The sequence below is a fragment of the Cyprinodon tularosa genome, unplaced genomic scaffold (genome assembly GCF_016077235.1).
Source record: "Cyprinodon tularosa strain WSP-4 unplaced genomic scaffold, ASM1607723v1 ctg227, whole genome shotgun sequence".
Taxonomy (NCBI): domain Eukaryota; kingdom Metazoa; phylum Chordata; class Actinopteri; order Cyprinodontiformes; family Cyprinodontidae; genus Cyprinodon; species Cyprinodon tularosa.
In genome coordinates, this window is record NW_024038846.1 from 614,294 (window position 1) to 686,382 (window position 72,089).

The 72,089-nt window shown below is 38.5% G+C and overlaps 1 protein-coding gene and 1 long non-coding RNA gene across 2 annotated transcripts; both read left to right on the plus strand.

Moving 5' to 3' along the window:
- The first annotated feature begins 14,308 nt into the window (after positions 1–14,308).
- On the plus strand, positions 14,309–15,046 carry LOC119784462. The gene is made up of 2 exons (XR_005280937.1): positions 14,309–14,427; positions 14,986–15,046. It is a non-coding gene; the product is annotated as an uncharacterized LOC119784462 (long non-coding RNA).
- A 33,889-nt stretch (positions 15,047–48,935) lies between these two features.
- Positions 48,936–55,419, plus strand: ifrd1 (interferon-related developmental regulator 1). Its single transcript, XM_038286520.1, has 12 exons — positions 48,936–49,159; positions 51,793–51,897; positions 51,976–52,057; positions 52,743–52,867; positions 53,017–53,174; positions 53,287–53,337; positions 53,474–53,652; positions 53,725–53,833; positions 53,938–54,072; positions 54,159–54,287; positions 54,657–54,752; positions 54,856–55,419. Exons 1-12 carry the CDS (start codon positions 49,129–49,131, stop codon positions 54,940–54,942), a joined length of 1,287 nt encoding a protein of 428 aa, XP_038142448.1. The 5' UTR covers positions 48,936–49,128; the 3' UTR covers positions 54,943–55,419.
- Positions 55,420–72,089: the final 16,670 nt, after the last annotated feature.

Consider the following 72,089-nt stretch of genomic DNA (forward strand, 5'->3'; position numbering starts at 1 on the left):
TTTTCTTCCTCAAAGGGAAAAAAAAAACTCAGTAGAAGTGCCAAGACAGCTTAAAGAATAAATCACAGCCAATTAAAAGAGTCTTACTGCTGTGATTGTGCAAAAGGGAAAAAAAAAGGGGATAAAAATTAATCCAATTAAATGGGGGCCCTTAAGAAGTTTTGGGACAATGGCGACTATTTAGCCTTCAAAATAAATGACCTCCTTTAATTTAGCAGCATGAACTTTGGCTATTGGTGTGAGTTTAAGTAGATAAATCTATTTACACCATTTCCCACTGCAAATATAAGGGTTATGGGTTCCAGGGGACTGTTGTAGCACTGGATGAAATAAGCCATAACTGAGCAGCAATTGACATTGGATGGGGAAGGGAAACAAGCCATCACTAGGGGAAACATTTCGCAAAGCAGTCAAGTGACCAGACCACAGTGTGATAATCGGTAACCAAGGGCTGGGTTCTGATTCAGTGTTCTTTACCCACTACAAAGACTGTAAACAGCAAGATTTTAGGGGACAATTAACACCCTAAACCATACGATACAACCACACAATCACCATTAGGTAAAAATGTCCCAGTCAGGGGCGGAGCTAGATTTGGCCAGGGGTGGCCATGGTCACCCTTAGCCAATCATTGGCCACCCCTACCGTTTTTTCCCCTATAATACAGATGTTGGCAGCAGTAATATTCTCAAGTGGAATATTCTAATTTTTCATATACGGCTAACTATTTTTTTCATGTATTCAAAATTTCTTAACAACGAAAACACTGCGGTTAACTATAGACATCAATAAACTAACATCAAAGATGAAAAGTACAGAATTCATGCTCTTTTCAGAACTAGATTTATTGCTTTATGGGAAAAAAGAGAAAATAAGGTCTCTGCAAGTCATCTAGGAGTCTTCAGTGAAATCATAGATAAATATTTTAATAAAAATGTACTAAACAATTGATTTATGTAGATATTAGTAGTTGTAAATATGAATTTTTCTCAGTATGATTATCGATAAAATTAAAAATTATGAATAGTAATATATATATATATATATATATTTATTATATTTTATCATTATATTAAAAAGAATTTTAAAAACATTAGAAATTTACAGTCATGTTTATATAACTGTTTTTAAAGATTTTTTTTTTTTACTATTTTTCAACACTTGTTAGCAAAAGCTGTAGAAAAGTATATTTATTCTCATCTTAGGCATGACTATCCACTTTCTTCCACCCCTAAGTGTACATTGGTTATTGCCTGGCCACCCTTATAAAAATTTTCTAGCTACGCCTCTGGTCCAATTCGTGACAAAGTGCAGCTTAATCAGTTTTTAAAAAGGTGGCAAAGACTCCCACCCAATTGATCCAGTTTCTTTTGAACCAGACTGTTGAGGCATGCACTGACCCCACCACAGCAAATCTCTGGGGATTGTTCATTGACAGACTCAGGGTCCCTCATGGCTGCCAGGACCCCCTTAATAAGAATCCCGTTTTGCAGACAAATAAAATCTCGCGAGCGCATAATCAGAGCAAAGTCTACAAGCGCGTTTCTCACAACAAGCAATTGGCATCGCTTGTTTGAGTGTTTCATCCCCAGACTGTCTGGAACAATGCAATGTGGAAGACACAACACACAACAAGATCTCCACGCGTCCACTTCTAGATCACCCCGAGATCACGCAGGGATAATCACTTTTCCTCACAACCAGATTTTCACTCGAATCATTAATAGAAATACTCCGTTATACAGAGCTATTTTAAAAAAGGCTCTCTCTTTACTGTCAAAGCAAAAATATAAAGAAACATAAATCCATACAAATCAAATGATAAAATAACGATTTATTGCGATCTTAATCATATATTACATATACGGTCAAGTGTTTCGCGATTTAAAGCTGAAACTGTCCAGGATTAATAGAAATATAAAAACAATCCGTCTGTCATAGATCCACTGAAACGTCCAGATATTTATTTACAAACACATTCTCCAAACGGGCGCACAAAGAAGAGGAAGAGCTATGTTTTTCTATGCAATGATAATATTTTTATATTATTAAAAAAACAATAATAAACTCACCGACGCCGTATTTCTCATGTTCTGTAGGTATCCACATGTTTACGCTCGGGGCATTTAAGCGAGCGGACGGAATAGCAGCGAATTGTTGCGTTTTGGGTCTTTATGAAGCATTCTATCAGTGGGCTCTCCTCCGGTCTGTAGTAGGAGTCATTGTTTAGGTTACAGAAAGGAGAAAGCGTCGCCTCCACCAACACATACACTGCTGTTGCTGCCGCTGCTGCCAGTAGTGGTACGGAGTCGTGCTGCCTTCAATGTCCGTAGGAAATAACACTATTAGAAATCAGATTGGTTTCTACGGAAGAGGATTAGGGTCACTGAAAAAATAAATGAAAGTTAACTGATTTTAAAATTTTATTACAGTTTAATATGGGGGAAAAGTCGAAATTCTGACTTTGATCTCAGGATTCTGACTTTAATCTCCGAATTCCGACTTTTTTTTCTCAGAATTATGACTTTAATCTCAGAATTATGACTTTTCCCCCCAGAATTCTGAATTTGATCTCAGAATTCTGAGAAAAAAGTCACAATTCTCAGATTAAAATCACAATTCTCAGATTAAAGTCAGAATTCTGAGTTTAAAGTCAGAATTCTGAGAAAAAAGGTCTGACTTTTTTCTCAGAAATAAAATGTAAAAATCAGTTAACTTTAAAAAAAAATAAAAAATAAAATTCAGTGGCCCTAATCCTCTTCCCTAGGTTTCACTGGTTTACAAAGCCCTACTAAAATATTTTTTACGAATACATTTCTCGTGGGTAATGTTCTTGTGTCCAGTTATTTTGTGAAATTAGCTATTTGGTTTCCTAGACAACTTTGGTTGACACACGTACATCATCATGAAGACAACAAAAGATCCAGAGACAGGGTAAAGTTTAAGTTAACTTTCAATAAAAGCTTAACAGCTGCCAACCCGCAAGGAGTTAATTAGAGAAGCAGCAAGGATGCCCACATAAAAAGAGATGTTTCATTATTTAAGGAATTTGGACTTCATTTGATGATTTCTTCGTCAAAATTTCAGGAAAAATATATTATTCTATAAGGATGTGTGATTATTAGAGTTGGATATTTATTAGAGTTTGTTTTCTCCTTTTTAGTATAATGACATTTAAAATTTGGCAAGTGTGAAAACCTCATTATGGGTCCAACCTGGACATGAGTTTTTTATGAAATATAGATAATTTAAGAGACGGATTTGGATGTCTCACCCATAAGGAAGTTTGTCAGCAGAAACATTTTAAGTAAAAAAAAAAGGAGAACGAATGTGCCACAATTTCGAGGTATCGCGCTGTGATTTAAGTTACGAAATGTCCGAGCGGGACTTGAAAGTTACTTCATTTGCATTTGCGAGGAACATTAATGCATTCTGGGATTCGTAGTCAGAGATCATGACGTCAGGAGATCCTTTTATTCACTTGTCTTAGAGTGCTGTAGGTACGTTTTTTTTATATTTGTGTGAACATTTTCTTTTTCAGATTTTATTTATTTATTTTGGCGTCCAAGGGGATTACAAAAAGTATAAAATGTTATTTACATTTTGCCACAGAAATAAATATTCCAAGCATGCAGGTTCAGGTTCCTGGTGTAAATAATGAGCTCTCCCTCTTTCCTGCTGTGAAGCCAATAGCACAAACTGAAAAAAGACAAAAACGCGCTAGAGTCCCAAATTGGGACATAAGAGAACACAGTTTAAATAAAAGATTCAAATGATAATAATAATAAAAAAAATTAATATCATCTTGCAAATGAACACAATTGCTCCTTTTTTCTTCTGCAACCATTCTCATCATCACCTGGGTGTTGCCTTAGAGTAAAAGGGATTTTGGGAAACATCCGCTCTCCTGCACGCTCCTTTCTCATGCAGTGCATGTATTTGAAATTCTTTGAAGTGTCAAAAGTGACTCGTTCCTTTGTGCTTCATCACCAGCTCACATGTCCGCGGACCCACCCACCAACCTTTGTAGTTTGTACAGCAAACTGTGAGCAGATGTGCGGTTTAAAAAGCAAGCAACCTGAGGCACACCAGGTTACAGAACAAATCACATTAAGACATGGTAGGTTGTGTGGCATCCTCTTGCTCACTCATACGTTAACACAAGCGTCATATGCTTCCTAACAGAACAGGATTAGTTTACAGCGTTTTCACATTTTGGACTACTATATCTCATAGCTTTGATATTTTTGATTTGGGCAAGCTGGGAGTGTTGAAATGCCCCACTTAGCATATACATTAACCATGTGCAAATGAATAAGTAAACCAAGAAACTCTATGGAATCACCACTAAGAGGATAAGAGATTAAAGCCTATATTTGTTTCAATTGCCTATAAAAAGAAAACATAGGCATCACCAAATCAACCATTAAGCTTCAAATTATAAGTTGTGATAATTTTTTTTTTAAGCAATGATACAAGCAAAAAAATAAAAAATAAAGAGAATATAATATAAGCTGGGGAGTAAAGTCTTTACAACTGAATTCTGGAAGTCATTCCTGCCTGTTGCCATCAAACTGTATAATTCATCTCTCTGACAGTCATTTCATTGCATTACTTTATTTATTTCATTACTTCACTATGTGCTATAACATAGTAATGTGCAATAACAGTAATTTGGTACTAGGCATTATAAATTGTTAATAACTGTGATCCTTATTTTATCCTTTATCTAATTTGTACTTAAAATCTTATTTTTCTCTCTTCTGCAAACGGTTGCACTACAAGAAAATAATTTCCCACAAAAGAATAGGTATTCGGATGCCAGATGTTGAGAATTTGATATACTTAAAAATTGACTAGAAGCCCCCCTCAATATTAGACTTCAAGTTTTGAAAGGTAAAATGCTGGTGAAAGCAGTCACTCTCTTTTGAACTATATTCCATTTAGTGATTTATAAAGCTGCCTCCTAATCACATCAGAGGGACATGGGAAAGAGTTTTTGCATTTTATAAACTCAAACTGTGACAAACTCTCCCTATAAACAGAATAGATTAGTACTGTGCACAAAAAGGATTTTTAGAAATACAAACAGCCATATTGCAGGATCTATCACTACCTATTTATGCATGGAGGTCAAATTTCATTTTGAGACAAGAATTTTTGAGACAATGAAATTCAAATCTCATCTTCTGTTGCATGGCATTTCTGTTACAGCAGGTTGTTAAAATCCCAATTTTGGTAATCAGATCTGGACGTCCACTCCAAAACTCTCCTATTGGGTATTTATATTTTAAGGTTTCTTGTCTTTTAAACATTAAAAGTTACTTTAAACAAGTGGCTGTCAAATCGATTCAAACAGAACAAAACACAGTATGTGATATCACCAAGCAGAAAAGTATAGAAGAGACTGAAACTTTAGGCTTTAGAAGTCTTTCCATACATTTAAGCAGGGGTCCTGGACAGATGAACATCACCAGATAGTCATAAAGTACTTTTCCCAGCAGTTTGGGCATTTGTTTGTAAGAGAGAAATGTATTTGGAACATCATTTGTCTTGTTTACTGCATTTGTTGAAGGATTTTGCATTTGGAAGGTTGGCGGTTGAAGAAAGCTATTCTTTTTTTTTTACTGTTTTCCCAGAAAACATTGTGTTTAAGACTATTTTTACTTTAAAGCAGCATTGTATATAGATCTGTTTTGTATAAATCAAGAAAGAACATTGGTTACTATATGAAGAAATGTAAGCTTGCAGGATAGTTTTATTATTCAGGGAGTTCATAGATATATTCTGAATCTTGGAGAAAAAACAAAGATGTAATCTCTTGCAAGCTGTTAGCTATGGATTGCACAATAATAAAAATTGATGAAACAAATAATATATATATTTCTTCATTTTGTGTTATTCTGCAGTGGGTTTTTTATATATATGTGGTTAAAAAATTAACCTAGACTTTTTGCAACCTTCAGATTTAAAAACACTCCTAGGTATAATCTTTGACTAAATCTATTAAGAACTAGTTAGAAGGAGATAAAAAAGCTTTTTGTAGCTCTGGAGCAACACTTGGACCCTAGGCTTAAACAAATTTGGGGATATATCAAGGTTGCAAGTTCCTGATAAATTGCATCTGTTGCAGCAAATCTATAGTTGGTACTGGGAAGGAAAGGTGAGTTTCTTTGGAGTGACCCAATTGTATCTGCACAGGCTAACAACAGACAAATGTAAAAACTGCAGGACAGAAGGTTAAAAAAAATAGGGTGAAGGATCAGAGATGGTTTATTTTCACACCAAGCAGAGCTTGAAAGGATTGTTATGTCAAACAAAGGGCATATAAAGGATCATACATTGTTAGCAGGTGCTATTTTGCCTCCTTCCTGACATCTTGCTATTTCCCTTCTGATCAGTCCTCCATTCCTTCATGTTCCTCTGCAGTTCCATCAGAAGGACCCATATGACTCATGTGAAGTCGTGCTTGACTGTGGTGTTTGGCCGATGTGGATCACGCATCTTTTCCGCCACTAAACCACCATCCTCTTTTCATCTCTAGCCAAGCAACATCTGTGGCACATAAATCAACCCGCTTAGGGTGGGACGGAAAAGGAAAACTGAATATTTGTAGCTTTCACATTGAATGAGCAAGAGGTGTTGGTTTCTGAAACACAAACAAGTAGAAGTAAATAAAGAAGGCTAAAGATGTTAAAGTCTTTGAATTTCATTTTGGGACAGCCCTGGCTTCCTTTTTTTCCTCCTCATTTTATTGGTTTTCAACCACCACATACTGATGGTTTGCACTGCCAAAAAGCGGGACTGCTAACAGAAGGTCCGATTCACAAAGCCCGACACATGGAACAGAAACTACACTTGCTTATCTCAAGAGACCACTGCATATCATAACTTCTTAGCACTTTTCAGCTCTGATTTAATTCACACCAGGAAGTGTGGGTCAGATGGGGGGAAAACATATGCCTCCCTCAGCTCACACAGCATGCTATATCCTCACCTCCAGCAGAAGCAGCCCTCTAAATATAGCCATGAAAATAGGCTGTGCCTTGGTAGGGAAAAAACATTGTACTGGGTGAAGACATGAAAAATCTTATTTGCTTTGTTTTCTTGTGGGATTTTCTCCCCTTATAGCATCTTTATTAAGACTTAAGCCTTTGTGAAATTCTTATATTGTATATGTAACTTCTTAAGGTCTAATCTGGCAATATAAACCCATGGAAGTGCATGTGCATGCATGTGCACATACTGTACAAAAGGTCTTTTTTCGATATAAAGACAATTTATACATACCGTAGTCCATCCATCCATCCATCCATCCATCCATCCATCCATCCATCCATCCATCCATCCATCCATCCACTTCTGCTTATCCGGGGTCATGTCGCAGGGATAGCAGCTTCAGTTGGGATGCCCAGATGTTCCTCTTCCCAGCCACTTGTGCCTGCTTCTCTGGGTGAATCGTAAGGCGTTCCCAGGCCAGCCGAGAAATATAATCCCTCCAGCTTGTCCTAGATCTCCATCTGGGTGTCCTGCCGATGGGCCCTGGCTCAACTGGCTCCTCTTGACGTGGAGGAGCAGCGGCTCTACTCTGAATCCTCCCTAGATGACAGTGCTCCTCATCCTATCTCTAAGGGAGAAAGCTCTTTTTGGGGATCTCGTTCTTTCAAGACCCAAATCTCATGACCATAGATGAGGGTAGGAACATAGATCAACAGGTAAATCAAGAGCTTTGCCTTTTGGGTAAACTGTGCGATCTTTGGGGCGATTTTCCAGTCGTGCGAGAATTTTCCGATCGGGCCGACTTTCTGTCTGATTGTGCATTGTGAGTCGTGTATTGTACAGGGGGTTACAAGCGGCAATCAGCCTCTCACAATCACCTCCCAGTCAGGAATCGTGAGGTCGGGAGAATATCAAACATTTTTGTTTTTTTTTTCCCGACTGTCGACCAAATCGCTCAGGGCTCATGCGCAAAGAAGGATTTTTGTAAAAGGATGTCTGTAAAATTGACGGACCATAGTAGCCACGTTTGCTCAGCCATGTCTTTTTTTCAAATACATCGTTGCCTTTTCTTTTTAGGACTTTCAGCACAAATTGACAAGGCAGCGCGGTTCCCCTTCTATTTGTTTGGCTTCCGGATAGACGAGTCAGAGCAGCTCTATCTCACGGCGGAGCTGAGTCCGTCGTGGTTTTTAGTCGCACAGTGTGAGCAGGTAGATCCCATCAGAGCGCCGGGCCGAACATAAATCGTGAGCTGTGACTCACACTGTACAACTAAACCCTGTGGTTAATCGTACAGTGTGAGCAGCAGCTGCGTGCAACGATTGAAAAAAATTGAGTTGCCCGGCTTAAGTACTCTGCATAGTCTAACTCGCATATTATTTCTTAGTTCTTAGCCTCCACTCACCATGAAAGCCGTAAAAAGGAAAGTGTGTGAAATCAACAGCAAGTTGTGGACCTATCGAAAGTAACAGCAACATACCATTATTTATAACACTGATAACCATGAGATGTGCTTATCCTTTAGTTACTGTCTGCAAATTTAAATAAATTGTAAATGCACACAGCTATATTGAATTTTATGTTGTTTATCTTACTGGAAAATACAGAAATTTCATTTCCAAGTGCAAGGTAAACTGACTTATTAATTAATTATGCCTTAGTGTGCCATTAAACAAAGACATTCTGACTGCATTATATTTTCACTGTGATTAAAAATAAATAAAAAAAATTGTCTGAGGTAACCTAAAGATCAAAAGTCGATATTTATAAAGCACTCCTCCATTCACAGCTCTAAAATGTCCTCTCAACTTTTAGCATCTGTGAACTTAAAGCTTGGAGCAAAAACAATTGAATCTCCCTTCCACACAAGTTCATTCCAATGGTTAACCTAATGCCCATTGCCATTATTTACTGTTGTGCATTGTTACCTATTTTAATTTGATCGTTAAAGATTCAATCAGAACAAAATGAATGAAAGTCACATCCAGATATTCTTTTCGAAGGCAGCAGCATCACTGCTTATCTCCCCTCTGATGGATGTTCAGTTTGTTCTCCATCTCAATGTAAAAATAGTGTCTCTCATTCTCTCTGTGTAGTGTTAATGCCAAGCAGCACCGCAGAGAATTTTAGAGTTTTGAGTCTCAAAATCACACTCTGTCACAGGTGATGATTCACAGCTCACACACGACGGGATCTCGTTATGTGCAAGTGTTTCCTGTTCTGTGATCAAATGTCTGGGAGAGGCAGAGGTACCTTTCATCTTGTCTCTTCTCAGGTTTAAGTGCTCCTCTAATACACCTAGCTGTACTTTAAAAAAAAAAAACTCAAATGGCACAGCTCACAAGTAAGATTTGAAATCAATATGTTCTTCTTCACTATCGAATTTAGCAGACACTTGGAAAACTACGTCTGGATTTGCAGTACATATCCTATGTTTTATTAGGTAGATGAAAAAACCAACACAAAGCAGGAAATAATGGTGAAGTAGAAGGAATAAGTTTCTTTTTTAGATAATAAAAAAAAAAAATCTGAAATGTGCTTTGCATTTGTTCCAACTTTCCTGAATAAGTACTTAGTGAAAACCCCTTTTGCTGTAGTTACCAATGCAAGTCTTTTGGTGCATACAGAGACTGAAATATTATGCTTTTTTCTTGAAAAACAGCATAGCAAAAAGAGTTGTCAGTCTGGATAGAGAGAGTTTATGAACATTAACATCCAATTATGATTGGATGTTAATGATTCTCTGGTGAAATTTGAAATGACCTTTTACTGGGCATGAATATGTTTTGCCCAATATATTGTTCCTCTGGCTGCATCTTTAGGACTGATTCTCTGCTAAAAGAACTTTATCTTCCATTTTGTTTTCTTATAGGGTGTTTGCAAAAGTACATTATGTAACTTCCTGTGTGCTATGCTACTCTTGTGGACATATAGAACAGACTGATGACTAAACACTGTTGCCATCCTCACACAACAAAGTTATTTGTTAAAAGCAATATATATTTTCTGACTTGTTATAAACTGTGGGAGAGAAAAGGAGATGACACATAATTTTATAACATTGTCACCAATTGAACATCATCATCTTTAAGGCTACTTTGAGCCTACTGATTATACTTTGACATGCATAAAGAATATACTTGGCATTTATTTTAAAGACTTCCACTGCTTGTAAATAAAGTCTTAGTGCAGTTAACAACTGAACTTAAAAAATGAAAAACTTGTGGCCTGTAGTTTTGCTATACCTATAAAAAGAAGGGTAAAATTCTAAACCAAGAGATATTATTAGCTCAGTTTTCCTTTGTGTAGGTCACTGACTCATTTCTTCCTCAATGTCACGTCTGCATCTACAGCCACACAGATGTGGTAACAAACCCTACATATAAATCATTTAGCTTCTTTCCATTATTTCATTTATAGGGGCACTTCATTATTTTAAAATCTTTTTTTTGACAGTTACGATGTCTTGTAAAATGACTGTGCACATTTTGGTTCACACTGTTTTTGTCATGATTTGGTTATATTTTGATTCTGTTTGAGTTTTGCGGTTGCTCTAGCTCATTGGCTGAGGATCCAGCAGGTGGCGAGGCGCTAAGCTGATTAAGACCATACTATATGATTACTATTGGTTGGAAATAATTTATTAATATCTTTTTATTTGATACTGTTAGGTTTCTTGCCACTTGTGTTTCTTTTGCTGGATTATCAACAACTATTTGCAACCATTTAGGTTTCCCCTTTCTCTCATTATGAGAGGTCAGCTTGAGCTGTTCTTGTTCTGTTCCTCATTATTTTGAGTAGTTTTATTACTATGATCTTTTTTATGAACCTATTCTTTGAATAATCTTGTATATATTTCATTTTTTGGGTTTAATCAAAGAACTTAATTATTTTTGGAATCCTAGTGTCCTTACTGCTGAGTCCATCACACTCAATTACCTGCTTTACTTATAAAGTAAGTCTATTGGGGTAATTTCTCATTTTCTTTTTAATATTGGCCACTGTTCTTACAATCGAATATGTGATTTTGTTAATATTCCTGGCTACATATTTACACCTGTTTTCTAAGACAGCATAGGTTCAAATGGTGACTTTACTGCAAACATGCAACTTTTGCCACTCTACAACAAAACCTAGATTTGTTTGATCAGTGTTCAGCTGTTCCAGTCTCTCTCTGGGAATCCTGGCTGCTCATCCAGATCAACTAAATGCATCTTCTTGGCTTTTCTGATCTTGGCATCTTCTATCGTGATTGGTCATTCAGCAGGAGTAGAAAATCGTGTCTTAAAATGTTTGCACTCCTGTCTTTTAACTTTCATTTCACAGATAGACAGACAGACAGACAGACAGACAGACAGACAGACAGACAGACAGACAGACAGACAGACAGACAGAGAGACAGACAGACAGACAGACAGACAGACAGACAGACAGACAGATAGATAGATAGATAGATAGATAGATAGATAGATAGATAGATAGATAGATAGATAGATAGATAGATAGATAGATAGATAGATAGATAGATAGATAGATAGACGAATGGACGGACACAGACAGACAGACTGACTTTATTTATCCCAAGCTGGGAAATTGCAGTGTAGCAGCAGCTTTACACATAGTGACAGTCGCAACCCAATGTGGTAAAAAAGGAAATAACATCTACACATATTTAGAATATAAATTCAATATAAAAAGTGTCAATAAAAAGAATTGGTTCATTCAATGCGCAACCTTTTAACAGTCTGTTGAATCCTATCCAAATAAAATACAATTTGTGGTTTTAAGGTGAAAAAAGGCAGAGAAATTCAAGAGATATAAACGCTTCTAAAAGGGAATTTATGAAACCGGTCTTAAGTTACAACATTGTTCAAACAGTAAAATCAATAACCCCTAAAAACCAGTGTGAAACATCTTCTATGGTCACAGTTTTCTGTTCATGGTGACAGCAGGTCCTCAATGGCTGTGCTTTTACGACTAACGAGCTCTGGTGAGGTCCCAGATCTCATGTTGTTGCACACTGAGGGTGCAATATTACAGTACACTGCCAGCTGGACCCCAGTAAACATAAATGTGTCTGAGAGCACACACATGCACACTTAAACTGGACAGATGGTTGTCATGAACGCTGGGATCTGTCAGCAGGTTGAAAGCCCTCCTTGGCAATGTGTCACCTCCACACAGACACCAACCTGCATGCATTGCAGATCACATGTCACATCACATGCCAACATGTTCCTCGGCTCTTAGCATGGGGCAGACATGACGTCCTAAAAATTTGCCCCCCTGCTTTTGTTTTGCTTTGTTGATATTTATCGTAAATTTTATTTAGTATTGTTGAGAAAAAACTGCTACAGAAACACAATAGATTCTTAACAGGTGCAGAAGGGACAATATATTAACATGTAAATGATAACAATAATTTCTTTAGCAAAATATATGGAGGTATTATTTGAAAATAGTAAACAAAAAAAGAACCTGATCATAGTGCTGTCAAGGCTCAGAACAGGGGACCCAGAATTAAAGGCAGACAGAAAGTCGGAAAATTCAAAAGCAAATGGTAGATCCGAAGTAACAGCAAGGTTGTCTAAGGAAGGAACCTCTGCAGGAGAAAAACTGATTAGTGGCCACGTTACTCTGATGGAGGATGTTTATTAACTTGTGAGTCACTAACCGGGTTCTATAGTTTAGTCTGTGCCCATTGAACAAGGTAGATTTTCACCAGTCAGCAAGACGCGGCGAGTGCCGCCCCGAAGAGTGTCTGAAGCTGTAGCCTCGGAGGACGGAGGAGATCAGATCCGAAAAAACAGAGCGCAGGATAATCCAGAGGGCGAAGCCAAAGCCGATGTTGAGAATGTGCTCAAGATTCAGAACCAGAAGATCAGAGGTCTAAAGAGGTGCTGAAGGGAAATCCAGGTCGGTGACAGAAGGCAGTTCCAAGTTCAGTAAAACAGACAGAATCCAATGGGAGTCCAAAGAGAGGTCAGGCAAACAAATCAGAACGGGAACAGGCAGGCCCAGTGGTTGAGAGGCAGAACTGGTCAGGATCAGGTAAGCAGAAACACTAAGGTAACGCTTAAACACTCTCACCACTGGCTCAAGAATAATCTGGCACTGATGACTGGTTAGATGGCTGGTTAAATAGAAGCAGGAGCAGGTGGATCCGATGAAAAGTAACGAGAAAAAGGCAGAGTTAGGCAGGTGAATGAAATTAGTAATCCAGCCAGAAATCAGCCCCAACATCATGACGAGAGCATTTTAGCAAAGATTTATTAAACTAAACTAACTAAAAATAACAGCCATCCCTTACAGCAATGGAACAATCATATCAAAGAACCAAAATGGTCCCTCCCTAAACATCCATGGATTCTAGCTGTTCTATTAAGGGCTAGCGTTAGTACTTCAGTAGTAGGAGCTTGGAAAGTCATATTCACATATCTGAGTATAACCAAACTAAGAAGGACAAAACATTCAAACTTTGATTCTTTAAGAGGAAAATCTATATTTTGCAATGCTAATACAGGAAGACATCAGCAATACCCCCAACAAAAGGACTTTCCAGGTGTTTCTAATCAAATGCACTTAACATTAACCAGTGTTTAACCAGCCACTTATCACTATGAGAAGGTTAGCTTTAATTGCCAACTATTTGAAGCCCATGATTCTGCAGTAGAGAAGACATCCATGAGTGTAAATCATTAAAGAACTCTCATGTAAATTGACCAAAATTAGGCCAGTCAGTACAACCAAACAAGTTTTCCATTCCAGACAATTCGGCCTCATTTATTATGTCAGGGGATGTAATAAATGACATTTAATAATTATTTAATAATGTTTAATAATGGTTAAGACTATATTTACAACAGTTTTGTTCCATTAAACTGGATTTAAAGGAAGGAAAACTGGCTTTTAATTCTGTATACTGGTTACTGGATGGCTTTACTGGAGGTTGGAGTTAAATATTTAGCTCAATGTTCTCTTCTGACCAAAAGCGTCCTCACAGCGTGATATTGGATAAATTATGGTTTAAATGCAGATGGGGTCATCAGGATAAAGTTCAGTGTTAGTAGTACTCCAATCACAAAATTCGTGAGAGCAAAAAGATTCAAATTTGGCTTCTACTTAGCTTTATGGCTTTTTGACATAGCTTTTTTCGTGAGGTTTGTGGCTGTGACATGGTAAAATGCCAAAACGTTCAAAGGGTTTGAACACCTGTAGCAGGCATGATATCTAATATTACATGTGGACAAAGGCTTCAGAAGCTCCCGTGTTTAAAGAGAGACTGCCCCTTTTTTCTGGGTCGAGTTAAGCTGCTGGAACAGTCACTTGGTCTGTGGGAGTTGGAGCGTGGAGCAGAATGTGCTGTACTGAGCATAACAGCAACACCTACGTCCTCTCTAATCCTTCTAAAGAGAAGGTGCATATGAGGTGAGCTGATAATTTCTGCTTTTCTGATTCACCTGTGCCACAAAGCTTGAAAATGGCACAAGAGGTATGATTAACCCTGCTGCCTTGTTTACAAGGTCTAAAAAAGCACGCTGACATGTTTTCGCTGGCTCCTCTGGTAAATTCAATAACAAATAGCACTTCACTCTGTTATAGGATGCAGTAACAGAGCTACGGAGTAAACAAAATAGAATAAAGTAATTTTCCAATTCCAAATGTTTAAAATGAATATAATCCAATATATTATTATTGTTTTAGTCAGATGTCCGGCTGTCATCTTGGTTATGAATTTCAACATAATTTGGCATTTTTTGCCATATTAAAGTGAAAATCTTAGTTCAACATTTGTTTTTGTTTTTTTGTGAGTTTGAATTCCATCCCATCTAAAATCATACATGCGGGCTTAAATTCTACATATGAAAAAAATTATTTAGAATGAATAAGTCAAGTTAATTCACTTCAGTAATCAATATATTTTATAAGATCAAAATTAGTATTTTAAACCCTTCACAGGCATTTTTTTATTTTTCTGATGTATAGGTGGCAACAGAGGAGATTGATGATAGCAGCAAACACAATCAAGATGAAATAAGGCCAAAAGTGTTGGGAGCTGGAGAAGTTCCACCTTTTTCCAGCAGAGTCCGCCGTGGATCCTCCTGAGTGAGCCTTCTGCACAGCTGCAGCCCATCAGATCATCAGAGGATCCACTACATAAGCTGTCTTCAGACCTTGCCTCAACGCCGCAGTGTTGATCCAGTTGGTCAGCGCCTAAGCCTAGCCTCTCAGTGAATCTTTGTGACTTTCAATCCAGCCTGGATTCTAACCCTTGCCAAACCTGAAGAACCTCAGTTAACTTCCATGCAGCTCAGGACTAAGAGCTGGAAAACCCAAAACCAAGGTCTGCTCAGAACTAGAAGTAAGACGCTGAAGCAGCTAACGGACTCTGCTGATCAACTCCCCTCCAGATCCAACAGTGACCCTCTCAAAGCTATCTGCAAGAACCCTCAAGGTACAATCAGTAACAATCAAGAAAGCAAGCTCCAAAGTGCAACGCTAACTGAACTGTCTCTCACGCAGACTCCGGTGAACCAGTTTCCAGGCCCGAGCCAGAACCAGTCAAATCAGTGTGCTTGTGAACAAATAAACTTGTTACACTTTTACTCCTGTGTCCGTCTAGTGGTGTTCTGCATATTTGGGTCACTCTCCGTGCACCCATCATGACAGAACACTGCGGACAAACTCAAGGCCCAGCAGATCACCTCACCCGTCGCTTGGAGGAGCAGGATGCCCAAATTCAAGGACAAACCCAAACGCTCCGTGAGTTATATCGCTTGGTTGATACTCATAATCATATGCTTCAGAGCTATGCTAACTACTTGAACAGCGCTAATGCTGCACCGGCACCTCAACCATTTCCGGGTCCAGTTCCTCCTCCGAGGTCACCAGCAGTGACGTCATCCGAGTTCCGCCCAAGTCTTCCAGAGAGATTTTCTGGTAACATGAAAGATTGCAAAGGATTTTTGTTTCAATGTCGTTTAATTTTTCAGAACTCTCCAGGCAGTTTTTCCACGGATTATAAAAAGATAACTTTCATCCTTTCTCAGCTAACAGGAAGAGCCTTGGAGTGGGCTCAGGATTTACCCAAGTATTCAATCAAGAAACAGATCAAACTATTGACTCTCGAGCTCTTTTCAATCTAAAGCAGGGAAATTCTTCTGTGGCAGAATTCTCCATCAACTTCCGGGTTAAAGCGGCAGCTTCCGGATGGAACCAAAGCGCTCTGAAGGGAGCCTATTTTATGGCATTAAATGAGCACATTAAGGATGAGCTCGCAACTCTCGACGAACCAGCTACCCTCGAAGAATTTATTCGTTTGACGATCAGATTGGATAATAGAATCCGTGCTAGAAACAGTTCTAAATCAAGAAATCAGGGGACACTTTCCTCTGCCTCACATAACGTGACTATTTGTTCTTCCCCCACAGAGCAGCTGCCCATACAGAGACCTAAGGCCCAGTCTCTCCCTCTGCCTATTCAGGCCTCTCATTCTGGTGAAAGAGATGTCGAACCCATGCAGGTGGGACACACCAGGCTCACCCCTGAGGAAAGACAAAGACGATTTTTGAGCAAATTATGCATTTACTGTGGTGAGAGTGGACACTTCATCGCTTCCTGCCCGGCTAAATCAAAAGCCTGGGCCCGCCAGAGGATCTGAGGAGTCTGGCGGGCCAAACTAACACTAAGAAACCTCCTCGACTGTTACTTCCAGCCACGTTGTTTTGTGCTAACCAAAGCCTCTCTTTTTCTGCATTCATCGATTCAGGCTGTGAACGAAATTTAATTGATTCGAACCTCGTCCAACAACTACAGATAGAAACCATTCCTCTGACTCAACCTCTTTGTGTTTCTGCCATTGACGGGAAAAGACTCCACCAAGTTACCCATCAAACTCAACCCCTCGAGCTACTTCTTTCAGGTAACCACCGAGAGACAATAACATTTTTTGTTTTTCCTTCCGCATGCTCTCCCCTGGTGCTTGGTTTCGAATGGTTGGAGAAACATAATCCACACATTAATTGGACTGATCGTCACCTGGAATCATGGTCTACTTCATGCCATGAAACATGCCTCCGTTCGGCTGCCCCCTTGGTGGGGCCTCCTAGAGGTGGGGGGGAGATGGACTCTCCTGACCTTTCTTCTGTTCCTTCCGAGTACCATGACCTGGCTCCTGTCTTCAGTAAGGTCAGTGCTACGTCCCTACCTCCACACAGACCATATGACTGCGCCATTGAGCTATTACCTGGAGCACCACTACCTAGCAGCAGATTATACAACATTTCCAAACCTGAACGAGAAACCATGGAGAAGTACATTAATGAATCCTTAGCTGCCTGAATAATCCGCCCATCTTCCTCTCCATTGGGCGCCGGGTTCTTCTTTGTTGGCAAAAAGGACGGTTCGCTGAGACCATGTATCGATTACAGAGGTTTGAATCAAATTACAATAAAGAATAAGTACCCACTTTCTCTACTCGCCTCAGCATTCGCACCTGTACAAGGGGCTACTGTTTTCACAAAACTGGACTTAAGGAATGCATATCATCTTCTTAGGATCCGAGATGGAGATGAGTGGAAAACAGCCTTCAAAACCCCCTTGGGTCAATTCAAATATTTGGTGATGCCTTTTGGTTTAACTAACGCTCCAGCCTGTTTTCAAGCCCTCGTGAACGATGTCCTCAGAGACTTTTTAAATGTGTTTGTGTTTGTCTATATTGACGACATACTCATTTACTCAAAGAACCTTTCTGAACATAAAAGACATGTCCGCCTTGTGTTGCAGAGGCTACTGGAGAACAAGCTGTTCGTAAAAGCAGAGAAGTGCGAATTTCATCAGTCTTCAGTCACCTTTTTGGGGTTTGTGCTCGAGGGCGGCCAGGTTAAACCATCTGAGGACAAGATAAAAGCCGTGTTAGAATGACCAGTTCCAGAGAACCGCAAACAGCTACAGAGATTCCTGGGCTTTGCAAACTTTTATCGTCGGTTCATCAGGAACTATAGCCAGACAGCCCTTCCCTTAACCTCTCTGACCTCTGTCAAACGCATTTTTCAATGGACTCCCGAGGCACAATCTGCATTTGAGAAATTGAAATCTTTATTTTCCGGAGCACCAGTGTTAATGCAGCCTGACCCATCTAAACAGTTTATCCTCGAAGTGGACGCTTAAGATTCTGGTGTTGGAGCGGTCCTATCCCAGAGACTTGACACGGATCAAAAGATCCATCCATTCGCCTTTTTCTCTCGTAGACTTTCATCCGCAGAGCAGAACTACGATGTGGGAGACCGTGAGCTGTTGGCCATCAAATTGGCGCTGGAGGAATGGAGACACTGGCTGGAGGGAGCTGAGCACCCGGTTCTTGTATGGACTGATCACAAGAACCTGGCTTACATCCAGTCAACCAAGCAAGCCAATCCCCGTCAATCCAGGTGGTCCATCTTCTTCTCACGGTTTAATCTCATTATTTCCTACAGACCCGGATCCAAGAATGTCAAACCCGATTCTCTTTCTCGTCTTTACTCCGTCGATCATCCTGAGACACCTGAACCAGTCCTTCCTGCTTCCTGCACTGTAGGAGTGGTTAACTGGGAGATCACTGATCTAATCAACTCCGCCCTGGCTACAGAACCCGATCCAGGTAACGGTCCAGCTAACCGAACCTATGTGCCATCTTCTGTCAGGTCCCGTCTCATCCAATGGATGCAAGCAGCCAAGTCTTCCGCCCATCCGGGGGTCAGTAGAACCATCGCCTTGATCTCAAGACGCTTCTGGTGGCCGACCCTCCATAGAGATGTCAAGGAGTATGTGTTGGCTTGCTCCACATGTGCCCGAAATAAATCCTCACATCAACCTCCTTCTGGCCTGCTACAGCCACTTCCGGTTCCCTCACGTCCATGGTCCTATATAGCGATTGACTTCGTCACCGGCCTCCCTGTTTCTCGAGGTATGTCCACAATCTTCACCATTGTTGACCATTTTTCGAAGTCCTGTCATCTCATCCCCCTTAGGAAACTTCCCACGGCCTTCCAGACAGCCCAGCTCTTAGTCAAACACGTCTTCCGCTTACATGGCATCCCCCAGGAGATCCTCTCGGATCGGGGTCCCCAGTTCATATCCTAGGTTTGGAAGGCATTCTGTTCTGCACTTGGCTGTAAACCCTCTCTGACATCAGGCTATCATCCTCAATCCAACGGACAAACAGAGAGGATGAACCAGCAGCTAGAATCAACCCTTTTGTTGCCTCACCTCCAACAATCCCGTCGACTGGAGCCAATATCTTACATGGATCGAATATGCACACAACTCCCTCAAATCTGCTCCCACTGGACAATCTCCCTTTCAGGTCAGTCTCGGTTATCAACCTCCACTTTTTCCCGCAGACGAGAGAGAGATTTCGGTCCAGTCAGTCAATCACCACATCAGACGCTGTCAGAAGATTTGGAGAGATACCATCGCAACCCTCAACCGTTCATCAGAGACCAACAAACGCTTCGCTGACTCCAGGAGACGTCTTGCCCCCGAGTACTCAGAAGGCCAAGAGGTATGGCTGTCCACTCGAGACATTCCCCTCAAGGGAATGTCTCGAAAACTTTCGCCCAAGTTCATAGGTCCTTACAAGATTTCCCGGGTCATCAATCCATCTGCCGTCCGTCTCCAACTGCCTCAGTCTCTCCGGATCCATCCAACCTTCCATGTCTCCCAAGTAAAACCTGTCATCTCGAGTTCTCTGTGCCCACCTTCCGACTCCCCACCACCCGCCCTGGAGGTCGACGGTCATCCCGCCTTCACCGTCCGACGCATCGTGGACTCCCGTCGACGAGGTCGCGGCTGGCAGTACCTCGTCGACTGGGAGGGCTACGGACCGGAGGATCACCAGTGGGTTCCGGGCTCGTACATCCTCGACCCTGCCCTAATCGAGGAGTACGAGCGTTCTTGCCCTTTGACCTCTTCCGGACCGCCAAGGGGCGGTCGTTGAGGGGGGGGTACTGTTGGGAGCTGGAGAAGTTCCACCTTTCTCCAGCAGAGTCCGCCGTGGATCCTCCTGAGTGAGCCTTCTGCACAGCTGCAGCCCATCAGATCATCAGAGGATCCACTACATAAGCTGTCTTCAGACCTTGCATCAACGCCGCAGTGTTGATCCAGTTGGTCAGCGCCTAAGCCTAGCCTCTCAGTGAATCTTTGTGACTTTGAATCCAGCCTGGATTCTAACCCTTGTCTCTATCTTCCAGGAAACCAGTTTCTCCTCTGTGGAGCTCAGGAAGAGCTAACCTGCCGACCCTACCCTCAGAGCCAAACCTGAAGAACCTCAGTGAACTTCCATGCAGCTCAGGACTAAGAGCTGGAAAACCCAAAACCAAGGTCTGCTCAGAACTAGAAGTAAGACGCTGAAGCAGCTAACGGACTCTGCTGATCAACTCCCCTCCAGATCCAACAGTGACCCTCTCAAAGCTATCTGCAAGAACCCTCAAGGTACAATCAGTAACAATCAAGAAAGCAAGCTCCAAAGTGCAACGCTAACTGAACTGTCTCTCACGCAGACTCCGGTGAACCAGTTTCCAGGCCCGAGCCAGAACCAGTCAAATCAGTGTGCTTGTGAACAAATAAACTTGTTACACTTTTACTCCTGTGTCCGTCTAGTGGTGTTCTGCATATTTGGGTCACTCTCCGTGCACCCATCATGACAAAAAGAAAGAAAAAGGAATGGCAACTTTTGATTTTTTAAAAACTACAAATGATAATCTATGATGAGGTGTAAACCTTAAGTAATGTGATGTAAAAATCTATTTCAATAAATGTAAACTCCTTTTATTTATTTATAATTGCCACCTAAATTCAAAATATTCTTTCTTACTTTTGTGGCATACCTTGAAGACAGTCTAAACTTTCTTTTTTTTAAAGTAAATCAACAAATAAAAACTTTCAAAGATATTTGGCCAGCTCTTTAATTCACCTGTTTATTTCAAGTCAGTTTATTACATTAAAAGATAAAAACTATGAATTTCCAAAAAAATAAAAAATAAAATGTGGGAACTGTAGGTCAAAAGTTGGCACTCTTATTTACAGAAATGCTACAATTATGCCTTGTTTCTATAATAAATAAATGAAAAAAACAAAAAAACAAAAAAACAATTTCCTACCAATGCAGTTTGATCTTAATGCCAAATTCAGACTGAGACAAAACTCTAACAAAACAATGACAAAAACTTTTTTTGCATAGTCTAGCTAAGGTTTTGATGGGGCAGCATCATGATGTATTTAAAATTGTTAGAACTGTAAATTTACTGTCATTTTTACTATTTCTCAAGGCTGCACTTTTAGAAGATGAAATTGTCCAGTGAGCTGTTTCCAAACGAAATTTCTTTTTGTTTTACACTTGTGTAAACAAACTGACAAATAAAATCTGTCTAAAGTCTAAAGTCATTTCTTTCTGCTGATAATAAAAGCTCATAGCACAGATTGGATGATTAGCTCTAGATTTTTCAACATCACACTGGAGTAACAGGTAACCTGCCTCGACATGGATCCAGTTGAGTCCTCCCATCTAGCCCAGTCTCACCTTTAAAAATGTGATAAAAATGGATAGCAAATCTGATTTAAAAACCTGAAGCTCAATAATCCTGACCACAACCCAATGCAAAGTTATGCTACTTGCAACATAACACATTGATTTAAAGGTTGGGTAAATCCCAAGCAACTCCAACTTCTATCTGAGCATTTCAAATACTAATAAGGATGTTTTTTCATGACAAACATACATTCTTAATTGTGCTTTCATAAATAATTTTTAAATTATGTGTATACAATATTATCAGTGATCTTGAAAAACAATGCCTATATAAAGCCCAAAACAGTATTTTATCTATACAAACCATGATTGCATGCAAATCTATGACCAGAACTGCATGGCCGCTGTTAAAAGCCAACATAGGAACGTGTCTGCTTGTGTTTAGCCCTCATTAAGTGATTGCAATCAGACAGGTCTCTGTCATGTTGTTTAACAGTATTTTACATTTTATCTAATATAATAAACGTTGAAGTCTCACATAGATAGTATTTGATTTTATTTATCTGACGTTTATTGGAGAAATAAGCTGAGGTCAATGAACCAGCTAATTCATTGATATGGCAATTAAGTTGTTTCATTTCCGCCATTATCTTAATATCATTATTGCAGTGAGCTCATATGCTAGTGGGGACTAAGTGCCTGATGGATGAAGAAAAGGAAATGTTAAAAAGCCAAGTGATTAAAAAGTCTAACAGTATAAGGCTAATCCTTTCAGTGACAAAGCTGGATGTGACAACTAGTAGACTGTGTTTATTAATGGAGCCAGCAGGAGAAAAAGGACTTTAAACGAGAGCAAAGAAAATTCTGACAGATGTTAATGAGTATTTGAGAATGGGGCTTTGGTTTGTCAGCAAAACCAGAAACAGGAAGTGATTTGAAAAAGATAAGGCAACAGGATTACACATCAGAGTGGGATATAAAACAGAAAAGATTTACTGCAGTGTAAAGCACAGCTAGGTAAACGGTCAAACAAGCTTTGGAAATATATCCTTAGCAACTACTGGCTAGTCATAAACAAAACAGGAAGTAATGGAAATTACCCTTTTAGTAAAGTATATCACCTCTTATTTCTTATGCAAAGAAGATTTTTACAGATCTGTATGACAACATGACGCTGTACATATACCCCCCCTTGCAGCTAATTCAATTTTGTATATGTGAATAAAATATGCTGTAACCATATGCATTCATTGTGCAACTGTATTTTTTTCTTTGTAGGTAAGAATAATGATTGAAGGCCTTAATGTGTACAAAATATGTTAAATAAAATTTAAAATTTATAAAATATGACTGATAGACCCAAAATTTAACAAATTTTGAGTCATAATTACAAGTCTTAATAGTGGATCAAGAGCAGATTTAAGAAAAAGGATCCATGGTAAAAAAAGATACTTTCAAAAGTGTCAGTTTTTGTTTTAGATGAAAGTCTTAACTGCCTTTTACTTAGAGGTGTACAAACTAAATTTAACTTAAAGCGGTAAAAGAAAAATCCTGTTATTTAATAAAGAAACATTAGCATTGAAAAGCGGTGGTGCTTTTTCCTGCAGCTAAGCTCCAAACTTAGCATGGTTAACGGCACTGCTACCTATTCTCAATCTCAAAGCCCACCGCATTCTTTCCATTCTACCTCAGAAGCCAACCTAATGTTAAAATGCAAAATGCCATTTTCAAACATATGCAAAAAATATTATTTCATCTTTTATTCTCCATTTCACTTTAACAGTAGCTAGCCTGAATTATATGATAACCATTTTAGTCATGTAATTTACCAATTAAAACATTTCCATAATCTAGATTCTTGCTTTTATTCCTGCACAACTCTGTAGATTCTACACGGTCAAAAACTGTATGGACACATGCAATGTAGCTGTGTGCAATAAAGTAGAGTTGCATAAAAGCCCAAATGAAAGGCGGAGGGTACAGTAGGTCTGTGCCTTCTTGCTCAGCAGGAGATGCAGCCGGCTTTACTCTGACAACAGTCTGATGGGGAGGTGAGGGGGCTGTGAACTGCTGCTTCACTCATAGCCACAGAAAGCAGGGTACTTCAATGCTGCTGATCCGAATGCAACTAAATGTAGACAGCAAAATACTCTCTAAAGCATAAACTGCAAAGGCAATCTAGAAATAAATGAACATTTCTTAAATTTAGTGTATTTATCCTTAATTTGAGTAGATAAATAACATAACTTGCCAATGGAATTAGATTCTTTTTACACTTTAAATAAGATAATTAGATTATATGCACTTGAAATAAAACAATGCAGTTTTTTTTCATATTTTAAATGTAAATCATCTAGTTTCCCACTTACCTCCTCATTTCAAGAAAAAATACTCTTATGTTACATAATTGTGAAGTGGGAGGATGGATCTTTTTCAAAAACATTCCAATTGCAAGATGCTGCTGCCATCACTTTTCACAACTGTCATCTTTGTTGTACTTTAACAATACTCAGTTTTTCAAAACAGGCTAGAATCCTAAAGGTGCATTCAGACCGTGGATTTACATAGTACCCCCAACCAAGCCGCGCGGTGCATGGAGGTACTACACTGGAAAAAATCTAAATCTAGAAAAATTATTTTTTCTTAAAATAAATGCATTTTTTCTTAGATTGAGGAGGTAAAAGAGACATTTTGCCAATAGACCAAGACAATTTAAACTTAAAATAAGAAAACACAATTGCATTGTCTTATTTTAAGTGCATATTATCTAATTACCGGTATCTTATTTCAAGAGTATAACTACTCATTCCATTGGCAAACTATCTCATTTACCTACTCAAATTAAGGGTAAATACACTTAATTTAAGAAGTTTTTACTTATTTCTAGATCATTTTTCCAGTGTACCCCGAGGCGGTGAACCCTTTGACTGCGTTCACTGCATTCACTACTCTTTTCTCTGTGCGTGCTACTTGATAGAACTGAGGTGTTGTCAAACAGTGGCACCACATGAGGAGAGCGGAGCAGTAACCACTGTTGTTAAAAAATATGAACTTTTCTATGTAATCGTGTCACGGCAACCAGTCAGGGACTGGATGAAGTTTTGATGTAGGATAAAGAAATGCAGCCCGAGAAAAGCTTTTTTCAGTAAAAATGGAACATGGAGGAAATAATGTCAACAAAGGTAGAAATAAGAAATGCCCTGAAGACATTTTTAGGTGGCTTTAAAAAAGCAGTTTTGATTTAGCACTGTCAACCCTGGTCTGTCGCAGCCTTCTCACCAGCATCGGTGCATTCTGCAAGGGTAGAAGTAAGAACAAGTATGGCCGAATTCAACCAATATCCAGATGCAGCTCTAGATTAACCAAAGTAGACTTGATAGTACTTCCAAACCAATTCAAGTCTCACCTGTACTTTTAATGTGAAATGCAGACAGCAAGACCTTGACAGGAAATGCTGAAGGGGTTGCCAAGGGTTACAGCAGGTCTTGAAGAATCTGGGGGGTTGATGAACATTTCAGTATTGTGAAACAACCATTCCACCCACAAGAAAAGGCACTCACAGCCCAGACCAAGCTGCAAATGTTCCCCCATATTGTGATTTACACCTATAGCTAGAACTAACACATGATCTAGATCATTAACAGATTTTGAGTAATTGTTCCTTTGCGTTAGGTGCACCTTTGATAACAGTTTCATTAAAATCTTTTCATAAGTTCAGAAATAAGGCACAACATGTGTCTGCAGCCTCTGGTGTCTGTTCTGCTCTCACCTTCATTCACTATTTCTTTTTTCAGCAGATCGAGACTCTGAGGCATGGCTCATCTTTCCTGTTTCTTTTTCTTCATTATAATACTTCTGGACATTTTTGAGTCTGATGCTAAAGCAGTCAATTGTCACTGCTGCCACTCTGTAGTTCAGTTTATTTTATGCAATAACATTCTATACTGAAACTAGCGCAGCACTAACTTCTGCTGGTATGGAGTCATCATTAAATAAAAAAGGATTCCATCTTAAAAACGAAATCAGCACAAACGACTGTTTTACCTGCACAAATCATTTAGCACTGAAAAAGAAGAACATTTTGATTCAATTAGGCCTTAATGGGGTGATTTTTGACCTCTGGATGAATTATGAAAATAATCTTTCATATCTCTGAAACAAAAGTGGCACATAAGATTTTTATTTAATTTATTTTTTATTCCAAATGATAATTTTTATTGGCACAGACCTACACAAATGTAACACTAACATAGTTTTTTTTACGTGGGTGGAGTGTCATCTTCATGCAGCTAAAGCTCCTCTCATATAATGATGTGGTCCGAGGTGTGAACACTGAATCTGAAGTAAAGAGCAGTGAACTCCCAGCGGGGCTCGCAGAAATCACCATGGACAACGCCCTTGATCTCAATGCACCTCCATGGGTGAACTTCATTTACTTGGTAAACTTTTCATTTTTCCTCAAAAGTAGCGCTATTCAGTTTTCCACTTATTTGACAGTTAGTTGCTCCTTTGTGACAATCAGTCACATAAAATCCCAACAAAACAACAAAATATTTTTATGGTTGAAACATGACAAAATGTAAAGAGGTTTTTGGAAGATCTAAAGTCAAATTCTGACCTGATATCTACCTTTAGCTAATCTAGGTAGACTGGGCATTCAAGTTCAACTCTGAGGCATCTTAGATGCCACATCATACATTTAAAGCTTTGACTTTTCAACCAGGCTCGAACGGCTCGGCAATGGCACAGTAGAAATAGGTTGAGTAGCAGCTGTGTTCCCATGATTGTTCACCTTTTTAATTTATGGAGAATCGAGACAAACCAATTCGGCATCTTCTCACACCTTCATGCATCCCTTGGAAGAAGAAATACATTCAGTGTTTTTAAATAAGCATCACATCAATTAACTCTCTGCTTAGAGCACTGTTTCTGTAAAAGAACCTGAATGTATTATAGTCAACTATTAATCCAACCTTTACCGCATTTATTACACTTTCTTTTATCACCATGGCCTCTTTTTCTGTATCACCCTCCTTGATCTTTGTGCTGAGAGACATGCCAGAGTCCCACTGGATCCCCCTTTTTGTTCAAACTGTCACAAATAATGATGTAACCTTTAGAAGCCCCTAGGCTTGGTTTCTCTCATCATTGTAATGTATTTCCTAACAGTCCCATTTCCATGATTTGCCGCAGTCTTTTAGCAGATACTCAAATCTATGGAGTGCCAAATGTGAAATGTGGCCATTATAAACGAACTCTTTCAGAACAAAGATATCTTGTGCAGCTTAATGTTCAGACTATTATGCATAGTGTAAGAAAAAAAGCGAAAAATCAGTGATGATGAGTATTTTATCTAGAGCAAGCCAAAACAAATTTGTGGAAGTATATTTTTTAAATGGTGACACACTATGTTGCAAACATATTTACCTATATCATCAGAACTTTTGTCGCTATATAGCTACAAAATTCTTTAATTTTGTGGTCTCCTTTTGAAAGATGCATTTTGCCTAAGCTTTAGCTCTGTGGGTGATATGTTGCTAATAGTTCAATTTGAATTCTGCACAGTATCCATCTGGAAAGGCTCCATTGGAAAGGGTTTACAAAAGGAAAGAACATCCAGTACAATTCTTTGAGCTGATTGGATAAATCACCTAGAGGCATTTGTCTCCCATGTGGAGTTTTTAGCCAATCACTTTAGGCGTTCCCTCTCAGGAGCCGGTAGGGGTTGTGAATGTGCATTTTATTTTATTTTTTAAGAAAGTCTTTTCAAAAAATCGTGGAAATCCTTCACTATACCTTTAAGGTAAATTGACTCATAGATGCTTGTAGATCTGCTTCAGCAGCAGAATACACTCATGATCACCTCATGAGGGCCAATTTAATGTCAAACAGGTTGGATTTTTAAGTCACCATTCAATTCCCAGGTCATTAGAGGCTACTCTGTCCTTATTACTCCCTGTATATGACATCACAGAGGATGCATAATGAAGCTGAAACTGAGCCCGATCCAAAAAACCTCTTGCACACCTGAGAAATCGGCCACAAAAAGGATAGAAAAATCATATAGTGCATGCTTGCCCTAAGGGGGTGCCTGGCCACCCTGAAAAGAAATCTCCCTTTAGCCGCTTGTATCCGGGATAATCAGCTCCTCAAAGTCTGAAGCCATGGTTCTCAACAGTAAAACAGTGGCTGGTCCCCTTCAGGTTAGAGGACAGTTCCTGTCTTAAGTGGAAGAGTTCAAGGGAGAATGATAATTATTTGTATTAGTCTTAAAATTTAACTGGGGGCAAAAAAATCATCACAGTTGCCACAAATTACCCCCATGTTGCACCCGGTCTGCAGAATACTCTCCCTGTAATGGTTTTGTTTAATTTTAAATCTATATCTGTGTTTGAGGACAGGCACGGTGGTGTATTAAATGCACTGACAATCCTTTGAGGCGCCTCAGCTTGTGGTTCCCCTTCATGATGAGCGTATAAAGGCAGCTCATTTCATAGAGGTTTCTGACACCCAGACCTGTTTTTCTTGCCCTTTATCCTGAGGGACTGTCAGTGCTTTTGACAGTGTTGACTGCAGCTCATATGAAATCACGTAAATATGATCTATGCATGTTTGATCTGTGTCAGCTGCATGCATTACCATACGTGGAATTGTGATAAAAGTAGGTTGGAGGTAGGGAACGCTGGAAAATAATGAAAAGTCTTTATAAATTCTCCAAAGAAAGGGGAAACCCATTTTCATATGCATGAGGCAGGATGGGAGTGAGTAAGATCCCTTCCCAAGTTAATTATTCTACTAAACTGATATTTTTTTTACATTGAAAATACAATATAAAGAATTATGGAAACAAATGTCTTAAAATTTTTAGTATAAAAATTCCAAAATAGGAAATTTTCCATTTATACTCATTTGTTTGTTTTTTTTAAATCTTAGCATGCATTTTTTTTTAATCACTTTCAGGCCCCGTCCACACGAAGTCAAAACGAACACAAAACGCTGATATTTTCCAAAACGTTTGCCGTAAAGACGGAGACGTAAAATAAATGTGAGCGTCCACACGAATGCATGAAAACGCTGCAAAATGTATGCCAGGCCTGTAATTGGCGCTGTGGTGCCAAAGCAAAAATAAGCGACGAAATGTTGGGCATGCGCACTAATATTTATACATGGTTGCCCTGCGGGTCCATTTTCGTGGTTAAGTCAAATTCAGGTGTTGAACTATGTCGTCGACATTGCTCTGTTCTTCCTGGAGATATTCCAGAAGAAGAAGATTCTGTTGTAAGCCCGACAGCAGGGTGAGGAGCATTAGCAGCAACGGCGCCATTGTTGTTGTGATACTGGTCGCGCATGCGTGTTTAGAGGCGACGCTATGACGCATGCTTGTACAAAAAAATATGCGGTTAGAGCGTAAAGATGGAAACGCGAAAACGGCGTTTCGAAATCTTCCCACTCTAAAGGCTGAGTAAAAAAAAGATCGTTTACAGACCCCCGAAACGCCGGCTTCGTGTGGATGAGAGGCTGGTTTGGTGAAAAATTTGTGCGTTTAGGCCAGGGTTCGTCTTCGTGTGTCTTAGTTAGCTATCACCAAACATGAGTTAGGGTGGTTGTGGGGGGAGCCTCACACATTTACAACCACAAATAAGATAAACCTCGTGCAAGGAAAACTAAACACCCAGATGCCTCAGCTTGAAGTAACACTCACTTGTACACCATTTCTGTTGAAAGCAGAATCAACGATGCCAGTCGAGGAGAAGAAACCCACCGAGGAGAGAGACACTGATAACAAGCCATAGAGACAACGTTACAGATTTAGGCCTGAAGATAAAATGAGAAATAGATTGCACATGTCAGTGCAGATGCAGACAAGAAGAGGGAACAAGATAGTCATATAATTAAGCTTTTTAATCATAAGAATCTGTGCCAGGACTGTTTTATGGAGTTTTTTTAGCTGATAGCACGGAGGCAGCCAAGAAAGTGTCCAGGTGGGAACAAACGAAGCATCCTATCCCGGCTGTTTGCACCCCGTTAAATTAACAGGCTTCCATTATGTTTTCTAAGCACACTATGATTAGAATCTTTTGCAACAAGCAAATTAATGACTATGAGCTCAGCTTATGGCACTGTTTTCCAAATCACCCAATATTAGTTTTTCTCTGAATAAATATAATTTCCATCTCTGGGAAAACCAAATTTAAGCTGTGATGAATGATGACAAACATGCAGCATACGCAGCATCCTTGAGACAAAATCTGTTTTCCATAACAGCTAGCATTAAAAAATAACTTACAAAAAGTTACATTAAATTATACAAAGAACTACGAAAAAAATGTTGAAAAAAATTTGAAATAGTAAATAGTCAAGGCTCTGTTGACAATCTTTAAACAAAAAAAAAGCTTTTAACATGAGGTGCTACACTTTCAACAGTCTGGTGAGCTTGATCACCTTCCATTATATGCCCGGTGCTTCACACCAGCTTGATTTGATTTATGTAACTTTAACAATTCTGTAACAAATGAAGGAGCTGGACCATGCAGGGCCCTGGAAGTCAAAGTCAGGATAGAGAATAGTAGGAGAAGAAAACAATGTTCACAAAAATAACTTAAATCCAACTAAATTAACAATGGATGAACAATTGAAAGTCAGACTTTGACAGTTACAGGAATGGTTTGATTGAAAAAATGGTTTGATTTGTTTGGTTGAAAAGCAATGACACTTCTATTCTTCTCAGGTGACTCCTCATGAGCAAACTGCTTAATTTTTCTCAACTTTGAAGTGTGCCTTTTTCCAGATGGTACATTTCAACTCCTTCCAAAGATGCTGAATAGGTTTCAGGTCCAGGCTCATAGAAAGCCACTTCAAATTATTCCAATGTTCCCCTTATACCCTTTTTCTTTAGCTTTGGGTTTTATCCTGTTGCACACCCATGTGCTGCAGCTAAGACCAAGCTTTTTGACACTAGGAGGCACGTTTCTCTCTAGAATCCCTCGATAGTCTTGAGAATTTATTCCTCCATGTTTCACAATGTTCTTTTCTTGATATGCTTCATTTTCACATCTGTGAACATGGAGCTGATGTGCCTTGGAAAAAAGTTCAGTGAACAAAGCACAAACCAGAAAGTTTGTGCTTTGTTCACTGAACAAACTAATTTGTATGTGTTGTTTTCAACAATGGGGTCCGCCCTGGTCCTTTCCCTTTTAATCCACTATGCCTGAGACAAGGATGAACAGTGCAATCTGACACTGATGTTCCTTTAGCTTGAAGTTCACTCTAAATCTTTTTATAAGTTGTAAAATGCTCTCCTCGCAAAGCATTATGGGATTTGCTGTCACTACCGACAGCAGCGATTTATAACAGAGATGGCGCAGGCAGCGCTTGGAGGAGGAGAACTTACGTGACCAACGGAGCAAAAAGCAGTGATCATCTGTCCGAACAGTCAGTTAACTGAGTTTACTATAAAGTTTACTATAGTCCCCACTGTATTTGGACACAATAAGGTTGTATGAGCTATAAGAATAGCACACTTTAAACAGGGCTTGCATGAGGAGAAATTAACTTGTGCGTGCTTCTGCACGCACATTTTTGTTTTTAAACTGGAGAGGGTAGGTCTTTTAAAAAATCCTCCACAACAATAATAATAATAATGGATGAATGATTACAATTTACAATTTCACTTTACTAATTCCATTTAAAAGGTACAATTAGAATTTTTTTCAAATTGGATTTAAAATAGCAAGATGAAAATGTTACATTTGAAATGTCTGGTTTTCTTTGTGAGTGAATCTCTAGGTCCTCCATACTATGGCTCTTTTAAACTGTTCAAGCTATAATTTCTTAAAACTATCCTAACTGGAACCGACAGGTGAGCAGTGACCAAGTGGAAAGTACAAATTGCAGATTGTTACATTTCATTTGAAAGAAAACCTATAAATTTAATTAAGCATGCTACACTCCTGGCTTTAAGGGTTGTCTGACACTCAGTTGCCTTCCCTTTGTTTCTGTCTCTATGAATTACAGAGAAAGCCACTGGCCTAGACACTCTAGTGAGCACACATTGATAGTAATTCACAGCCAGTCTGTGAAATGGACCACCACACACGCTTATCTAAATACTGCCCAAAGCCATTAATGTATTTTTCAATCTCCATCATTATTCCGTTCTCTCCCATGTTTGATTCACATGACCTACCAATTTCTTACAACTGCAACAGTCTCTACCTTTTTTTGTTTTGCGTTTTCATCCCATCACTCCTTTAACTGTGAATAATTAATCTTGTTTAATTTCTTGAGTTCTCCTCTGCCTCGCTAGTGTTGTTTACAATATAGGATCATCCAAGCCTCTGGGCCAGAATGCAGGGAAGCTGGGATTCGCTTTTCTTTATTTGTAGCCCTTGGCAGTTAAGACGGAGCACAGCAATGGGTGTGTCAGTGTAAATCAGAACCCATGCCATCCAGATGCTTGTATAAGTGTTCTGCCTGGATGCTGATTGAAAAAGCAGATTGAATGACATACTTAATACATGTGCACTCTTGTACATTTAGTATACGTTCATTAAAGGTCCTACTTTCTATTGGGACTGTGGAACAGAATGGAATTTCTTATGTATAATTTATGCATAAAGATCTTGACAAAAAAATATGAGTGTTTACATGTTGCATAAGTTTGGACTGTAATATATGAAAAAGGTAGGTGTTTGGTGTCAGACAATCAAGTTTTATACAAAGTGTGTAAATGTAAACACCAAGGAAGTAGTTGAACGTGCAATGGGAGTGTCTAATTGGAATGTTTGATTCATTCTCCTTTTGAGATTTTGTTAATTATTAATTTAGCCTAAGTTATCAACATCTCCCATTGCCAACTTTCCTCCCCATTTTGTTCTCATCTGTTGTCAGTGGGGCTCTAGATGAAATTTACAAGGGTGGGGCCATTGTTTTTTTTTAACTGGGGCACAAACAAAAAAATAAAAACAGCTGAATGTTGAAATGGGAAAGGTAAAAATGACTAATCAGTTATACTCTTTTCTGTCAGTGCATGTCATGAGAAATCTGTTTGGTATTGTACTGCAAAGAATATTCTGAATAAAGGAAAAATTCTTAAAATAATTTTATCTGCAATTAATTCAGGCAGGTAAATTTGATTATTTACGCAAACGAAGTCTATTGGGAGTGGTGGCCTACTGGTTAGGGCATAAAGCTTGGAATCCTGAGGTTCTGAGTATGAGCCCCACTCACAGTCTGCAACTCTGGCTCCGTGAGCAAAGACCCTTAACCCCACACAGCTCCCTGGGTGCCCCTTGATGGCAGGCCACTGCTCCCCAAGGGGATAAGCCACATGCAGAGGTACATTTCTCCAATGTGAGATCAATAAAGTTCAGTAATGAAACTCTGAAATGAATTGAATAATAACTTCAATTTATATCTTTTATTTGTGAGTTTGAAAGCTTTAAAATGTAAAATGATAAAATCCTATGTTGTTATGTAGATTTGAATATTTATATACATACTGTGAAGAACCTGGTAGCTTGTAAAGGTTCTCACTTTAAAACAGGGTAGGCAAGAATAAGCTTTGCTTCAGCCTATTCCTTTTTTTTGGTAAATTGTGAGTTTTGTTTATTTGACTGCTTCCTTTGTTGGATAATAATTTACCAAAAAAAAAAGTTAAAGTGAATTATTAAAAATAGGATGCTTATATATTAAGCAATTAGTTAATAGAAGTTTTGTCATGTTAAACATAAATCATCTTATTTTGTTGGTAAACTGTCAAACCTACCTGGTCAAATCAAGGGAAATACACTTATTGTAAGAAAAATTACTTGTGTATTTCAACTATCACAGTGTATGTTTTTAGTACAGGGGCCATAAGATGAACAAGGACCAGTTCTAGTGGGGCACTGGCCCTTGCCGGCCCCTGTCTAAAACGACCTATTTGCCGTTGTGTCAAAAATAGATTTGTATGAAGTCAAATTTTTAAGAAGTCAAATGATATCAACTCCCTGCTCCCTCTGTTGCATTGGCAATCAAGGTCTGAGCGGTTACACCTGTGGCAGCTTCAAATAGTGGGAGTTGCAGGATTATATGCATTATATATTTCTGGCTCTGTGAGTACCATCCAGCATTTGGTCTCATTCCTGTTGTCTCCTGCCTGCCTTAGCCCTGTTGAATACTCCTGTTGGCTTATGATCACTTTACGTCAATCTGCAGCCTGCATCTCGAACAAGATTGTTTGCCCCTGCCTTGGATTTGATCTGGATTTTCCTGTATGCTGTGTATGACTCTAGCCTGAACTTGGATCTTTCTCCTGCCTCTGTTTAAATTCTGACCGGTTAGTGTGCCTCATGTTACTAATTCTCTCGTATGAATCCTGGATTCCCCTCTTTCATAGCCCTATTTGAATCCTCTACCCTTGGGATTGTTATCCAGTGCATGACCCTTCCGAACCGATCACAACTTCCCCACAACCTCTGCCCTGTCTAGCACTGACTGACTGATTTGGATCATTCAATGATTGACTGATCCAAATCATCCACGTGCCACCAACTATCCAGCATCTGAGAAATTTAGTGGATTAAATTCCACGCTCCTTCAGCATCACGGAGTTGTTCTCGGCCACTAACCCTGATATCCTCCCCACAACGATTTCAGTTCCTGTTCCAGCAGCACCAATTTACTTATTAATAAAGTCTTTGATAATGCTTATTCATTTTGTTGTTACAGCATGGCCCTGCAGTGTAGTGGTGCCAAAGATTGCTGGATATTAGTACCAGCTCCCATCACCCTGATGGATAAGCAGCAGGAAATGGACGTATGGTTTTGTATTTCAAGTAGTAATCAGTCTTGGATGTAGCTGCAAAGCTTGAACCTAGCTTTACATAAAATATGGCTGTCCACATATCTATCTTTTCTCGTGGGGGGGAAAATGGAAAACTTTTAAGAATAATACTAATACTAAAATAGTTTGGGTGGGTTTCTCCATGAATAATGAAATTAACACACGAGTCGTGCATTTTGCATAGACGTGGTTTATCTCTGTCAGGCATCAAAATGTGTGAGGTGGCAAGTGTGATCTCGCAGCATTTTATCATGTTTGGTTTAACAGAGTGAACAATGAGTTCCTGCAAGTATTTCTCTGCAAAGATTTCAGTCTGACTTAGCAGGGAAGCCAATGAGCAATTGCTTCCTAAATCCCACGATCCTCCAGATGTCTCACAATACTTCTTTCCTCTTTTAACACAGCTTGATATCTTTGTGCAGCCATAGGAAAATCATGATCACCATACCAAGAGAGTGATTAAGGAAGGTGCAAGCCCAACGGATTTTTGTGAATTCTAATCTGCTGTTAGGTGAAAAGGTAGTTAATAGTTCATAAAATACGGAAACCATAGAACTGAACAGAATCTTATAGTATTTGTTGCTTTTGATTGGTTGAATGATTTATTGACTTTATGGATCTCACAGTGGAGAAACGTACTTGTTACATCAGCTCAAATAGTCAAAGAAGAATGTGCCAAAGGAATATATCCCATGCAAAACTGCGTATATACACTATGCACACCAAAAAGCATTGCATTCCATACATCACTATTATATAAAGTATGGGTTGTTCTATTGTTTCTCTGCAACTCTTCTAACCATTCATGAAAAGAAAAATACTGAACCAACTCTACACTTCCCCCCCTTTTTGTGGTTTTAAGGTTGCCAGGCAACACCATGAACATCTGCCTGCCTGCATCCTCACATTCTTTTTTTTGCTGAGACATAAATATTCCTGTCCTTTTCACTTCTTACTTTTTCTGTGTCCAACTGAAATATTGTTAATTAACTCTACAATTACAAAAATTATATTAATATAAAAAAAACAATACCAAACACAGAAGTCTAAAAGGGGAACTGAATGTTTTATGGAGACCAGATGACCGTGTGCAGTTTCCTCAGCTGACTTCCTGGACACAGAGCCTTGACAGGAACTTAAGGCTGTGTCCCTGCTTGGGTCCTCTTTGAAGTCCTGCTCTTTATAGCTAGGTTTTTATGTCTCAGCCAAGGTTTGTCTAAGCAGTTCTGGCTGGAGCTAAAAGTCTTGCTCTGTCAGCTTCTGGAAACCAGCTTGAGCAAAATATGAAAAATCCAACCAAAAATTTGATTTTCAAAGTGCTAACAAAAGTTTTTGTTGCTTTTCTTATTCATTTAAATAGTTATGATCATCTACCTTTGGCTGACAAGTCTAAAATATTTTCTTTTACACCATTTAAAAGACTAACCTTTATCTGTTGGTTTATATTTTTAATTTGTTAAATCAAAATCTAAGGGTGAGAAGCTCGGTCATCCGGGAGGGACTCGGAGTAGAGCCGCTGCTCCTCCACGTCGAGAGGAGCCAGTTGAGGTGGCTTGGGCATCTGTTTAGGATGCCTCCTGGACGCCTCCCTGGTGGGGTATTCCGGGCAAGTCCCACCAGGGGGAGGCCCTGGGGAAGACCCAGGACACGCTGGAGAGACTATGGCTCTGTTTGAAAACCTAGGACGTGTCCTCCAAGGACGCGGTCTACCTAGACTGGATCCTTCGAAGTCCTTGAAAATAAGGAGACCGGAAGAGTTTAGGCTGTGAATTCGACCAGGTCTACCCTTCGGCGGGTTTTACCGCCGTATGCTCTGTTGCGTAGCAACCGTAAACGTTGACACACAAAGCAGGAAAAGAATGAATACAGAAGTTTTCAAAACTGTTTATTTATTTCTTTTTTTATTGTGAAGTGAACAAAGACTACACTCACAAGAATCCAGAGTGGAATAAAGGTTCCAACCACCGGGAGCAGGAACAAATAAAATCAAATGTAATGATAGAAACCTTAGTCAGTTAAATAACCTGCTGCTGTCATTCTGCACATCTCTGATGATGCTGCTATTTTTGAATATCCATTACTGTAAAAATGTCCATAGCTGCATATTGGTTATTTATTCCCCAGTTTTATATTGTTAAAACACTTTACAGTATTGTATTGTTTATATTTTAACTCTTCCCTATTATGTTATTCTCATACATTTTTCTAAGGTCCACATTTGTGTGACCATTTCAATAATCTTTCTGCTGCTGTAAATTTGCAAATTGTGGGACAATAAAGGGATTTTCTATTCTATTCTATAAAAGGGGTAGAAAGATATAAGTAAATCTAAACAATGTATTTATAAAAAATATATCTGCAAAATCTCTAATATTCAACAACAAAAAATACGTAGTTAAGCATATTCTGCAAAACAGCAATGAAAATAAAAATATAAAAATCCTAGCAGATTTATAGTCCCCACCCTGCAGATATATTAGAATCTGTCCTTAAATTCCAGCCAAACCCATTTACACAGTAACAGATAAAAACCTTTAGATAAACCAAACATTACCGCCACATATCTGACTCAATAACCATTAAAACAACTATTATCATTCATTTCAGACGGAACTATTAAATGACTTGTATTATATTAAACTGAACTTCCAATTTTCACCACTGTTCGGCGCCAAGTAACCTTTCCTCTGATCACAGCTTGCTTGGTCTCGAAATGAATCCTGGGATATCCAAGAATACCGAGGATACATCGGACCCGTCCTTCAAATCGGGCAAAAAGAAGGACGCATTTTAAGGCCGCATAACGAGGACTCTTGGAATCCGACCAGACCTCGGCGCCGCGCTATGATGTAATCGGGCTTCAAATCCGGTCTTCTAAGGATGCGTCCTAGGTTTTCGAACAGAGCCTATGTTTCTCGGCTGGCCTGGGAACGCCTTGGGGTTCCACCTGAAGAGCTGGAAGAAGTAACTGGGGAGAGGGAAGTCTGGGCCTCCCTTCTTAAGCTGCTGCCCCCGCGACCCGACCCCGGATAAGCGGAGGAAGATGGATGGATGGATAAATCAAGATCAACAAAACTTAGTTGCACAAAATTTGTTTTTGTTTTTTGCAAATGGGAAGCATATTGGGCCATTAAAAGTCTGGGAGACTTACAGTAGAAAAGTTAAAATTTTATACCAATTAAAACAGGAAAACATTATATAAGTACAGCAAACCAACCATTGTTACAATTTTTAGAGCACATGCATGTCATAGTGCATTGTTCTGCACTAATGCTGTGGTGGTGGTGGGGGGGGGGGGGGGGGGAGGGGGGGCACCATTAGAGCCTGTGTTAGAAAGTCAGAAATGTTTATGTAGGTTAAGTGTTTCTGTTAAATGTTACAGCTTTACTCACTCATTATCTATATTTCCATTGTACTTGATACACTTTAATGGTTGCGCTTTATTCTAGAGACCACACTTAGGAAGAACCCTGATCATTAAATAAAAAGAGAGCAATAACTTAAAGGGATAGTTCGGTATTTTTGACATGAATCTGTATGGCATCCCGATCACAAGCGGCATGCAATCACACTGACTTACCCCTGGCAGCGTCCTGTGAGCAGAGTTATCGTCCAGTTTTGGTCAAGCCGAAAGTAGTCCTGCAGGTTTTTAGGAACAGCGAAATAAAACTTTTCTCTTCCCAAAACATTATGTTTTGCGGAAGGAGACATGGCCGCCGCGGAAGGAGACATGGCTGTTGTTGGGCTCGCTGTCTGAATGACGGCGCGCACTGATACGAACAGAGAGAAAATAGGACCAATTGATAACGACGTGTGACTTTTTCCACTACAATGTTTTTGGGATGCGAAAATATCACTCTTTTGGACACATAATGTTTTGGGAAGAGAAACGTTTTATTTCGCTGTACCTAAAAACCTGCAGGACTACTTTCGGCTTGACCAAAACTGGACGATAACTCTGCTCACAGGACGCTGCCAGGGGTAAGTCAGTGTGATTGCATGCCGCTGGTGATCGGGATGCCATACAGATTCATGTCAAAAATACCGAACTATCCCTTTAAGCTTAATTGCCTTCTGGGTGAGTGTAAACACTTGCCATTAATTGACCTTTAAATCAGCTGTAATTCTGCAGGTCCATACACTGTTGTCTTAAACAGCATCTGTTCCAAAGTTATAGAATAAAATCACTTTTTTTTGCCAAGTTAGAATTTTTTTTAATGTTTTTGTCACTTTCTGCAAATATTGAATAGTGTCTTAATAGGAAATAAGATATGAATATGAATTTAATGAAAAATAAAATTGCATCAAAAAATAAACCAAAACAGTTGAGATTCAGATCAGACATTTGATATTTTCCAGCTTTTATAGTCAGACAGTACCACATGTATTAATAGACTGGTGACAGATGTTTTTGTGTGTCTAAGCACAAGAGACTGAAGAGAATGGATGCACATGATAGACATGTAGAGGGGGGAAAAACAGTGATGCATAGTCATCTGGTATGCCTAGCCAGAGAGAGATTCCCCAACAGATCTGCCTGCTTTAGCCTATGGGCATTACGTCTCCTCTTGAAGAACGCCCATTGTCTGGATGGCTGCTGCCAGCTCACATACAAAAAGGTCAGAAAATTCAACACTGCCTGCAGAATGGTGCATTTAAATGGTGTATTTTGGATTTTGATATTTGCTTTTTTGTATCCAAATTCTGCAATTTAACCAATTCCTGCTTTGCAACATAAAGATATACATGTTTTTGCCCCTGTATCACAGGCATCAGTTTAAACAAGAATGACTTTATAAATCTTTATAAATCAGATACATGAACTCATTTAAAAGCAATACCAGCCTTTTTCTTTACTCTTTATCATAATAAAAGCAGAGAGAGGAACATACAAGTAGTTCCATGATGTGATAGGGCCTTTTCTGAGGAAATGGAATTGGAAAATGTTTTCTACAAACTGATTGCTTTTCAGGCCTGGGGCTTTTTGACTATCTGTTCGTGTAAACCTGCAGCATAGATGTTGAAGAGCTAATTCATTTTCTGTTTTTTATATTGCTTACTCTAACTTTATGCAAAAATACTCATGCTATCTAATGAAATATGAAAGTATAATAAATCAAGTGTAGCCAAAAACATGCAAATAAAGGTGCATTGCAAATGGGTCTAAAGTCAAGGGAATACTGGAAGAAATACTCTGAAAGACTTGATCGTTAGGTGGTGCAGCATTTTTCAGAACTGAGTGACTCTAAACATACAGCTTGAGGTACAGCGGAGTAGTTTAAGTCTATGCATAATACAGGAAAATTGCCCAGTTAAAGAACAGATGTGAATCAGCTTTTAATATCTCAGCAAGCCATTTGTGAAAAGTGTTGTCCATGTGTGGTTTGTTGCTCACTGTTCTTAAGATTGGGGTATAATACAGAAAAAAAAAAAAAAAAAAACTTAAGCTCAGCAAAAGTTTGCTCTGCTTATATGCTCAGGCGAGTTTACTACATCAACGGGTTTTATTATATAAACAGTGAAAAGTGAAATATGTATATTTCCATTTTTACCATTTTTCATAATTTCATCTTTGATTTTTTTTTACATCAAATTTGTCAAATGTGCAACAAAGTCTTTGTAATTTGTTAAAATGGGGAGGTGGCATTTTGCTTTATATATAAGACATTTAATTACAGACATCAGATATTGAGATAATGCCAAAACTCTCCTTTTTAGCTGTTTTTTGCTCTATGTGTATGTATGTGTGTTTATGTGGGAAATGTACTGTTATTCACTAATAGTTTGAGCCATATTTGTTATTTTTTTAAATAATCAGATAGGTCTTATCTGATTTAGTGATTTAGCTGACTTAGAAAATGTATTTATTATTTTCGCCCTGAATTAAACTTTCTACCAAAAGAAGAGACACTTGCAAAATATCTTAATCTTTGGACAGTTTATGCAGTGATTCTGTGTGGGAGATTGGCATACAAATAAATATACAAACTGTTTTCTCTGAAAAAAAAATAAAATAAATTTAACTTGGCTCTTAAAGAAAACTAAGTTGTGATAAAGTGCTACAGCATGTGATTTACAGTTTTTTTCTTCCCTTTGTTTTTCTGACCTTCCCCTCAAGTTAATTTTCTATTCCGTTTTAATGTCTTTGATCAAACCAAATCCATCCTATCGATTGCACTGAGGGTGCAGCGCAAACCTCGGCGAAGCCAAGAACAAAGGCCTTTTTGCCCCTCTGTCCCTCTGGAGTCCTGTTAAAAGGTTAATGGATTGAGATTGAAGATGCAAAACACGAGGCTTGTAGAAAAAACATGGGTGGATGAGGAGGTAATTAGAGTGACAGCAGCGTAGCCCTGCTGTCTGATGAAGTGCTAAATCCTGTCAAAACAAAAAGCAAAGCAAGGGAGAATAATAAGAGCTTCAGTGATTAACAGTCTCCTGTTATGAGTGCTATGAGCCAGTTAGATCTTTATTAACCTTAAGCAGTCCTTTACTCTCATTAGTGCAGGATATTTGATAAACAAATTTTGAATAGAAATTTCAGAAGGGGCTCCTGGGATTTTTAAAGTTAATTCTATTGGGGAACCATCATTACAGAGGTGCATATATTTGTAAAATAGTCTTAAACACCATCATAGCAAAGGGATTGTTGAGTTTAAGCATCAGGGCATTTTGAACAGACCCACTACTGAGGTTGGAGACCCACTTATAGATGCAATAACCCTCAAGAATCTTTTCCCATTACCTCAGCAGCCTCTGGTGGTTTACCTTATCAAGATTTACAGTAAAGTGTAAAGTCAGACTTTCCTAATCTCCCACTAGATCATATTCAGTTGGAGCCATCGATTTGGATGGACTAGCACTACAATTTTTGGTTATTTTCTTACTTGTTTTTTCCCCACTTTTTTGTCGATCAGTTATGTTTTGAGATCATCAATAGGATGATGTCAGCTAATATGTTCAGCTTTTTATATTTTATTTTATTTTTTTACCTGCCCCAGAGCCATTTTCCAAGTATACAAATATCTTTACTATTGATTTATTATTACATACAACATTGTCGTGTGGAATGATACGACATTCTATCTCTATTCTATCTCTCCCTGACTTTCTATCTCTATTCTCCCACTCTGCAGAATCTATTAGTTCAATCTCTAACATGATGCTCTCTCTGCTTCTGCTCAGAGCAGCTTCGCCTCGTCTGTTCCTGTTTGGCTGTGACACCATCCTGGAGAGAAATATCAGCTGTGCTGCTGCGATCAACACCTTTGTCTATAGATGTCAGTGTCAGCATTTAGTTGTGGTTTGTTGACCCAAATGCAACGGCAGGGATGCAGAGGTGATTGTCTTGTGGGTTTAATGAAAGGTTAACTGAACACAGAGGCAGGGAATCCAAAAATCCAAACATGAAAAAGTCCAAACAAACCGGAAACCAGGAATCCAAAATCCAAAAACCAAAACATGAAAACAAAGTCAAAACAAACCAGAAACCATGGAGACATCAGGGGAGGATACTATCATGAGGAGGAAGGCTCAGAGACACGGAGTTGGAGGAAGTTAGACGAGGAACCAGCACTGAAGAACTAAACAGAGAGAGTATTTAAGGGAGACTGAAACAAAGAGAGGACTAATGAGCAGATTGGGAGCAGGTGTGAACAGGGCAGAATCAGGAAAGGAGCTAGGGAAAAAGGAGAACACAAGAGGGTAGCAGAGGGCAACAAACAAAAACCTGAAGACTGAAAATAACCAGAAAACACAACTAAATAAGAACCAAACCACTAAGACTAGAAAACATGGAGTAAAGCAAAACTGAATACTCAACAGAAAACATAACAGAACCAGAACTGTGACTGTAACTGAGAAATAACCAAAGAACACAACAAAATGAGAATTAGACAACGAAAACTGGAAAACGAGGAGCAAAGCAAAACTGAATCCTCAAAAGAGAAATATAACAGAACCAGAACTCTGACAATTAGAGCCTGTTTTTCAGTTTAGTCCTGTTTTTCTGACTGTGACTGGCTGGATGTGCTCTCTTCATCCTCTGACATGGGAGCTGGCTCAGAGCTTGTCTGGCTGGCTGTGTTTCCTGGACAGGGCCGCCTTTAATAGCTGCTTTTTGTATCTCTGCTTTATTTATTTTTTTTATTTATGTGTTTATTTGAACAGGGACAGTGCACATTAATAAACATTTCTGTAAATGAGCCAGTGTTAGCTAAGTAGCTAATTTTCAACTGTAGTCCCTGGGCAAGGTTTAAAATGCCAACATAATAAAACAACAACATTTAAAATTAGTGCAAACAATAAAATACATAGTTAGTAATCTACATAAAAGTTGGACATTGATCTGTAAAAAACAAAGACATTATTACAAATATAAGATTTAAAAAGCATTGACAAAAGTGCATCAGACAGGCAGACAGAAGTTATTGATTATGATTACAGGTTTGATTCTCCTGTAACCATGCTTTTAACATGTTTTTGAAAGTTCTGTATGTGTCTGCATTGCGTATATGAGTTGGAATGGTGTTCCAGAAGGCTGACTGACCAAATGGGCTTTTTCTCAGTGGGACTGTAAGGTTATTAGAGGAGACAGATCTGGTGAGTCTGCTACCTTGTGTGAAAAAAGCGGTAAGTGGTGGTGGAGCAAAGCCATGTAAAATTTTAAAGACCAGATTTGCATCATGAAATGTAACTAAATTTTCCCAGTTTAACAGGACATGTTTGTCCAGTATACTACAATGATGAAAATGACAGGGTTTCCTGTCTCCTTGAATCCCAGTTGGCCTCGGCAGATGGCCGCTCACACTGAGCCTTGTTCTGCTGGAGGTTTCTTCCTGTTAAAAGGGAGTTTTTCCTCTCCACTGTCATTACAAGCATGCTTAGTGTGAGGGATTGTATTCTAATCAATGAGTCGATACAATCAACTGGTTTTGCTTAGATAGAAAACTCTATATCAATTTGACTTTATGATCTGGTGAACTGTAAAGTGCCTTGAGATGACATGTTGTGAATTGGCGCTATATAAATAAACTGAATTAAATTGAATAGAATTGTCCTACAGATAATCATTTTGGTGTAACTGTCATCCTACCAGATTCTTTAAAAAAAACCGAAATCCTCCATCGACTAATTTAATGACAGCTAGCCTGTACTCCCTTGTTACATTTGATATACTTTTATGATCTTTGTGCAATTTTGAGATTTTTATACATATTTCACTACTTTAATTAATGTGTTATTTATGCGCTTCATTTGCTAAACAGTTAAGTTACATTTGGGTTTGAAGTTTTTAAACATACATTTTTCAAACATACAGTTTATACAAACATATTTATCAGAGCTGGAGAAAATATTTTAAGTAAAACTACATGAAAACGTACATGATTTTTGCAGCATAGCCTACTTTGAAAAGAGAAAATATATTGATGGAAAGAAAAACAAACTATACACTCACGGGTACAGTATTATAAATGCATATATTTGTTTATCAACACAATATGGTATCAACAGGAAATTATTTTTTCCAATGGAACACCCTTTGTTCTTAGAAACAAATGCATCCATTGTAGTGTAGATAAGCAACTTGAAAGGACATGCCAAATTTCAGCTATATTCTTTGAACGCAGCAGAAATTACCTGAAAACTAGAATATTTATTTTTTCATAGCCGAAAGTTCCTAACAATTACTTAAGCGTTGCATAGTTTCAGAAATGGGTAAAGAGGATTTTATTATGTTCCAAAATATAAAACCGACAATCAATGTAATGTAAAACAATATGGGTCTTTGTATGGTCCTGCAAAAAAAAACAAAAAAACAAAAAACAAAAGTACAGCTGCAAATGATTTAATCATGAAACACAAACAGATAAAGAACCTTGATATTAATTTATTCTGGTTATTGGAATACACTTTGACATGTCAAAGCAATCTTTTTTAAACAATCACCTCTGCTCATCTCTGTTTAATGTTGTGTTTTCATCATCTTTTCAGACAACAAGATTATTTTCTAGCTCCTTTCCTGCAGCAACAGGCTAAACCCAGTCAGTCTCAATACACACATAGCTCCAGGCTATGTCATTTATGAATTATTTAATACAGAAGCATTGCAAATGGAATTAATATTCAGACATTTTCTATTATCCCCTGTCAGCCCCATGTCTCACTCTCCACTTTCTGCAGCGTTTGATTTGTATTCCTGTGGCATCAGGTTGGTCAGGGCTTGTGCCCACTGATGCAACACGCAGGGCATGCTGAACGAGGCCAGACCAAGCTGCCCTGCTTTTCCCATTACTCCAACATCGTTCCTTCCCCTCTCTCCTCCCTCTAATAACTGCTTCATCGTGCCAGGGCCCCTTAAATGTGCCTTTAAACATAACATCTGCTCGTTTATTCCTCAGCCTCGTAATGTGTTAGATATCTCTTTTTCCCCTATCTTGTATCATTTCATATTTGCATTGCCCACTCCAGCTCATTAAACGTTTAAAGCCAGACACAGCTAAGCATCGAGCAACATTCATTCACTTCATAAATTATGCATCATAAAAAACATCTTTGAGAATCCCACTTGCTACACTGCAGTGAAAGCAGAGTTGGTGGCTCTTTGAATTTTAAACAGGATGGCACCCCCTAGTGTCAGAGTCTATTAAGATTTGATTTGAAGTCCCAGGGAATCTATGTTTTTAGGCAGTACAGCATGGTTTTAATTTCTGTGTCACAAACCAGCTTTTTTGGGTCAAATGAATTTAATAGATTGTATTTCACCATGCATAATTTCTGAGATTTTGAGGAATTTTTAAATGTGTTTCCCAATAGACTTTGCACTCTTCACACAGTGTCACTGCACCTACTCAGCACACCCAACATAGGCTAATTAATTATTTAAGCTTGGTGCTGCAAACAGGGGAGCATTTCTGTCCATATATGCTGTGGCTTAAGGGCGTAGCGTAGCCACTGCTACAGAAGAGTACTCTGATCCAAAGTGTGCATCATGAACATGAATGTTTCTTATTAAGAAATAGAAAATCAAAAAGAAATAAAGTTTTGAGCTCGATGCATTAAAGTAATTGTGAGTTTCTGGTACACCTCTCCAAAAATGTCTAGTCTAATGTAGGGTGCACTAAAAAAGATAGAGTCAGATTTGAATTCTGCAAGCAGCAGCACTTTCTTTCTATTCAGCGCTGGGGAAAATGCTGCTGACAGTCTAGGCGTGGGAACAGCAAAATGAAGGCTGTACTATATATCCAGTGAGATTGTTTTAACTCGTCAAAACACATACTCACACACAAGGTCAAATAAAAAAGATAGGTGTTGAATGAACCAACTTTTGACTTCATTTCAATTGGAAATTGCATAGAGTTCCAAATATTGCCAAACAATGTTGTGCATGTTCATGCATGCACTGTATGTAGCTAGGAAAAAGTCTGGAATTTTATTGCAGTAAACTGCTTTTTTAAGCTATATCATGTCATTTGAAAACCCAATAATTTGTATGGTCTACTCGGCTAAAGGTGGAGATGAAGTTTGTGTTTCTATGTGTGGTTCTGTTTAGTAGTGTTTTTTTTTTTTTTTTTACTTTATTTATAAATTGTTTTTAAAAATGCCATTTCATATAGCAGAAGGTAAACAACAATTGTTAACGGCAGCACCAGCTCTGTCATTAGCTTCATCCTGAGAAAGTAGCTCGAATAAAGTTCTGAACCAGGACAAAAATCTACTAAAATATTATCAAGGAGAAGGATACAATGCAAAGCTTGTGTTATCAAAAGCTGCAAAAAAAAAAAATCTAAACTGAGCATAGCAAGGGAAAGGAGAACTGAAAGCAGCAAAAGGTTCTGTTGCAGCTAATAGCTGCACAGAGTTGTAAAAAAAAAATTAAAAAATTAGATCCTATTTGTTTAAAGTTTCTTTTGTGGTTTACCATTTCAAGTGGATAAAGGATAGTTGCTGTTGTTCCCCCAACAATAGAATTCAGAATAAAAACAAAACAGCACCTATGTTTGGAAAACTTTGAGGATAGTCTAACCAAGAAAGGCCCCAGGCCTTGATAACATACCTGGGCAGGTGTACAAGGAGTGTGCAGATCAGCTGGCTGTGTCCTCACAGACATTTTGAACACCTTGCTGGACCAGTCCATAATGCCAGCATGCTTTAAGTCTGCCTCCATCATTCCGGTCCCAAAAAAAGCATCAGGTCACCTCACTCAATGACTGCCACACTAACTTCTATCATGATGAAGTGCTTCAAAAGGCTGGTTAAAGAACACATCATCTCCAGTCTCTCCCCATCATTCGACCTGTTCCAGTTTGCCTACCGACAAAACTGCTCCACTGAAAATGCCATCTCCTCTTTTCTTCACCTGAGCCTGGCACACCTGGAGGAGATGAACAGCCACGTGCTAATGCTGTTCTTGGACTTCAGTTCAGTTTTCAACACCATGAACCCAACGCATCTGATCTAAAAACTGGAACAGCTGGACTTCAATACAATACAATACCTTCTGCAACTGGCTGTTAGACCTTCTCACAAACAGACCTCCGTCAGTCTGGGTTAGACCCAGGGCTGCATCCTCAGCCCACTGCTGTTTACCCTGATGACACATGATTGCGTCTCTGGGTTCACCACCAACCAAATTGTGAAGTTTACAGACAACACCACGGTGGTGGGCCTCATCAGAGACAACAATGAGCAGGACTATAGAGAGGAGGTGGAGCAGCCCGGTGCAGAGGCAACAACCTGATCCTGAATGTGGAGAAGACAGAGATCATCGTTGACTTCAGGAAGAACTGGCCTAACTACGCTCCACTGCTCATTAACAGCTAAGCTGTAGAGGTGGTCAACAGTACCAAATTTCTAGGGGTACACATCACAGACTGGTCAAATGGACACAGAAGCGCATGTTCTTCCTGTGGAGGATGAGGAGCCTACCTGTCCCCACCCATCCTAATGACCTTCTGCAGAAGCACCATAGAGAGCGTTCTGACCAGCTATCTCACTGTGTGGTGTGGATGCTGCAGATTGGAAGAAGGTGAGAAGAGTAGTGAGAACTGCAGAGAAGATAATTGGAGCTCCTCTTCCCTCCACAATAGAAATTTCATCCCAGCAATGCATGTCCCAAGTCGGTAAAATTATCAATGACCCCTCACACCACCACCATGCAGTGTTCTCCCTGCTGCCCTCTGGCAAGAGGCTACGAAGCATTCAGTGCAGGTCCAGCAGATTCCGAATCAGCTACTTCCCCAACGCCGTCAGACTGCTGCACGTTGAAAAAACTCTAAATCGTGTCACAGACTCAGCTACAAACTGACCTTATCAATGTTTTTTTTTTTGTACCATATTTTTTCTCCCACAATGTTAACTTTTCATCACTGCTGCACTTAAAGAAAATGGAAATGTCATGAGAGCTGTACAAAACAAATTTTGTTTTGTAAATAATCTGTGTGTACAAAATGACAATAAATGTTGTCAAAGTCTAACCCCATCTTAACATGGTCTAACACCCATGTTGCCATAGTACTAGCAAATGACCCCTCCTTTGTCCCATTGATTCTCCTAACCCATTGCCCCCCAAATTCTACTTACATCAGGACATTTTCTTTTTTTTTTTTTTTACAGGGTCCTGTCTGGCGATGTGGCTATAAGAATAATTGTCTTGATGCCAAAAAGAGCCCAACAGATTTTGCTTTCACTAGTGGAGCAGTACGGCAATCGCCATATTGTTCCGCTTGATTTATGTATATAAATAGCTTTATTATAATTCATGCAGGGAGTATTACAGATTTTATAGACACTGCAATGTAAGCAGAAGAGGAAAGGAAAAGGAGAAAAGCTGAAAGGAAGAGGAGATAAAATGGGGATAAGGATAAAACATCTTCAGTCTGCTCATCACCTGCAAAGAGATGTAAGAAGAACAGCACAACCAACATCAGGACATGGAAAAACTCAATTTTGGAGGGAGCGAATGATCAGCTTTCTTTAATCAGCTTTTTTCATAGATGCTATGGAAGTTACATTTAATCACAAAAGCTGAAGCACCATCACTAGTCAAGACTCCTTTATCATAAAGCCACAATAACACTAAAGAACACGTGGGATGCATACATTATAATCGCATTATAGTCAATTTGTTTAAAAGAGACTTCTTCAACATCTGAACTTTTAATCTGCATTTAAGAACATTTGGCTTTAAATATTTGTCAAATGTATGTTTAGTCTTATCAAAAAATATTCTAACCACAAATATTGATCGTTTTCCAATGGCTTGATTGTTTTACCATCCATAATCCATCTGTACATACATTGTAATTAAAACATTGCCAAGTAGATGTGTTAACAGAAATCAAACGAAAATGCTGTTTTTGATTTATTGTTGTGTATACAGTGGCCCAAGTTAATGTTAACTTATTTCACAATATCAAGACATTTTATGGGGGATAAACAATGTAAATATAAAAAATAGGTTCAGCTTTTTGGCTTCCTTTTACCAAAACAATAAACGCACTGCGTCACGCCCAAACACACGCGATACTTTCTACTCAATTCTATTGGTCAGTGATGCCGGGAAAGCTCCTCGTGACATGTCTGTCGGTATAAATACAGAGAACGGCTAGCCTGTAGCGAAGCACTGGTGTATGAGAGGAAAATGTATCGTCTCGGCCAACAATCTATCTCCAAGATCGCCTTCGATTTCTTTTTATCTACTGTGCCACGGGAGCGTTTTCACTTTACTAGACAATACAATAAAAGCTGGTCGTGTATTGGCTGATTTTTGATCAAATACTTTACATTAAATTGCACAAAAATGCCAAGGAACAAGAAGAAGAACAGCAAGGGTGAGTATTTGAGCGGCAGTTAAGCTGCGGCCTTTCTTCCACGAGCGGTTCCCGTGATGGGAGTTGTAGTTTTGTTTGTAGCCCCTGCTAATTGTTTGGAATTGTACGTGTTGATAGTTGGGACTACAAACGTTGGACCCCAGCCTAGGCGGATACAAAAGCTAGCTAAAAAATAAAACACAAAGCTCTGCTTTGATATATATTTTTCAAATGATAATTTTATTCGCACAATCTATAATACTTTGAATGTGTTACGAGTTAAGACACCTGAACTCTGTTTACATTCCGTTTAATAAGCTAGCATAGTGTCCCAAACACATGGTTTCTGTTAGTAAATGTAATTATCAGAAGCGATATCCACATTTAAAAGCTATTTTCATTCGGGACTGTTTATTTTTACCTTTAAGCTGCGAGTTTAATGTTTACTGTTAGCCTAAACAACATAAGTCTTTGCTAGTTGAAGTGTTGTTTCAAGCTAACCCGTTTGTAAGCCTATTTATTTTACCGGTTGCCTATCAAAATAAATATTTCACTGTGTTAAAGGCGTTAAACAAAAACGATATGGGTGTTTTTATATCGGTATTATTAGTAATAGTGGTTTGGTAGCAGGAGGAGGACATTTTGTCCTCCGTATAGCAGGGTCGCTAGATAGGCGCCGCCCGGTTCCCAGAAATCAGCTGTGGATGGGGAAAAGCCCACGTCAACACCTAGTGATTACACGTGGAACATGATCAAACTGATTGTCTGTGAATTATTAACTAAAATGCCATTTTCTTGGCTTAAACTGCGTGCGTGGCATGTGTATTTGTAAGGTAAAGCTTAAGCTTGATAAGCTAACACACAGGTCCTCTGGAGGTAAATTCAGGTCAAAGCAGAGAAGCCTGCTCAGACTGGTCTGCTCTGGTTGCATCTTAACTTGGCTCCTAACCCCTGCAATTATTGTTCTAGACGTATATCATCTGTAAATCTGATCTGATATTCCCTAAAGAAAGATTCCTAAGGTCTAAAGCACACATTTATCTTGCCTGCAACCATGAACACTTCCTCTCCTTGGTAGTATTAAATGATCTGCTTTAGTTGTTATATTACAATTCTACGCTTACACTGTTTTTAAGTTAAATCATCTCTTGAGCAACAAATGCCTGCATGTTTTATGCACATTTTTAATGTTTGTATACACAAGAGTGTCCCTTGGTATTTGCTAAATTCTTCAAAATTAGACTCATGATTGAACTTTCTGACGATTTAAAAACAAAAAACATACGTTTTGTTTAAGTTAAATTAGATAATTTATTTTGATAAAATTTTTTATACAGGCATTTCTGTGTAATTTATAGGTTTTCTGTTCACTGCATGTGTCTGATTGTGTACGTCAGGGTTAAAATGATCTAACATGTTGATCATTAGTTAGAATATTTTGACTCTTCATTTTATGTATATAATTTATCAAAAAGATGCAAAGCTTTCTAAATCCTTTCATTTTCAATAAATTAATACCTGTTGCACTATTTTTGCTGAGTCATTTGAGGAAGTTGCTGGATGTGGCGCTGTGTAGCTTGTACAAATTTGGAAATGCTTCCAAAAAGAAAACAAAATGTCCTTTTGTAAACACAGAAGCAACAGTTTCAGTCTGCTCACCAATGTCCAGAAACTTATCTGGAGATTGCTGTTACTAATGCTGCCTTCATGTAGTATCGTAATTATGGTAAATACTAAAAACAGACATGAATGGACTTTATCTTTCTGAACAAGAAATTTCCACTGGAGAGCTGTAAACATTGTAGGAAATGAGGTTAACTTTGACCTTGTGTATATGATGTGTACTGTAAACTCTCTCCATTGTTTGAAGCCTACACAATGCTGTAACGTAAATAAATGTTTACAGTATCGCCATTTAAATTTGTGTTTTTACAATAACAGTTTGATTTGATCAGATGTTACCTAGCAGTCGTCTTTGAGCGCATGATTTACTGGAACCAAGAAATGAGTCTAAAACTGGATAACCTGTGGATCCACCATGGCCCTTTTCTCTACCACAACAAAAGTACTCGAATGCAACACACTGATAATTTCCACTTTAAAAGTGGAAAGGATTTTTTTTTTTACCGGACCTCACAAAGGCAGCATCAGTTCCTCACACATATCGATCGCTTTGTCTTGTTTAGAAAGATAAAGTCCATTGAAACTACTCTTAACCTAGAAATGATATAGATAATTTAAGTGCTTAATCATCTTATTCCATATCACAGATTGCTTTAAGTGGATATCTCTGTTTTGGTCAAATTATAGCTTTAAGGGAGAATGTCTGCTTCCTCTTTAAAAAAACAGATGTTTGGTTATTTGAAGCCATCTTTCTGTTCAGTGTTGCAACTGCAGTGGTTGGCAATCTTGACAAACTCTCCAGTCTGAACACAGCTGTTTGCACATGAAGTCAGTTCACCTCGACCACCTTTGCATACATAGCAACTGCAGGATAAGCTACGCAAAGAACACAAGTGATTAGATAACAATGGTGTTTGCTGCAGTACCTGTATGATGCCTGGAGTTGCATAAGGGATTTAGTCTGTGACACATTTTTGCAGAACAAAGCTTCTAATCTTTTTCTTTTGTTGTGTGTTCTTTTTTTTTTCTAGGGGGCCAGCATGGAGCTGTGCAGCCTTTCAGCGATGAGGACGCCTCCATCGAGACCCTCAGTCATTGCAGCAGCATAAGTGATGTCACAAGTGTAGCAGATGAAGGTAGGCTTGACTGTTTGTAAACAATGTAGAGGGTTCTGTAAATGTTTATTATTAACAATGTTTTTACAATTTTTGAAGGTGGAGAGGCGAGTGAGGACACCGCCCTGGAGGATTTCCAGTATAAGCTGAAGGGGTTCATAGACAGCACTGTGGATAAGAGGTTAAAGTCCCTTCTAATTTTAAGATCGGGATGTCATTTTGTAGAAATTCGAATTTTCATACAGATTCATGTAGAACTCTGAGTTGAGGAACAAACCAGGCTTGGTATATTTTAGGCTGACTCTTAGATGTTTTAGCAGCAAAGGAGGTCATCCTTGATTCCATTAGTGTCAAATATTGAATGTAAAAACTAGGGATGAAACAATTGATCGGATTAATCGATCATTCAAATAATGATAAACTAATTTATGAATCGATTAATCGTTAACTGGAGTATATAGACTCTAAAACATGCCTTTAGTTGATAGATTGACCCACTTAGAGCAGTAATTATATCAAAATTGAAGATAAATATAGAAATATTTTGCATTTAAGATGAAGAAAACTTTTCTTCTTTCAATAGGCTCTATCCAGCATTCCTGAAGTGAAAAAGTTTTAGTTTCTGCTGGTTTAATTTCATAAAAAATCTTCATTTGCTATCTGATTAGTAATCGATTAATTGGAAAAATAATAATCAGATTAATCGATTTTAAGTTGTAGCACTGGTAAAACATAAAGTTTTGATGCCTTTTCTCATGGAAATAAAACCCATTGGATCTTTATGTGTAATTATGTTAAAAAAACATCTGGATTATTTGAGGTTTTTTGTGTTTTTTCTTACTCCTCTCTCTCTTTATGTCTCTTAGTGCTAAGACCAGACAAGGGGCTCTGGATGGTCTGAAGACGGCAATGGCCACTCGGATCCTGTACGAGTTTATCTCTGAACGAAGGATGACCATCACAGATAGCATTGAGCGCTGCCTAAAGAAAGGTATTGTAGGAAGACTCTGCCTATTCTGTGTTGGCGTCTCTTTATGATAATGAAGTTTCAGCAGATTAGGGTTTCAAAGAGGTCCCATTCCTAGTAAATTTCTCCTGTAATTGAGGGAAGAAGTTGACGCCTGTTCTCCCTGTTGCCAGGTAAAGGAGAGGAGCAGAGGGCGGCAGCTTCTTTGGCGTGCTTGCTGTGTATTCAGTTGGGCTCTGGAATTGAGAGCGAGGAGGTGTTTAAGACCCTGAAGCCCATCTTCAAAAACATCCTGGCAGATGGATCAGCCAACATGCAGGCGAGACAAGCTGTGAGTCTGCTTGCCCTTTTTTCACTTTTCTAAGCATGAAACCGTTCTAATTTTAATTCTATCAATTCCCAGCTGACCTCCACTGAAATCCGCGTGTTTCTTCTTTAAATAGGTGGCAACCAGCCTGGGGCTCTGTACACTTGTTGCAGAGGATGACATTTTGGTAAGTTGTTGACAGAGTTCAGCTGGGACGGCCTGCATAACTGGTTCTGAATATTTTTGAGAGTCTCTCTATCAAAGTCGAGTATTTCCAAAGAAATAGGCACTCCTGCTTATTTTTTGTCCCCTTGCTGTTTCAGGATGTGCAGGCGACGATGGAGTGCTTCGAAAACCTGTTCACCCGCGCCTACTTGAAAGGAGACGGAACCTGTCCCTCGATCAGTCCGCAAACCAGCCAGCTCTACGTCAACGCCCTGCTGTCCTGGGCCCTGCTGCTCACCATCTGCTCAGCCAACCAGCTCAAGGACGTCTTGAAAAAGTGAGAATCTGACCAGTACAGTTTAGATTTAAAGTCTCTGTTGCTAAAGTTTCTGTCGTTTTTGTTGCACAGACATCTTCCTAGACTGCCGCAGCTGCTGCAGAGCGACGACGTCAACATGAGGATCGCTGCAGGGGAGACTATTGCTTTGCTCTTTGAGCTGGCCAGGGACATCGATTCTGTAAGTTAAGCTTTTGTTTCATGTCCCACTGGCTGCGGGTCGCCAAAAGCTTAGATTGCCGACTTCACAAGGAGATCTTAACCTCGGATATTTCATATGTTCAGGAATTTGAGTTCGTCGAGTGGGACGAGCTGTGTGATAAGCTCAATGCGTTAGCTACCGATTGCAACAAGCACAGAGCCAAGACTGACAAGAGGAAGCAGAGGTCCGTGTTCAGGGATGTGCTTAAAGCTGTCGAGGTGAGCGACTTTTACTCATAGGTGAAAACATTATGTTTTATAATCCCTCGTTCTCATTTTGCTATATTTGGATGATTTGTTTCCAGGAGGGGGACTTCCAGTCTGAGACGATTCGGTTCGGAACCGAGCGCATGACCATCGACAGCTGGGTCAGGAAGAGGACCTATGACACTTTCAGAGAGTTTGTGGGCTCTGGGATGAACTACCACCTGCAGGTACTTACTGTTAACCTTTCGAAGTTATCTAATTAAAAAAAATGCTTTTTTAACTTTGCCCAAAATAAATTTCAGGACAACAAACAGCATTTAGACCATGATATTAAACATGGCAGTGGTAGTGTCATGCTGAGGGAATTTCTCAAGCTGATTCAACCTGTTTTAAGTAGAAGTTCTGCTTTAAGCTGAACATCGACCCTACAGATACTGCCTGAGTTGATGGATGCATAACTCTGCAGTTAAGTTTGTTGCAGAAAAATGACATGAAATCCCTGCAAATTACACTAAATTTAGTTTTAATGTGGCAAAATGTGGAGAGGTTAAACTGGTATTAGTTTCTTTTGAACCATTCTATGTTTATTCCTCCAGGCCAATGAGTTCATCAGAGATGTGTTTGAACTGGGACCACCCATTCTGGTTGATTCAGCCACAATGAAGGCCATGAAGATTTCTCGCTTTGAAAGGGTAATTATGCATTACATGGCTACCTCCCCCCCGAAAAAAACTGTTCCAATTCAAGGCGACCTCTAATTCCAACCTTTTCATATCCGTTTTTTATTTTCTTCAGCATCTCCACAACTCTGCTGCATTCAAAGCTCGGACCAAGGCCAGAAATAAGTTCAGAGACAAGAGGGTGGATGTGGGAGAATTTTAATTGTATTTTTTGTTTTCCTTCCCTCTTTGTTGAATTTGTCAGCTTCATTAGGCCACTTTTAGAGGATTTGTAATGATTTATGTGACTGTCCATTCTGAGCTTCGTATCAGATTCCCTCCTACACGTTGCAGCGTTGTGTAATGCTAGCTAATTTGCTTTAATGCTTTAATTAAACCTCTTGTCCATCACAGACTTAACAGAATATTTAAATATAGGTTTTTCGACAGACTAGTTGTTGTACAGATGTGTATTTTTCATATTGCTATGTATTCTTTTTTTTTTCTTAACATTGTAGTAATTTATGGAACGCCTGACCTTTATTATTAAAACCTTATTTACATGGTGCAACATATTCAATCCCCAAAATATGTATTACTTTGCACAAATACATTAGCTTTGTTTATGTTGAATCTAGGTGAGTACTGTGGTTGTGGTTATTTGTTAAAGATTGGTGAAATAAACAGATAAGCAACTTGGTGTTTTTTTGTTTGTTTTTTTAAACTATTTTTGCATGAGCCACTATTGGAAGAGTTGTGGGTATAGCCATGATGGGGTAAAGGGGCAGCTAGCTTAATTTTAAATTTATAAAACTAATCCTAACTATGAAATGGGGGGGGGATGGCTAACAATTAAAGTTTATGATCATCAATGAGATCTTAAACATCCTTTGAAACAAGTTACCACAGAAGATTGCACGAAGTAATTGATTCCAAACAGCCAAATGTATTATAATTAAAGTTTGAGTTTTAAATAGATGAACATTTCTGGACATATTGTTTTAATTTAATAAAAATATATATATTATTAAGGGAAATGTATGAGAGTAAGGTCTCTGAATATCATGCACATTTCTGATTTTTAATATCAAGAAACAGTTCACACAATTTGAACAGTAATGTCCTATTTTTTTTCTTTAATCAGAGTCTAACATCTGTGCAGTGTGGCCCGGAGATGCTTTTCAGCCTTTGTGAAGAGAATATAACCTCCCAGTAAAAGATCTTTGAGTGTTTTAAATTGGTCAAAATCTATAGAACTTCTTTTATAATTTTTCCTGATGGTTGATAAGGCTTAGCTGGATTAGTTTTTAACTTTAACTCATATTGAACAATCGATAACAGCCTTTATTTCACAGGGTTACGATAAAGTCCAGATATTTCAAAGTATTATTTTTTTCTATAACTAATAGGATTTGATATTCATTTTTTTTTTTTTAAACAAGGTATAATCATCTGCTAGTTAATTTCTTATCCAACTATTTGCACCCCCTTTAGACGACTGGCCTTAATGTGAATAGCCAGAACCTGTGATATTAAAATGGATGGGTCACAGTTTCCGATTCCTCTTCAGGCCATTAATGTAACGGAGAAAACGTTATTAACTTTCATGCAGTGGTTACTGTTTTGATGCAGGGTTTAAATAAAGATCGCTGCACAAATGTTAAGACGTGCAAACTGATGCTGTTCTGCCCATTAAAACCAGAAATTGGTTTGTTACTAGCAGTTTGAGTGGCAGTAAACCAAAGATGAGAATTAAAGCTATAAAGGTGGAGGTAGCTGATAATTATTAAAAATATATATTTGTAGTGCACCTTATAGTCTCTTAGTGCCACAAGCGAATGTAAAAATTAAACATATTCTTTTTTTGTACACGTCTGCTGTATTACAAGCATAAATAACTTTACACCAACGTTTTTGGACCACTTGGTGAAATTCAATTAATCAGATCAGGCCCAAAGTTTGATATTTAGGATCTCTTTTTCCTTTTATAACATCCAAACTATTCTGTCCAACTCTTCAACATGGTATAGTTCCATTTATAAATAATAGTTTACAAAATTAGCTTTAAATCTGATTACTATGCATTTAACACTTATTGTCAGAACTTATGTTTCAACCTTGATTTAATGCAAATTCCTTTTTCCTCTGTATGAACTCTGTAGATAAACATTATCATTTGATTAGATCGTCCCTCTCTAACATCCAGGCTGATAGGACGAGAAGAATCTTAATAGACCATTGTTATTATTCTGACTTCATCAGAGTCCCATTGTGTACAGGTGGAAAACATTATTGTTCAATCAGGAGTAATAAATGAGGATCAAATGAGAAGGGAGCTGATAATATCCCTTCGGTTAATCAGTGATTAGCCTCATTTCCTTTATTCACTCACCTTAATTTTAATGATCATCCCTTTTCATCTGTTTGAGCTGTGTTGGAACATCCAAAAAATGGTTGGGAAGAGCAAAGATAGTATATTTACATCATCACAACGTGAGAAGTAACGTCCATATTATGATCCAAATCCAATATGGTCGTCACCAAATGGGATTTTACCAAAAAAAATCCTTTCATTAATCCATCAGCCACTCTTCCTGCACAAAGGTGGTCAAACCAATGAAAACACAATATAAAAAAACACTGTTAACCAGTGAAATACATTATTAACTTGCAGTGGGTTGCCAGGTCATTACTAATTGGAGGAGTGTGCTTGTTCTTTGAGAAGGTTGCAAGTACCTAGTTTGAACCCCACTCTGGGTTCCCGAGCAAGACCCTTAACCCCTGATTGCTCCCTGGGCGCTGCACAATGGCAGCCCACTGCTCCCCAAGGGGATGGGTGAACTGCAGAGATACATTTCTCCAATGTGAGACCAATAGAGCTCAATTATATAATTGGAATATTTGAAATTCTTTAGCTACTGCAAACATTTAGCAGCAATGTTGGAGTTTGATGACCGTGTTTGTGGGGTAGAAATGTTGCATTCTTAATTCAAACGGAAAGAAACACAATTCTTATCTAAAGTGCTAGGTTAATATTTATTCAGCATTGATTTATACCCAGATCTGACCTCTCATTAATGAGTGAGGTAGAAGCATTTCATTAAAAAAAAATAAATAACTGCACCTATTGGTTTATTGTTTTTTACATCACATAACTGGTGATAGCTGATGGCTATTGGATGTGATTGTTATGGAAATGTTAATTGTGCTTCTGCAAATTGGCCTTTCAAGGGAGCTGATTTAATTGCAAAGTCTTTTTTAATATCCTAATCAGATGAGTAAATATGATCCAACTTGGCAGCGCATTTGATCAACTGCAGCACTCTGACCCAGTCTTTGCAATGGCTAGTTAAGCAATCCCATGTTTCCAGTCAGCGTCAGCAACAAGAGTCGCTCTGCCCCTCCAGATGAATGCTTTAGCTCGATTCATTCATTTATTCCACTTGCGAGCTTCAGTTATATCTCCATTTATAGCTCTGTCAGCCAGTATTCTTCCCTATTCTTTGTTAAAGTCTGACATTGACAGTAGCGGTTTACATACTTGCACTTGTCACATCAGCTGTACTATCACAATAAAAATGGATTGGGAGATCATCAGTGATTCGTTACAGAATGAATGTGGTGTGTTTTCCCTATCCCCAAGATGCCAAAGGACTTGTTGTAGTGACTGATAAAAATGGCTTCTGCCTCCAGCGGCTGCATGAAAATGCAGCACATCAAGAGGTTTATCTGTCCTTTCTGTCACTGTCTGTTATAGCCACACAGTGACTGCAGCAGCTCTGCTGAGAATTCCTCAAAATGATATAGGGCGCAGAAGCCAGAGTGACGATTTTAGTATTTAAGAAGAGAAAAACAACAAACAATGTAGAATGTTTTGTTCTCTGCATGGTCTCAAGAGGAGGAGGAGGAGGGTGGGTGGGTGGGTGTCCTATATCTGATCAGCTGTGGAATAATTAGATGGTTGCAGAAGCGGCCCAGATATGTGGATGGGTGTGCAGAGTTAACGTAATAGCCCCAGAGACAAGTGGTATACGGCTGTATCCTGGAGGTATGTGTGTGTTTTTACCCTAGTGGCGCCTTTTTATTACACAATATAAAAAGAACAACATTTATGAAGTCTATAAAGTCAGATTTATGAATTATAAAGCTTCTTTTTAAAGATTATATAAAGTATTCAAGCTAATAGGACAGTAGGAAATAATTAATGGGTAGCTTTTTAATGATCAGAGGACTATGATGATATTTCTATGTAGATGTCAGAAGAAAAAAAAGGTATTATTAAAGAGCATTGTTCAAGTATTAACACCACTTGAATATTTTCTGATTCTCTTTCTTTACAATGCAAAAAATGTGAGACACTTTTACAATAGAACAAAATGATTTCCATCTGATATAAGATTGTCTTATTTCAAGTGCATAATATCTAATTATCTTATTTTAAGAGTAAAAATACTAATTCAATTGGCAGATCATCTTATTTACTTGCTTAAATTAGTGGTAAATACACTTAATTATTAGACATATTTATTTATTTATAGATTGTTTTTGCAGTGCAAAACACATTGTAGTGTGTTTTATTTAGATCTTATGTGATTGGCCAATGCAGGTGTATACTTAAGAAATGGAAAAAAGGGGGAATGTTTTAATTTTTTCCCCCCAATTAAAAATCGAACAAGCTTGGTGATACATTTGTATTCAGACTTCTTAAGTCAACATGAAAAGTATCACCTCAGCATGAGGTTACCAGCTCCGTGTTTCACCAAGCGAACATTGTCTCGAAGGTAATCTGGGTTCAATTTTTGTTTCAATTTAGTTACCTACCTGAGCTATGGCTCACAGCAGGTGCTTCATATTAACAATCGTCCTCTTGGATGTTCATTTATGGTTGACTCCTTTATTACCCATTGAATTTAACTTGTAGCAACAGGTTTGCAGTTTTAACCTCAAGTTTTGATAAACAGTGCTTCATTTCACTTTTGTTAAGCTTATTCATAACTATATTCTAGTCTTGTTTGGTGTATTCCTTGATCTTCCTTGATGCTGTATGTTCACCAATATTCTGTTGATCCTTTTGTCTTTTTCATAAAATCCAAATAAAATTCACTCAATATTGAAGAAATTAATAAATACATCTTGATTTTTTTTTTATTTCTCTGTGAACATGGTAGAAATGGGACCTGCCTTTTTGGACACATAAGTGTAATTTCATTTCCTACCAGCTGGGGGCAGTTGTTTACCATTTAGCCATCAGGTTGAGCAACACTCAAAAATCACAGTAATGAATTCTGTGCTTGCAATTGAGCATGTCTGATGATATAGAGGATCATTCTGATGGAAAATATAAAATATGTCACTGAAATCACTGAGTCACAGGAATATAAATAACTAAATAATGATTCATCATTCAAAACCTCTTGGTTTTATGAGATTTAGATTATAGTGTTAACGTCCCTTCCCCTTAACCGGCATACCTTGCATAACCTCACTTTGTGTAGAAAACATTTGCATTTATGCTGTGAAATAGATAGATGGCCTGGGCTCGCACAACAAACAGCCTGTGCATCTCATTCATCTTGCAGCACAACAAAGCGAAGCCCTACATCCTACTGTGCAAAGCTGACACCATATGGAATGTGGTTGTAGACTTGAAATAAAGTCAAGTGAAACACATTTAGTCGTGCTGGGCGCAGATGCATCGTAGCCCCCACACTGCGTGACTCACAGCTACTGTACACTCACACATAAACGTGCAATATGTACGAGTGCACACGCTCAAACATGGCTCTGAGCAAGCTTTTATTCCCCCTCCTTCAGACCCTCAAAAAGCATACCTCTCCCTGACACACATCCTGCCTTCTTTGTGTCTCTTACACACACTCCCTCTTTTCTCCTTGTGCAGTAGTGACAAGCACAGACCCCTGTCAGGGATGACAACTGTTCACCAGATGATGCCTAAGAGAGGAGGGAAGAGGCCATAGTTAAGGGAAGATACTGTCTCCATGTGTAACAGCATTGGACCCAGACAACCATAAATGAAGTGCAGGAAAGTTGGTAATGTGGATGCATTTATAATTCTTTAAAATCAGGCGATTACTGTCAGATATCGTTATAAATCTGGGTTACCACACATACACGTGACATTTGGGCCAAGGAGGCATATGCTGTTGCCCTTCTTTCAAAGCTCTGACTCATAGCCTGAGTCACAGGTGGCACCCCAATGTTGGAGGGTTTCCGTCCCTGTGCTCATTTATTAACCACCTTCAGAGCTTTTACATGCTGATTATTATACAGCATAAATCAAACATTTTCACTGCATTCTTAGAGGAAGTTTGTTTCTCAATTTATTTTTAACTAAAATAAACTGTTCACAAAGAAGTATAGGAAAAGATTGTCAATTTTTAAATCAATCTATTCTAATAACTAGAGATGTAATTTTTCCAAGTCAAGCCTGAAGTGATTTAGGTAGAACTCGACTTTTAAATGTCGATTGACTGAAGCAAACAGTTTTACTCCTTTTACTTCTACTTCTAACCTTAAATAAACCCATTTGCTCTACATGCCGAGATCTAAAAACCTTTAATAATCATCTTTATATCTTCAAATATTTAAAAAGGGACATTTTGTAAGTTTTTACCTCGGAAATATCTAATTAGCCTTTTAATTTGACCCTTTAAAACTAAAGCATTTATCAGCTGACTGACGCCTCACTAGTTCAGCGCTGATGCATCTATACGCCTGTAGCCTATTTTCCTGGATGTACTTCAGGTTGGAAGCTTGCACTTTTTTCCAACTTGTCAACGTTTGGTGGAGGTTGGTTGAGGACCCAAATGCAGAGATGAAGAGACAGAGATCAGTTTTGCTAATTTAAAGCAAGATTCAAAGGCAAACAAGGTGCAAAAATCCAAAATGCTGAAAACCAATAAAACAGAAGATGGAAGGGAGAAACACACGCAGGAAGCCAAGTAACAAAAAAAGCAACAAAACAACAAGAAATCAGCATTGAGGAACTGCAGAGGTGGTGTATATATGGGGAACAGAACAAAGAATGGGTTAACCCCTAGAACCCTACGGACCCACCGGTGGGTCCAGCTGCTACGTGACCTCGTAATTTAAACAAACCCCCAGTATTGATGTAAAAAACACATTTGGCACAGTTTGGTGACATTTATGGATAAATGTGCCAAAATGGCCTCTCCGCCTAAGAAATTTCTCACTAATACCATTCTAAATTAAATATGATTCATCTGATTGAGTCCAAATTTGGTATATTTTTATACAACATTTAGATTTAAAAGTCTGTACTACTTTTTTGTGCTATAAATAATATTTTGGTAGTGTTTTGCAATGTTTATTTCAAAGAAAATTTTGGCGAGGTTCAAAAAATGCAAAATATTTTGTATTTTGTCCCTAATATTTCAGGCAGGGTCAAAGCTACAATGGTGCTGACAACAGAAAACCATTCTATGACATCTTACCTTTACAGACGTACCAAAAGTTTCTTCTTAAATCTAATAGCTTTGAGGCTATAACTGATTTACTTTTGTGTGTTTTTGTCAGGCAGAAATTTATTTATATCCCCTTAGGGTGTAAGAGGTTAATGAGCTGATATGCAGCAGGTGTGAATACAACTACAGGGATTAAAGTATTTCCGGCTCGAAAAAAAGATAATTGAAATCCCTCTTGCGTTTGTCAGCCAATGGTAGCAAAGGAGTGCAATGAAACTAACAGTATTAGCCAATCAGAAGAAGAAGGGGGTGGGTCTTAGGAAAGCAGTACCTTCTCCTCTCGTTTCTTGCTGAAGTCGCCTGATGGATTTTGGTACAGTGCTGAAGTTCTACACAGAAAGTCACCTTGCGCCGTTTACGGCTCCATTCAACGCAGAGACGTGTCAAAATGTCAAAAAATAAATAAATGAAACTTTTTTCTTGGATAGAAGGACAATAGAGAGAACGGAATTGCATAGAGTGGGCACAATGCATTTCATGAACTCCAGGGAAGATGTCACGACCACAGATAAGGGGCTCAAAAATAAATGGCACTGGGCATGGCTGGAGGAGACAGGGGAGCAGCTGGTGCAGGAATTTAGGTGAAACAGGCGCTTGCTTCTGCACATTATGCTGCAGGAACGCTTAGCAGCAAAACTGGATATCAGAAGAAATGTGGTACATGCAAGTGCTAGATATAGATGCACTTAAATGCACTTTTGCCATCTTCTGGCCGTTTTTGGTGTTGGATTTTCAAAAGTCAAATTTAGCCTTCAATCATTCATGCAATCTTTGAGCCCATGCCCCCAAACACACACGTATATATATATATATATATATATATATATATATATATATATATATATATATATATATATATATATATATATATATATATATATATATATATATATATATATATATATATACATATATATATATATACATATATATATATATATACACACACATCAGTTTCTTAGGAGCAACAGAAAATGACTCACGAAATACAAAACTGCATAAAATTAACACAAATTGGAAAAGAAACCTATGAAAAAGAAAACACAAAATAACATAAGTCAAAATGTCAGTAGGGGAGAACCATAACAGAGAACCATAACAAGCGTCCATGTTAAATGGCTCCAACCTAGCAAACAATCCAAGTGTTGGATTCTCAGAGGCAACCAGCATCCATTTCAACTCAGACAGCAATAAAAACTTCAGGTAAGGTAAAAAAAAAAAGACAAGCACAAGCTGCATGAGTTCTCGAGTTGTGTGTTTTGGCCACAGGTGGCGATAGAAATCATTAGAAAACTCTGTTATGCAACTTTAATTAAACATTAAAAAATGGTTGCAAACTTTAAAATGAATTTAAAATAAGAATAGCAATACAAATGTAAATTCTGAATAAATAAATCACAGAAAATATCCTTGCCAAGTTTTCATGAACTCAACTTCTGCGAGTACCAACACCCATGTTTTCTTTCTACAGCACAACTTGTGTTTAATGCTGTTGTATCTCAGAAGCACATATAATTTCCAAGACCATTTCCAGTGATGTGTATCTTAATGATTCAGTGGGATGTAGTGTGTCCAACCACCCAGTTGCACAAGGCCTGGAATCACCAGTGGAGTGATAATTTTGCAAGCAGCTACCAGAGCATTTGGCAGTCAGCCAAAATAGTATATTAAATCTGAGATAAAGGGGACTCTTTTCCTTTAAACACTCTAGAGTTCATAACGAATGTTTGATAGAGCTGCAAAAGGGTTTGCATGGGGGAGGATTGTATAATGCAATTTCCTGGCAAATTGTGTACTCGATTACATACAAGCTTCATATGCACTACTTTATGCCATATAATAAAACTAATAGATTACCTACAAAAACCCTAAAAAGACAGACTACACCATAGTATGACTGTGGTGTTTAAAAAAAAAGAAAAAAAAGTTGTCCCATACCAGTTTGTCAAGTGGTTTTTTCCCCCAAGATTCAAAGGTCTCATTGTATCTTAGGACATAAATTTCACTTCTGTGTCAAAACAGATGACAGTGTTTATGGTAATGCCAAGCACAGATGAACAAATCTTACCATTGTTTGAAAGGGACACATCGGTGTTACTGTTGTTATAATTATTTGGAACTATAAGGTATGACTTCAAGTCATCTCTGATACAGAATTGGAGGTCTCTTATATCACAGTGTTAAATTTGCAAAATTCTGCGACCACATAAGAACCCCTGGTTTGGTTCCTCAACCAGACGCACCACCATCATATTTCTTGTTAGACTGCAAGCATTATCTTGCAACTCTTAACATCCAGGTCCACCAGACTAGCCTTTATTCAAAACTAGTCATCCTGAAGGCTCAATACAGTCAATGTTGAGGGACGGACATAACTTGCCACAGGAGAGGATACAATTGCTGCTTGACTTCACTCTGCACCAAACTGTCACCTGTATACAGCCCCAAAGGGAGCCTAATCATACTAAAATTGGTCCAGCTGTGTGCCTGTGCTGCCAACACCATTAGTCATTTGATCTGATACTATAATCTCTGCAGCCCAATCATTAAACCTTTTATGCAATCACATCATGTGATTATTTTTTTCATCATTGAATTGTCCATGCTCAGAACAGGACCCAGTATTCAAGGCAGACAGACAGTTGAATTTCTCAAAAAGCATTTATTTAAAAATGATGGCTTGGCAGTGGGCAGCTAGGGCATCTAAGGCAGGAACTTCTGGTCTCAAAGTTCAGTCCATGCCAAGAGGAAAAGGCATGTTAGCTCCTCATTTTAACAGGCGTATACCAGTCGGATGGCTGCCAACATGATGCGACGAATGCTGCCCATAGCGTTCAAGACGCTGAGGACTTGAAGACTGCAGAACTGGCAGGAGAGCATATCCAAGCATACAAAGGAAGGCAGGACAATCCAAAGGGGTGAAGCCAAAGCCGGTGTCAAGGAGGTACACAGGAGTCCAGGTCAGAAGATCAGAGATCTGAAGAGACGCCGAAGGGAAATCCAGGTCTTTGTAAGGAAGCAGATCCAGATTCGGTAAACAGGTAGAGTAAACCTGTTTGAAATGTCTTTTACGGAGGGGAGTGGAGGCCTCTCTGCTGTTCTCACCAATCTTCCCATGTTCTTCCAGTCTGAGGCGGTGCAGCCTCCACGCCACACAGTGAGTGTACATATCTAGAGGAGTAAGAATAAGATGCTAGAGTATTAAGGTGAAATCCATTTGCAGTCAGGAGTCAGAAAATACCTCAAAGAAGTAAAAAGATAATTTGCAGGTATGGCTGCTAAGCATAGAAGAGTATTATAAATGCTATTTATCAGCACTTTTATTATCCTCAACAACTTGGTTGCATAAAAAAACAATATCAAATCTACATTTGGGAGGGTATTCCTTTATATTTCTTAAAAAAAAAAAACATTATCATTCTGTATTGCCTATAGTAGCTAGTATAACCGGAATTACATAATAGGAAAAATCCATTGATTTTCTAACTTGCTTGTTGATCTCTGTTATGAATTCATTACAGAATCTGAGCTCGAACAAATTATCCAAGACGTTGCAATGCAGAACAAAACTCTAACAGGGGCGGAACACTGAAATGTAGAAAATGTAAGCCTCTCACTTGTAAATTGCTGGCATAGATATTAAACATGTACAGTATCTCCAGCTACAGTCGCTGCCATTTTTCCTCAAAGCCTCTTACATGTTTGAATTTAAAGCAGAACCTGCTTCCAAGCCTATCTGTCTGCTTTGAACATGAGCACTGCACTTACACTGTATTTCTCCAACTTAGTGACTCTACTCAGCAGCTTTATCGCTGTTGCAGGGGCCAAATGGAAACTGGTGTGAAAAAAATAAATAACAGAGTATTAAAAACGTATCTGACTTTGATCTTGGTTTACAAAAAAATAGAAATCTCAAAACATTTATTTGGTTTCATTTTGGCTGGAGGGTAGTGTTATCTCTATCATCAGCTGCTCTATAAATTGATTTCTGTCTGCTCCAACTCGGGAGACTTTTCCCCCCCAGATATTTGTATTTTTGCAGGCACACGCCTATGTGTGTGTATCAGGACTCAGTCTCACGTGTTTTAGGGGACTTCAATAAGGAATTCATAACGTCATCAATTAATCTGTCACTCACGGGGGTTGAAAGCAGCTGAGCAGCCCTGATCCTAAGTGTACACAGCAGATCGGAGCAGACGTTGCAGTCTGCGTGTTACCCCAGGTCTTGCACAACACCTGAATACAGAAGAGGTTGATTTAGAAGGAATATTCAGGAAGTGTACGTCGGCAGCATAAATACACACTTTACACTCCCGCAGATGTTAGAACCTTAACACCAACACAGACACACATCTCACTATCATTTGGCTGGGCTGGGAAAGCTGTTGCCAAGGCTCAAAAGGAGCGAGTTGATTGGTCGTCTCTGTTCATCACTGCAGGAACTCACCAGCTGGATTGGCTGGTTTCATAAAGGAAGCTTTTCTAGATGTTTTCTCACCTCTTTCTTTACCAAGCTCTGAATCTCTCATTTACGCCCATTATTGAAACACACTGTGCTCCCTCTTTAATTTACTCAGCTTCACTGTTGGGTTTTTCCCCCTTTTTTTAATTGCTTTTTTGTACTAGACAAGGTAGTGTCAGGTTAATAAGGGGCATGGGCATCTACATCAACATTGTCATTCAAATCCTGTTTCTGGTCTCAGATGATCAAAGCAGCTTTTTGATTACTTCTCCCACTTTCATGCTTTTTATATCATAGAGTGTATAGCATGTGTATGATGGAATAAAGTTGCATTGACTAGAATAAATATCCTCAACCCCCATCAGACACACAGAAACACACTCGTTGTCTGTGGTTTATATCTGTTGATAAGCAGCAATGACAAAATATGTCCTTGTCCCCAGGGTGAACATGCTTGTGTATTCACATGACTGCAAGCATGTACGTGCATGAGTGTGTTTGTATGCCTCACGCCTCCGGCAGTGTGTGGTTGTGTGTGCTAAATTAAACAAGGTCACTCAGAGCAAGGCTGACTGCTCCAGCGGTCCTCTGATACAGACACAGACTATCTCTATGTACACGGATGGTATGGCTGTTTACATCCTGCCTCCAGAAGAAACAAAAAGGGTATGAAAGGACATACCCTAAAAAAAAACATTTGTTATGTAAGTCTATACATTGGTTCTCTTGTAAATGGGCCTATGCTTCAAAAAACAGAGTGGCTTTGCAGAAGAGAGAATTTATACTGAAACATCTGCAAGGCATTAAGTGGTAAAATGTCTTTACTCCTCTACAAAAAAAATATACAAACTTTGCATTAGCTGTTTAATAAAATATGCAATATATACCCAACTAGAGAACAGCAAAAATATAATAAATTATATTATATAATCTGAAATGAAATGTACAAAATAAGCTGATAAAAAAAGCCAATTACACTATTTCATAGGGAAGCAATTTTTGCAAAAACTAACTTGCTAAACAAAAACGCCATACATATCTTTAGACCAATAAGTTGTAGGTTTTTCCTCAGATGGTGACCCCGCAACATGAAACCCATTCCTCCAATCCTGATCATTTTTTCTTCCTCCAAACACCAATAAGTTTTTTTGTCATTTATCTAATCTAGTGCAGGTCATACAGAATTTGAAAGAACAAATGTTTCATCATCGGGATTTGCTCCGTGATGAGAGGAAATGTTACTTGTTACTAGTTGTTTTAATGGTTATAGAGTCAGATATGTGGCGGTAATGTTTGATTTATCTAAAGGTTTTTATCTGTTACTGTGTAAATGGGTTTGGCTGTAATTAAAGGACAGATTCTAAGAAATCTGCAGAGTGGGAACTATAAATCTGATAGGAGTTTAAGTTTTTTATTGTTGTTTTGCACAATATGCTTAACTAAGTATTTTTTGTTGTTGAATATTAGAGATTTTGCATATACATTTTGTAGATACATTGTTTAGATTTACTTATATCTCTCTGCCCCTTTTATAGAATAGAATAGAAAATCCCTTTATTGTCCCACAATGGGCAAATTTACAGCAGCAGAAAGATTATTGAAAATGGTCACACAAATGAGGACCTTAGAAAAATGTATAAGAATAACATAATAGGGAAGAGTTAAAATATAAAAAATAAAATTCTGTAAAGTGTTTTAACAATATAAAACTGGAGAATAAATAACCAATATGCAGCTATGGACATTTTTACAGTGATGGATATTTGAAAATAGCAGCATCATCAGAGATGTGCAGAATGACAGCAGCACGTTATTTAACTGACTAAGGTTTCTATCATTACATTTGATTTGATTTGTTCCTGCTGCCGCTGGTTGGAACCTTTATTCCACTCTGGATTCTTGTGAGAGTAGTCTTTGTTCACTTTAACTTTAAAAAAAATAAATAAATAAACAAACAGTTTTGAAAACCTCGGTATTCATTCTTTTCCTGCTTTGTGTGTCACCTTTCACGGTTGCTAAGCAACAGAGCATACGGCGGTAAAACCCGCTGAAGGGAGGACCTGTTCGAATTTACAGCCAAAACTCTTCCGGCCTCCTTATTTTCAAGGACTTCGAAGGATCCAGTCTAGGTAGATCACGTCCTTGGAGGATGCGTCCTAGGTTTTCGAACAGAGCCTCTGATTAAGAGCAGGGCTGCCCGCACTGACGCGGCTCAGGGATTACGTCACACAGACCATTGTGCGCAGTGAAATCAGGACATTTCCTTACTTTCTAAAAAAAAACCCGGGACGCCCGGGACAGGACGTGAAATACGGATATGTCCCGGGAAATACGGACGTTTGGTCACCCTACCCATTGCTAACTATATGGCATATTTCTGTCACTACTTTTAGCTGGCCTTCAGGGTTAAATACACTCCATCATCCTTCTTTACAAGTGCAGGTAAATGCGTTGGTTTTATTTATAGGATGCTGCATTCCCTTCCCTCATGCTGTCTCCCCTTGCATGTCATGTTTACTGCACCTCCTTGTTCACCTCTCCGATGACAGGGACGAGGAGTTTAATGACTCTTAAAGCATTTGTACTGCTAGTGTCTGCATCTGTCCTGGGATGTGCATTAAGAAACTGCGACAAAGCTCTTTAATGTTTCAATCGTATATCTTAAATATAAATATATAAAAAATAGATCAAGTAAAAATGTTCATGTTTTAGACATATAAAATGCAGCGTGCCAATAAATCCTAAAGATGTTGTACACATATGGTTAAAAATACTATTAAATAGCAAGGACTGCAACCTTTCATTTGTTTGGTTAGGAAATGTTTCTTTTGTTTGTATTTTTGGAGTACTTCCTTTAAATTTTGCGGTGATTAAAAAAAAATTACAAGTATCAAAAAAGTTACCAAACCCAATTATGTACACAAAATATAGATTAATAGATCGTTATGATACTATCTTCAAATTCTAAGTGGTATTATACATTTGTAATTAAGTATTTAAATATCTACCTTTTGTTTTAGTCATATAGGAAGACAATAACATATAAAAATGATGCATTTGACAATACATTATACATAGTTTTTTATCCAGATAAACTAGCGTCCGACGCATTTTTATTTTTTTTGGAAAGGTCAAATTAGCCAGCAGCATAGCTCTCAGTTGTGATATTGCCTTCGAGACAATGAGTCGATGCAATAAACTGGTTTTCCTTAGATAGAAAACTTTGAATCAATCTGACTGTATGATCTGGTTGAATTGTCTCTATAAAGTGCCCTGAGATTACATGCATTGTGAATTGGCGCTATATAAATAAACTGAATTGAATATTACTGTGTTCCCGATACTACAGCAATCAACCAATACTTGAGCCCAAATTTCTTAATCTTATGAATTGTCTTAAAAAGGAAGGCATCACTCACATAGGCATGCCAAATGCTTGAACTCAATGGCAGTCAAAGCATTTGAATATCTTATAAAGAAATAAATGTTAAAGGAAGTTAGATAAGATCCATAGATTTTTGCACAAGTTTGCCCCCTATGGCGGCAAGTTATAACAACTGGGGTTTCCTTTTAATTCCATTTTATCACACTTTTATACACAAAAGTTGTATTTTATTTTTCTCTTATGGTGTCTGTGATGGGGTTTAAGATGCATTGGTGGCTGGTCTTTAGTGGACCATCTTCAAAAGCAATTGGCCATGTTCTCTCTAATAAAATAAGTTGTTAGGTTGGAGACTCAGCAAAATAGCCACTTGAACGAGAGCCTGAAGCGCATCACATCCACTTACAAGCAGAGAAAGACAGGAATCACTCTCTCAGGAATTGACTATTGGAGTCTATATAGGTAACCTAGGTAGATAGAGGAAATCCATTTGATACATCCAGCATTTATAAAGGCATGTATGGGAAGGAAAATAACCTTTAAACTTGTGTAATGCTCTTTTAAATGTGAGACCTCAGTCAAATTAACCTGCCCCACATTCCATACCTTGATCTCAACCCATATGCAATATTCAGAACAAGAGCACATCAAAAAGTGAGACAAATAGTTCAACATGCTTCAAAAATGTGACTGAACTTTAAGTTTCCATAAAATCACTTTGATTTTCTCAGACTGAAATATAGAAAGTAATGCTCAAGAACTTACAAGAAAAGTCTACGATACACTTCTTATACTGTCAGCAAGAAAAAAAGATCGGTTGGTTTATCTAAATGCCACACTGTTTCCAAAGTATCTCACTCCTAACTAGGTCAGAACCCCCCATGGTATCACCTGTCAAACAAACCTGTGGAAAATGTCCATGTCAGGGATGCGTCACTATGGAAACCCCCTCAAAATGAGGGCATTCCTTTGGTAGACCCAGCCGGCAGCTGAAACTCCTACTTTACACCTTGCATTGTGGTGCTGTTACAATTGCTTCATGTCTCACAGCTGTTTGGCTCCAAAATGAAAGCTGTACTTTGCAGTGTTTTATCTTTTGTGTGCTTTTTGAGTTGCTTTGGTCACCATCTGACCAAATGTCCTCTTTACTGTGTTTCTGAATTGATGTGAATTTTTTTTTCACTAAAAAATCCCATTAAGCGTATCTTTGTGTTATTGCAAAAAGAAACCAAGCTCTAAATACGCTATTTGCTGCAACTTATTATCACTGAATGATATTTTGGGCATTTCTAACAATGCCCTAACAACTCTCTTAGCACCAGCTTAATGTTCCATTTTCTCCTTGACACTGTCAAAGGGACATACTGTAGCAACTCAACCTTAGATCCATTTTATTTAAGCCAAGTCAGAAAACAGCGTAGGTGTCTATTTCCTCTATCATAGGTTTTCGGAAGCAGTTTTCAGTTAAATGTGTGTTTTGTTTCATCGTCTTGAATTTGGTTTGGGTGCTACAGGCTTTAATAGAACTATGAGAAGCTATGCCAAAATCCTTCAGGAAGGACATGTAAGCTGGTAAGAGTTGATGGGAAGAAATTAAGCAAAAAACTGAATGAGCAGGAAAATATTTCAAATGAAAGGGCTGGGATCAACATGTTTCCAACAGTGAGAACGGCCTGGTAGGGATTCTGTCTCAAATGTTCCCTTGTGTTAATTGACAGGGTTATTTCAAGGAAAGAATATTTTTAAAGAGGTGCAGTATTCAGTCCCCCTCTACTCTCACACCACTGAATAAAGTAGTTTTAGCTGTATATGCAAACACAGCCGAACCTTGTTGGGTGTGGCGGCCTAGTGGTTGTGGCATAGAGCTTGGAATCCTGTAGTTGTTAGTTCGAAACCTACTCCTACAGACTACCACTCTGGCTCTTTGAGCAAGACCCCTAACCCCTGATTGCTCCCGGACTCCCCAAGGGGATGGATTAAATGCAGAGGTAAATTTCTCCAATGCAAGATCAACAAAAGTT

What these genes read in the sequence shown, in the direction of transcription:
- ifrd1 (XM_038286520.1), top strand. Translation starts at nt 49,129, where the DNA reads ATGCCAAGGAACAAGAAGAAGAACAGCAAGG. An exon ending in ACATGCAGGCGAGACAAGCT is followed by an intron (nt 53,175 to 53,286) that starts GTGAGTCTGCTT and finishes TTCTTTAAATAG; the next exon opens with GTGGCAACCAGCCTGGGGCT. An exon ending in GGATGAACTACCACCTGCAG is followed by an intron (nt 54,288 to 54,656) that starts GTACTTACTGTT and finishes TTATTCCTCCAG; the next exon opens with GCCAATGAGTTCATCAGAGA.